The sequence below is a fragment of the Thalassophryne amazonica genome, chromosome 1 (genome assembly GCF_902500255.1).
Source record: "Thalassophryne amazonica chromosome 1, fThaAma1.1, whole genome shotgun sequence".
NCBI classification, from domain to species: Eukaryota; Metazoa; Chordata; class Actinopteri; order Batrachoidiformes; family Batrachoididae; genus Thalassophryne; species Thalassophryne amazonica.
The window spans coordinates 65,505,311-65,577,399 of record NC_047103.1 but is presented as its reverse complement, the minus strand read 5'-3'; the positions used below and the strand labels follow the sequence as shown (position 1 = coordinate 65,577,399).

Below are 72,089 nucleotides of genomic sequence, written 5' to 3'. Positions count from 1 at the left end.
ATGGTTATTGAAGCTAACTTTTTGGTTAGCTGTGCCCACCACTGGAACCCACTCAAACAAGGGGAGAACATGCAAACTCCACACAGGAAGGCCACAGGTGGGAGTTGATCCCATGACCTTCTTGCTGTGAAGCAACAGTGCTAACCACTAATCCGCCGTGCTGCCGAGCTGTAATTCCAACTTGTCAATTTGTTCGAACACATACGCCAAGTTTACAATCCAAAATGGCTGCTCCGAGCATCAACATTAGTGAAAGCTATAGTCATTACTGTTTTTTGGCACCTTTATCTTTTGTTTCAATTTAATAACTTGTACACACAGTACTGTCCCACGGCTATCGAGTAACATGATGCGACAGTGTTTTATGCATGAAATACCGTGTATTGTTTACAAACTGGTGATGCCAATATTAGCTAACCTGATAGACATTGCTCACAATGCATGGCTACACCACAATACTAACCTACCTTCTGTGACATCTGTCTTCTATGAGGACTCTGGTGAACCGTCTGTTTGTCTTGTAATTCTGAATGAGCATAAGTGCAACAAAAGCTTTCTTGGGGGCAGAAACCATAGACTATATGTACTGGACAAAGCCTGCATGATGTAACCTATTGGTTATCTTTAGAGACCAGGGCCCATATCCACGAAGCATCTCAGAATCCTCTCAGAGAGCTCCTAACTTAGCCTAAAGACTGCCAGGAATCTTTAGGCTAAAAATGATCCAGGAAGTGCCTGAGAGCAACTCTGAACAAGGACAGGACAGAAACTTTTATCTTTGTGAGGAGGTGGGGTTGACCCCATCGCTAGATATGACGCAGTGTTCTAACAGCTGTGATTGGCTGTCACAAAAAGGGAAAGAGAAAAAAAACAAACAAACAAACAAACAAATGTGCGCTGCAGTCCTAGTTATGAATGGACAGTAAAATCAATCGAACATATAACCTGAGCTGTATTAAGAAATGAGTAATCGTGAAAATAATTTGTCATGATGATGAAACTCAGCAAAATTAAATGAATTGTTACACGGCTTCAAGATGTTTGAACGTGCCTCATTCACATGCTGATTATTATATTGATTATCTTATTGTTATGTTTACTCTCCATGCTGGTAATTGCGCACAAGTGGTGAGTGTGAGAATCACTGGTACGTACTGCATGCAATCCAAAGTGAGAGTTTCTTGCTTGTACTAAATCACTGCCATTCAACATACAGAGAATGTCTCTCCTTCTTCTCTGTCCTTCTGCCGTCTTGTCTGTTTAAGACACTCTTAAGGTGCCCTGACACTTGCACAACTTTGATCTGCGCACTTGCACACTTCGTGATGATCCCACGCTGTGTATATAAAGTAATTATTTTGCAGCAGATTAATCATTTTCCCTCTGAGTTGGCTGTTGAAAATGCCTTGAATCGCTTCCGGAATCACAGAGGGCTGTTCTAGCTGCAGCTTTTCTCTCTCTCATGCGCGTGCTTAATGAGGTGGAAAACACATTTGGAACTGTCTAAAAAGCTAATTATTTGTCATGTTTAAATTGTAATAGCTTGGTAAAACAGTTGCATGTTCTTTCCTTCTTGTGAGCAGCTGTAAAAGTATGTTCATGATAGATTTAACATCTTGTTATAATCGTTCAGACAAGCTGCGCTCTGATGCGGTGCGCTGACGCACTCACAGTGTTTTTGAACTGTTTGCATAATGTTCACATGAAGTTCACATAATTAATGCGTGACAGAGTTTGAACATTTCAAAATTGTCTTTGCGCACTTGCATGAAGCTGTGCACAGTTTACAACGGTTTACAACAAGCTTGAGACGAGTTTCGTCTTGTGCACGGCAGAGTGCGTGCAAGTGTGCAGATCCAAGTCGTGCAAGTGTCAGGGGGCTTTAGGCTTCTTGAAAGTCCTCCTCTCTCCTCTTAACAGATTTGAACCTTAGGAGCTTTTTTAAGGCCTAAGATACCTTGTGAAAAACTTTTATCTTACCAAGAGAAAATTCTAAGAAATGTTTAAGAATTTGAGGAATTCTGAGAATAATCTTAGAATGATGTCACTAAGAACTACTTTTAGCCTTAAGATGCTTTGTGAATACAGGCCCTGATGTTGTGGTTAGGTTCTGATATGACCCCAAATGCAGAAAACCAGCAGGATATGTTCAAACAGTGTTCTTTAATCAAAGCCAAATTTTAGTTCAAGGTCATATACTTGTGCTGACCGTTCAAAGCACAAAATCCAAAAATCAAACTGCAGGGTCAAAGGTCACAAAAGAAAATATAGATCTGAAGCAGGAAATCGTACTTGGAAGATAAACACAGAAAACACCAGGGCAAAAATAGCTAACAAACCAGCCACCAGGAATCTGAAAAGCAGAGTTTAAGTAGACTGGGAGGTGATTACAATTGACCTCAGGTACACTGATGGCTGAATGAGTTCAGGTGTGTGTAAAAGGAAGAAAGCAAACCAAACAAGAACACAGAAGACTGTGTCAAAATAAAGCAGGAAGTAGGCTGAAACTGACAAGCCACTAGAATAAAACCAAAGTAGGACATTTACAAATAAACCTAAACCTCAATAACACTTAGCCATTCTGGTTATTTTCCTGTATGCCCTTGTGGGAGTGTTGGTTTATGTATCCCATCGAGCTTGTTGCAGTCCTGGTTTGTCATTTGTTCAGAGTTCCCCCCACTGGTAATTTGGGTTATTCCCTTGTGGTGTTTTTCTGGTGGTTTCTTCTTGTTTGTACTTTTGGCCATTACTGGCAGAGTATCTGGGTGTTATACATAGGACAAGCTTCAAGCATTAAGTTACATTTTACTGACATGGGCATGAAAAAAATCTCAGGAAACCACTTTTTTAGATATCTGATTAATTTTTTTGGCATCATTAGCAGAAATTAGTTGGCTTTTGATCTATAACCTTTCTGTAGTCATGAAAATACAGTGAGGAAAATAAGTATTTGAACACCCTGCGATTTTGCACGTTCTCCCACTTAGGAATCATGGCGGGGTCTGACATTTTCATCTTAGGTGCATGTCCACTGTGAGAGACATAATCTCAAAAAAAAAAAAGTGGAAGAAACACAAGATGACTATCAATCTCCCTCGGTCTGGGATTCCATGCAAGATATCACTTTGTGGGGTAAGAATGATTCTGAGAAAGCTCAGAACTACACAGGAGGACCTGGTCAATGACCTGAAGAGAGCTGGGACCACAGTCACAAAGATTACATTAGTAACACATGATGCTGTCATGGTTTAAAATCCTGCAGGGCAGCAAGGTCCCACTGCTCAAGCCAGAACATGTCCAGGCCTGTTTGAAGTTCACCAGTGACCATCTGGATGATCCAGAGGAGGCATGGGAGAAGGTCATTTGGTCAGATGAGAGCACAATAGAGCTTTTTGCAATCAACTCCACTTACCATGTTTCGAGGATGAGAACAACCCCATGAAAACCATCCAAACCATGAAGCATGGGAGTGGAAACATCATACTCTGGGGGTGCTCTTCTGCAAAGGGGACAGGACGACTGCACCGTATTGAAGGGAGGATGGATGGGGTCATGTATTGCCAGATTTTGGCAAACAACCTCCTTCCCTCAGTAAGAGCATTGAAGATGGGTCATGGCTGGGTCTTCCAGCATGACAATGACCCCAAACACACAGCCAGGGCAACTAAGGAAGGGCTCCGTAAGAAGCATTTCAAGGTCCTGGAGTGGCCTGGCCAGTCTCCAGACCTAAACTCAATAGAAAATCTTTGGAGCTTGCTGAAACTCCAAACCTGAAAGATCTGGAGAAGATCTGTATGGAGGGATGGAACAAAATCCATGCTGCAGTGTGTGAAAACTTGGTCAATAACTACAGGAAACGTTTGACCTCTGTAATTGCAAACAAAGGCTACTGTACCAAATTTTAACATTGATTTTCACAGGTGTTCAAATACTTATTTGCAGCAGTAACATACAAATAAATTACCGTATTTTCCGGACTATAAGTCGCACTTTTTTACATGTTTTGGCCTGGGGTGCGACCTATACTCCGGTGCGACTTATAAATGAAAAATATACCGGTAGGATCTCAATTAATTTACTGTAACAAAACAATTTTACGTGACAGAGTCGATCTATGTTTTAAAATGGCCACCGGAAAAGGAAATGCAATGCATCATGGGCACTGTAGTATGACGGCCATCCTATAGTTCATGCTGGTCGCGATAACCAATCAGAGAACAGAACTTTGGATGCGTATTCCTCACCTCACCCACAGCGTGTGAAGCTGACGAACACGGTGCTTGCTGTTATTCCGGCTTGGCGAACAGAACAGCTTCAACCCTTGGATATCAATGTGAGCAGAGTGTTTAAGTTGACGCTGAGAGCTGCGTGGGAGCATTGGGTGAGCGACGGCGGAGGATTAGCGTGTGCACTTGGAAGGAGCTGGCGTCGATGATTGTGAAAAGCGTTTGAAGCAGACGAACATGGTGTTTATTCCGGGACGGCTAACAAGACAGCTTCAACCCTTGGATATCAGTGTGAGCAGAGTTGACGCCGAGAGCTGCATGGGAGCACTGAGCGACGGCAGAGGATTAGCGTCTCCACTTGGAAGGAGCTGGATCGACACCACTGGGTGGTCATGAGCTGTGCAGGTAGGTGCTGCATGGTTCGGCTCGCAATGTGGTCCGCAAAATACAAACATATCTGTAGGTAAAATGCAGCTCACGAGAGGGCACTCGAGGCTTGTGTGACTGTTCCTGCGACTTCTGACTACCATAGAAAAATAAAAATTTTAACGTTACTGATAACTTAACAAGACAACGGAGAAGGCCCGAAAAAATGCCACCAAAAAGAAAATCATACTCTGCAGATTACAAGTTGCGACTGGTGAAATATGCATCCGAAAACGGTAGCCGTCACAATATTATCATCTGAACTTTTCATGTTAACATACCTGTATGTCCATGGGACTTATAGTCCAGTGGACCTTATTTATGGTTTATTTTTCTTTATAATGGATAAAGTGGCTGGTGCGACTTATACTCCGGTGCGACTTATTTATGGTTTGTTTTTCTTTATAATGGATAAAGTGGCTGGTGCGACTTATACTCCGGTGCGACTTATAGTCCAGAAAATACGGTATTAAAAAATCATACATTGTGATTTCCAGATTTGTTTTTTTTTTTAGATTATGTCTCTCACAGTGGACATGCACCTAAGATGAAAATTTCAGACCCCTCCATGATTTCTAAGTGGGAGAACTTGCACAATCGCAGGGTGTTCAAATACTTATTTTCCTCACTGTATGTTGTTATTAAAAAAAAGTACTGATATACAACCCCTGGCAAAAATTATGGAATCACCGGCCTCAGAGGATGTTCATTCAGTTGTTTAATTTTGTAGAAAAAAGCAGATCACAGACATGACACAAAACTAAAGTAATTTCAAATGGCAACTTTCTGGCTTTAAGAAACACTATAAGAAATCAAGAAAAAAAGATTGTGGCAGTCAGTAACGGTTACTTTTTTAGACCAAGCAGAGGAAAAAAATATGGAATCACTCAATTCTGAGGAATAAATTATGGAATCACCCTGTAAATTTTCATCCCCAAAACTAACACCTGCATCAAATCAGATCTGCTCGTTAGTCTGCATCTAAAAAGGAGTGATCACACCTTGGAGAGCTGTTGCACCAAGTGGACTGACATGAATCATGGCTCCAACACAAGAGATGTCAATTGAAACAAAGGAGAGGATTATCAAACTCTTAAAAGAAGGTAAATCATCACGCAATGTTGCAAAAGATGTTGGTTGTTCACAGTCAGCTGTGTCTAAACTCTGGACCAAATACAAACAACATGGGAAGGTTGTTAAAGGCAAACATACTGGTAGACCAAGGAAGACATCAAAGCATCAAGACAAAAAACTTAAAGCAATATGTCTCAAAAATCGAAAAATGCACAACAAAACAAATGAGGAACGAATGGGAGGAAACTGGAGTGTTGTGAAAGTGTAGGAACACGGACCCACAACAGGGGGCGCAATGAACGGACAATGGAGGAAGGTGAATAACAAGGTTTACTATTGTGAAACGAGCACAAGGAATACAACAATCACAATTTGGGGTCGAATCCGCTGGTGTCGTGTGGGCAGGCTCGAAGGTAGGAGACGTCCGTCTCAGTCGAACCGAAACCACCCAGATCTCCTCTGCCACCGAACCCTGGAAATACTGGAACCGCCAAGTCCCGAATTCCCAGGTGGCCACTGCCTCCGCTCGTCGGATCCGGTACTGCTGGCGGGAGAGAGCAACAACACAGGCGTGGATGCGACAGCACCCAGCAACGGAGAGGGGAGAAGCCGCCTCCACCTCCAGTTACAGTATGACAGGCAGGTGAGTACTTATCTAAGCAATTCAGCTGTCCTGAAAAGGTTTAACAAATCTGTTAGCTATGTAGTCAGAATATAAATGCAGAGAACGTTACCTTCGTCTAAAGGCGATATCTCGGCACTGAGGTGGAGACGCCGTCCTCCTGATATACCTCTGTGCTGAGTGGAACAGCTGTGTCCGGTGATGGGTGACAGCTGTCACCCAGGCTGCTCCCATAAGGCGGCAGCGCCCTCTGGTGCCTGGAGCCCGCACTCCAGGCAGGGCGCCCTCTGATGGTGGTGGGCCAGCAGTACCTCCTCTTCAGCGGCCCACACAACATGGAGTCAACGTCTGTCACCGAACTGTAAGAAACCTCCTAAAGGAAATGGGATTTACATACAGAAAAGCTAAACGAAAGCCATCATTAACACCTAAACAGAAAAAAACAAGGTTACAATGGGCTAACGAAAAGCAATCGTGGACTGTGGATGACTGGATGAAAGTCATATTCAGTGATGAATCTCGAATCTGCATTGGGCAAGGTGATGATGCTGGAACTTTTGTTTGGTGCTGTTCCAATGGGATTTATAAAGATGACTGCCTGAAGAGAACATGTAAATTTCCACAGTCATTGTTGATATGGGGCTGCATGTCAGGTAAAGGCACTGGGGAGATGGCTGTCATTACATCATCAATAAATGCACAAGTTTACGTTGATATTTTGGACAATTTAAGGATGTTTGGGGATGATGAAATCATTTTTCAAGATGATAATGCATCTTGCCATAGAGCAAAAACTGTGAAAACATTCCTTGCAAAACACATAGGGTCAATATTAACGAGCAGATGTGATTTGATGCAGGTGTTAGTTTTGGGGATGAAAATTTACAAGGTGATTCCATAATTTTTTCCTCAGAATTGAGTGATTCCATATTTTTTTCCTCTGCTTGGTCTAAAAAAGTAACAGTTACTGACTGCCAAAATCTTTTTTCTTGATTTCTTATAGTGTTTCTTAAAGCCAGAAAGTTGCCTTTTGAAATGACTTTAGTTTTGTGTCATGTCTGTGACCTGCTTTTTTTCTACAAAATTAAACAACTGAATAAACATCCTCCGAGGCCGGTGATTCCATAATTTTTGCCAGGGGTTGTATGGTGCAAATCACATGAAATTGCTGTTTTTTTTCTTTTTTTAAGTTGAAAATTTCGGACAGTGGCACCTATTTTGCCCTGTTATACATTTTCTATTTATATAGGCACCCAAAACGTTTGCATGGAACTCACAAACCATATTTAAAATTTCAAAACTCCAGTTTTTAGGTATTCCATTACAATTTGTCTAAGAAAATCATTCCCAAATGTCAAACAAGCAAAGTTGAAAATCACAATAAAATTTAGACATTGGAGCCAAAAGTGGAACTTCTAATACTTGTCTACTCCAATTTATTCATGGTAAAATTTTGATATTTCACACAAACATTGTGAACATAATATGTTAATACACAAAATAATCAATTTTTATCTATTGATAAATACAGCATGCTTATGTCACAAAGTAGACAGCCAGCCATATCAGAAGTTGAATGCGTGAAAAAAAATACTGCCCTGTGTAAAAAAAATTATCTCAAAAGATTTTCATCCTAGCTCAATGAAAAACATATCTTTCTATTGCCAAATATGTCAATTAATGACATTGTATTTCGATTTCTGCATCTCCTGTATTTTTTGCGATTTTTTTTTTTTTTTACAAAGACCTTCACCGTGGTGCTGTAGAGGTATTTTTGAAAACATGGTGTATGTCATGAGAGTTTAGATCTATTTCTGAAACAGATATATCTATCACCAGGAATGATGTTCCTGCTCCCTGTTGTGAAAGTGTCGTGACACGGACCCACAACAGGGGGCGTTAATGAACGGACAATGGATAAGCCAAAAGTAACAATTTAATGTTGTGAATCACACAACGACGTACAGACAATAACAATATGGTGGACTGTCAATTATACACCAGGTGACGTGTGGGCAGGCTCGACGATAGAAGACGCCTGGCGAGAGAAGAGCCGGATCCCACACAGCTTCCACCACCAACGGAGCTGAAGAACACCGGAGCCACCAAGCCCTGTGCCCGCTGTCTTCAGCAGTCAGACCCGGTACTGCTGGCAGAGAACAGAGACAGTCCTGATGAGTGTGAGTTCGCACACTCAGTAAACCCACAGTCTGTATACAGTTAGGAGGGGAAACCTCCACCTCCAATCACACACTCGTGCAGCTCCTGTTTAACCACTTACCTGGTTTGGGGTGTGAGGCGAAGCTGTCGCAGTCCACACCAAACGCCAATACCGCAGATAAGGACACCGTCACAGGAAAACGGCTGCAAATGAGATCAGACTATTAGTCACAGTTAAGCTTAGCAGAGAAGTTACCTGATTGGTAGCTGATTTCTCGGCGGGGAGGTGGAGTTGCAGTCCGGCCTTTATGGTGGTGGTGATGAGTAGTGGATGAGTGACAGCTGGTACGGATGATGAGTGATAGCTGTCACTCCCGGTCGCTCCGACACTCTCTCGTGCTTGAAGCCCGCACTTCAAGCAGGGCGCCATCTTGTGGTGGTGGGCCAGCAGTACCTCCTCTTCAGCGGCCCACACAACACTCACTACAGCAAAAGCACACTGCTCAGGTCAACCAATGATACTGTCATTGTGCAGTGGTATGGAAATGGAACCTTCAGCAAGATTAGGTCTTCAAATGTTGATCTCCTAGCTGAGAATAGAGTTGATGCAAGCAGGGCTTCTCGCAATGAAAATACATTGCACCTCTACCATATGGCACTGTCTGAGCTGAGACAGGACTAAAATGCTAAGAATATTGTAGAATTTCAAGAAAATAAGTTCATATGTTTTGATTAATTTAGTTTAAGCAACCTATGGTGAGACTGCTGTCTCATAGATCTGTAAAACTTAGTTACTGCCAAGGTTAGATATAGCTTTGGTTAAGTTCACATAACTTTTTTTTTTTGGATCAAGATTTTGTATTAATTCTTTCGATTATATATTGAGAAGCATTTTGTTCAGCTAGAAACAGTATTTTTATTGTGTTATAAGAAAGTTTATTTTTTGGCTTCTATGTCAGTAAAATGTAACTCAGTACTTGAACCATGTCGTAGTTGCCTTTTCTTGTCTTCCCTTTTAGCTTTTCTGGTGGCTTCCCCTGTGCTCACTGGTCTCACTGACTTTAATATTTCTGAAATATTTTTCCTTGTGGGGTCCCAGGATGGCTGTGGTTTCCTATATTTCATTTTGTGTTTTGTATTTCTTGTGCAAACTATTATGACACCACCTCCCTGGTGAAACTGACATGAAACTGATCACACACTATTGGTTGCATTAGTACCACCAACAGAAAACACGTATGAACTTTTTTGCTGGTGGGAAGGTAGCTAAGGAGACTTTTTGTTTGGCATACATCTCCAGAGTAAATGTGCAAAATGTACGTGGGCTTTATCGATTTAATGCAGAGAGTGGAGGTTTGACTGTCTGTTTTTTGACAAGATATCGAATGGACAACAACAACATCTCAAAACCAGTGGACTAATTTGATTATATTGTGTACTTGTGTTTGGGAAGAGCTGATTTTTTTTTTTTTTTTTTTTATCTCTAGCTTTTTCCTTTATGAGGTCACAGAAACAATATCTAGACAAATTTATTGGTAGCTACTGGCCACCAATGTGACCAAAGAGAAATCCATATCCTGTAGCAGGATAAGTGGAATGTGCCACAAGTCCCTATCTGTCTCACAACATCCACTATGGTGTGATTTGGTGTTCTGAATGATCTACATTAAACTTATTACTGAAAGGATGAGACAAAACTGAACTGGGCAAAATTATTATAACCAATATCAAATAATACCAGGACAAATGTCACATGCTTGAACAAGACGCACTATGGACCAAATAAATGAAAGATTATTTAAATGTCTGAGAGCTGCATCATCACTGAGCAACATGAAAATGTTGTCCTTGAGCTCCCCCTTGTGCATTTAATTTGAACCTTTGTAATCTGGTTTTCCATCCACACAATATAATTCATAAGCAATAATTTTTGACCAATTAGAGACTGCGTAATTTTTTATTAATATGTGAAAAATCATATTGTAGCCTTGATGAATCAGTGTATATGTTTATTTTCATGTACAGAATTGGACATTTAAATATTACCAGAATACAGGCCTGTCAGAATAGCAAAAAATTACTGTGGATGTGTCATTTCTTACCATAAATATGAATATCACAGCTTTCCAACATTTTTTCATCAATATATCATTGATGAATCACCAAATTGCCATAGAGCAGTTGGAAATTTGATCATTGGAGTTAAATTATGACAGGATCTTATAAACACTAGTTGCAAAGAAGATGTCTCACAAACACAAAGGACTCCGCTCCCTGGAATACTTCTGAAACAATATCTTAGATGAAGATAAAACAGTTTTTCAGGGACAGTAAGTTTTGGGTATAAGCTAGTCTACCAAATATTGTCAAATATCAAAACTGTTAGGGATCATTGGGGAGGAGTTGGCACACAATTTATTTATTTTTTATAATTCCATACACCTGGTTTGGAAAAGGCAATAGTGAAATTGAAGTATAGCTTAAATTTTAATTAGTAGTTGTAGATGTTTTGTTGCATTTTACCATCAGTTCATATGTTTGTAGCAAGAGAGGGATTATTTCTGATGAAAAGGACTAAATTCAGGAGGGTTTTTTTTGTCCAATACATTATTTAAAATAATGCATTGAATTAAAAAAATAAATGCAACACTTGTTTTCATTCCCATTTTCAATAATTGATGTAAAAATGTTAGATTCCTGTGTGTTGTGTGGGCCGCCAGAAGAGGAGGTACTGCTGGCCCACCACCAGAGGGCGCCCTGCCTGAAGTGCGGGCTTCAGGCACGAGAGGGCGCTGCCACCACGGACACAGCCGGGGTTGACAGCTGTCACTCATCAACTCATGACAGCTGTCACCCATCTCCACTTCATCAATCCACTCCATATAAGCCAGACGTCATCTCCACCTCGCTGCCGAGATATCATCTACCTGTGAAGGTAATATTCTCTGCTGTGTCTGAACGTTGACTTACGTGTGATCTGTTTGCAGCCGTTGTCCTGTGGTGCCCTGTCAGCTGGGTTGGCGGTCAGTGAGAGTGCCGACGTCTTCGCCTCTCACTCCAACCAGATAAGTGGTAACAGGAGCTGCTATCGTGTTCCTATTTCAGAGGTGGAGGTGACTTTCCACCTTCTGACTGTTTTTGTTACTGGGTGTGCACACACCCACATCTCACTGTTTGTGCTCCTCGCCAGCAGTACCAGATCCGACAGTCGGGGACGGTGATCACCTGGGAATTCGGGACTTGGCGGCTCCAGTATTCACCAGGTTCGGTGGCGGTGGAAATCGTGTGGTTCCGGCTCTTCTCAGGACAGACGTCTTCTATCCTTGAGCCTGCCCACATGTCACCTTTGTGTATTGACTGCTATCAGATTCTGTGATTGTCTGTATAATTGTTGTGCACATTCACAACATTAAATTGTTACCTTTTGGCTCATCTATTCACTGTTCATTTGCGCCCCCTGTTGTGGGTCCGTGTCACTACACTTTCCCCAACAGGATATCTCGGCCAATGTCATGGATCCCGAGGGGCGTCAACCATCTGTTGGACATCCAATGGAAGAGCAGGGTGCACAGGCGTCGGCTGGAGGCGTGATTGGTGAGTTGCAGCACATCCTCACCGCCTTTACCGCTCGGATGGACGTGATGACCGAGCAAAACATCATCCTTAATCGCAGGATGGAGGCTCTCACTGTGCAGGTGGAAGCGCGCGCTCAAGGCGCTGCTGCAGCTCCTCCTCCTGCCGACCCGGTGCCGAATACAGACATTCCACTGGTCATTCAACGACCCCCCCCCCCACCATCCCCTGAAGCATACATAAGCCCTCCAGAGCCGTACGGAGGTTGTGTGGAGACGTGCGCGGACTTTCTTATGCAGTGTTCGCTCGTCTTTGCACAGCGTCCCGTGATGTACGCGTCTGACGCCAGCAAGGTGGCATACGTGATTAATTTGCTTCGGGGTGAGGCACGCGCTTGGGCTACAGTGCTTTGGGAGCAAAGTTCACGGCTCCTTGCCTCTTATACTGGGTTTGTGAGGGAGCTCAGAACTGTTTTTGATCACCCTAACAGAGGTGAAACCGCGTCTACCGTGCTGCTGTCAATGAGACAGGGGCGCCGGAGCACAGCCGAATATGCAGTCGACTTCCGCATCACGGCTGCGAGATCCGGCTGGAATATGACTGCGCTCCGCGCCGGCTTCATAAACGGACTGTCGTCGGTCCTGAAGGAGCACCTGCTGGCTAAGGAGGAACCGCTGGATTTGGCTGAGCTTATCGATTTGGTTATACGATTGGACAATCGGTTAGAAGAACGCCGACGGGAGCGAGGTGAAGGGCGTGGTCAGGCACAAGCCGTCCCTCTTCCTCCCGGGTCCGAAAGGGAGCCGTCTTCCCCACGCTCCACTGCCACAGCGCTCCGTGTGGCTACAGCTCACCCTGCTGACGATGCTAGGGACACGAGCAGGGCCACATTCAGACAGAGGAGGCTGGTCCGCGGGGAGTGCTTTGTCTGCGGCTTGAGTGAGCATCAGCAGAGAGACTGCCTCAAACGGTCAAAACACAAACGCCCACCCTTAGAGACTGGGCTGAGGGGGGGTCAAAACATTCACGTGGGTCATACACATCTTTCAACACGACTCCCAGTTACAATCCTGAGTGGGGATTTAACCCTTCAAGCCCCAGCACTGGTGGACACGGGGTCAGAAGGGAATCTGCTGGATAGCAGATGGGCAAGGGAGGTAGGGCTCCCTCTGGTGGCCCTTTCTTTGCCAGTGAAGGTGTGAGCACTAGATGGCACTCTTCTCCCTTTTATCACACACAAGACACTACCTGTAACCCTGGTAGTGTCTGGGAATCACCGGGAGGAGATTGAGTTTTTTGTAACTCCTTCTACCTCCCGCGTGATTTTGGGCTTCCCATGGATGATTAAACACAATCCCCAGATTTATTGGCCGTCTGGGGTTGTGGCTCAGTGGAGTGAAACCTGCCACCGGAATTGTTTAGGATCCTCGGTTCCTCCCGGTGTAAATGCTAATGAGGAGGTTAAAGTCCCTCCCAATCTGACGGCGGTGCCGGTTGAGTACCACGATCTTGCTGACGTCTTCAGCAAGGATCTGGCACTCACTCTTCCCCCGCACCGTCCGTACGATTGTGCCATTGATTTGGTCCCAGGCGTTGAGTTCCCGTCCAGCAGGCTGTACAATCTCTCACGTCCTGAGCGTGAATCAATGGAGACCTACATCCGGGACTCATTAGCTGCCGGGCTGATCCGGAATTCCACCTCTCCGATGGGTGCAGGTTTCTTTTTTGTGGGCAAGAAAGATGGTGGACTCCGTCCATGCATTGATTACAGGGGGCTGAACGACATAACGGTTCGTAATCGATACCTTTTACCCCTGTTGGATTCAGTGTTCACGTCCCTGCATGGAGCCCAAATTTTCACCAAACTGGACCTTAGGAATGCGTATCACCTGGTTCGGATCCGGAAGGGAGACGAATAGAAGACAGCATTTAACACCCCATTAGGTCATTTTGAGTACCTGGTCATGCCGTTCGGCCTCACTAACGCCCCCGCGACATTCCAAGCATTGGTAAACGACGTCTTGCGGGACTTCCTGCACCGATTCGTCTTCGTCTATCTGGATGACATACTCATCTTTTCCCCGGACCCTGAGACTCATGTCCAGCATGTACATCAGGTCCTGCAGCGGTTGTTGGAGAACCGGCTGTTTGTGAAGGGCGAGAAGTGTGAGTTTCACCGCACCTCTTTGTCCTTCCTGGGGTTCATCATCTCCTCCAACTCCGTCGCCCCTGATCCGGCCAAGGTTGCGGCGGTGAGAGATTGGCCCCAACCAACAAGCTGTAGGAAGCTGCAACAGTTCGTCGGCTTTGCAAATTTCTACAGGAGGTTCATTAAGGGCTACAGTCAGGTAGTTAGCCCCCTGACAGCCCTGACCTCTCCAAAAGTCCCCTTCACCTGGTCGGATCGGTGCAAAGCCACGTTCAAGGAGTTGAAACGCCGGTTCTTGTCTGCACCAGTTCTGGTGCAGCCTGACCCTAGCTGCCAGTTTGTGGTTGAAGTGGACGCCTCTGACTCAGGGATAGGAGCCGTGCTATCCCAGAGCGGAGAGACCGATAAGGTTCTTCACCCGTGTGCCTACTTTTCTCGCAGGTTGACCCCAGCTGAACGGAACTATGACGTCGGCAATCGAGAACTCCTTGCGGTGAAAGAGGCTCTTGAGGAGTGGAGACACCTGTTGGAGGGAGCGTCTGTACCGTTCACGGTTTTCACTGACCATCGGAACCTGGAGTATATCAGGACCGCCAAGCGGCTGAACCCCAGGCAAGCCCGCTGGTCACTGTTCTTCGGGCGTTTTGACTTCCGGATCACCTATCGCCCGGGACCAAGAACCAGAGATCGGATGCCTTGTCCCGGGTACACAAAGATGAAGTCAAGACGGAGCTGGCGGATCCACCGGAGTCCATCATTCCTGAGTCCACTATTGTGGCCACCCTCACCTGGGACGTGGAGAAGACTGTCCGGGAGGCCCTGGCACGGAGCCCGGACCCAGGAACCGGTCCGAAGAACCGTTTATACGTCCCACCAGAGGCCAGAGCTGCAGTCTTGGACTTCTGTCACAGTTCCAAGCTCTCCTGTCATCCGGAGGTGCGAAGGCCCGTGGCAGTTGTCCGGCAGCGCTTCTGGTGGGCGTCTATGGAGGCCGACGTCCGGGAGTATGTCCAGGCCTGTACCACCTGTGCCATGGGCAAGGCAGACCACACGAAGACACAAGGACTTCTGCAGTCTCTACCGGTGCCTCGTCGCCCCTGGTCCCACATTGGCCTGGACTTTGTCACGGGTCTCCCACCGTCCCAGGGCATGACGACCATCTTCATGATAGTGGACCGATTCTCCAAGGCGGTCCACTTCGTGGCCCTCCCGAAGCTCCCAACGGCCCAGGAGACAGCAGACCTCCTGGTCCGCCACGTCGTGCGTCTGCATGGGATACCAGCGGACATCGTCTCGGACCATGGTCCTCAGTTCTCCTCCCAGGTGTGGAGGAGTTTCTGCAGGGAACTGGGGGCCAGCGTGAGCCTCTCGTCCAGGTATCATCCTCAGACAAACGGACAGGCAGAGCGGGCCAACCAAGAACTTGAACAGGCTCTCCGCTGCGTCACGTCCGCGCACCCGTCAGCCTGGAGTGACCATCTGGCCTGGATTGAGTATGCCTATAACAGCCAGGTGTCCTCGGCCACCGGCCTCTCCCCATTTGAGGTGTGTCTGGGGTATCAGCCCCCACTGTTCTCCGTGGTGGAGGGAGAGGTCGGTGTGCCCTCGGTCCAGGCCCACCTGCGAAGATGCCGACGGGTGTGGCGCACTGCCCGCTCTGCCTTGTTGAAGGCCCGGACGAGGGCTAAGGCCCATGCAGACCGCCAGCGTTCCCCGGCCCCTGCTTACCAGCCCGGGCAGGAGGTATGGCTATCAACGAAGGACATCCCCTTACAAGTGGACTCCCCTAAGCTGAAGGAACGTTACATTGGACCATTCCAGATCCTCAAAGTCCTCAGTCCGGCCGCAGTGAAGCTGGTAGCTTCAGCTTCACTGCGGATCCACCCGGTCTTTCATGTCTCACGTTTCAAGCCATACCACACCTCCACCCTCTGCACTCCTGGACCGGCGCCGCCTCCTGCCCGGATCATTGACGGGGAGCCTGCAGGGACAGTGCGCAGGCTCCTGGACGTCCGTCGTAAGGGCCGGGGGTTTCAGTATTTGGTGGACTGGGAGGGGTATGGACCAGAGGAACGCTCCTGGGTGAAGAGGAGCTTCATCCTGGACCCGGCCCTCCTGGCCAACTTCTACCACCGTCACCCGAACAAGCCTGGTCGGGCGCCAGGAGGCGCCCGTTGAGGGGGGGTCCTGTTGTGTGGGCCGCCAGAAGAGGAGGTACTGCTGGCCCACCACCAGAGGGCGCCCTGCCTGAAGTGCGGGCTTCAGGCACGAAAGGGCGCTGCCGCCATGGACACAGCCGGGGTTGACAGCTGTCACTCATCAACTCATGACAGCTGTCACCCATCTCCACTTCATCAATCCACTCCATAAAAGCCAGACGTCATCTTCACCTCGCTGCCGAGATATCATCTACCTGTGAAGGTAATATTCTCTGCTGTGTCTGAACGTTGACTTACGTGTGATCTGTTTGCAGCCGTTGTCCTGTGGTGCCCTGTCAGCTGGGTTGGCGGTCAGTGAGAGTGCCGACGTCTTCGCCTCTCACTCCAACCAGATAAGTGGTAACAGGAGCTGCTATCGTGTTCCTATTTCAGAGGTGGAGGTGACTTTCCACCTTCTGTTTCTGTTACTGGGTGTGCACACACCCACATCTCACTGTTTGTGCTCCTCGCCAGCAGTACCAGATCAGACAGTTGGGGACGGTGATCACCTGGGAATTCGGGACTTGGCGGCTCCAGTATTCACCAGGTTCGGTGGCGGTGGAAATCGTGTGGTTCCGGCCCTTCTCAGGACAGACGTCTTCTATCCTCGAGCCTGCCCACACGTCACCTTTGTGTATTGACTGCTATCAGATTCTGTGATTGTCTGTATAATCGTTGTGCACATTCACAACATTAAATTGTTACCTTTTGGCTCATCTATTGACCGTTCATTTGCGCCCCCTGTTGTGGGTCCGTGTCACTACACTTTCCCCAACACTGTGCATTCAGAAATGCTTATTTCTCACAAATTTTGTTCACAAGTATGTTAAAATCTGTGCTATTGAGCACTTCACCTTTGCCAAGATAATTCATCACCCTGGTTGATGTGACGTTATCAAGGTGCAGATTAAACAGCATGATTATTGCACAGGAGTGCTTTGTACTGGTCACAATAAAAGGCTGTTTTAAAATGTGCAGTTTTATTACACAGCACAATACTGCAGAGATCTCATGTGTGAGGGAAAATGCAACTGGATTGGCATGCTGACTGCGGGAATGTCCACCAGAGCTGTTTCCTGTGAAATGAATGTTAATTTCAGTACCATGAACATTTTCCAACATTGTTTCTGAGACATTGGATGCACACTACCAGTCAAAGATTTAACCAGTGTAGCCAAATCTTTGACTGGTAGTGTGCATCCAACCAGGCTCAAAAATTATTGTTCACGTGTAATCACACCAGCACAAGACCACCACACCTGGGTTTTCTACCTGAGAGATTGACTGAAACCAAAGTTCTGCAATGGTTGGTTTGCACAACTGAAGAATTTCTCAAAAAGAAAAAAAAAGAAAAGAAAAGCAGATACCATCTCAGAAAATCTTAGTGCTCAGCATCCTCACCAGGGACTTGAATTTGTCATTTTATTGTGTTATCTTCACAAATGATTCCTGGTAGGGGAAACTGGGGCACAGTGAATCATGGGGCACAGTGAATCAATAGCTATATCTGCAAAACTAAATATATTTGCAGCAGTTACACCATATTTTTATGCATAAAGACATCCCCCTTATAAATGAGTATTGTGTTTTTGGATACATTAAGGGTAAATCTAAGTGGCAAATCAATCAATCAATCAATCAATTTTTTATATAGCACCAAATCACAACAAACAGTTGCCCCAAGGCGCTTTATATTGTAAGGTAAGGCCATACAATAATTATGTAAAACCCCAATGGTCAAAACGACCCCCTGTGAGCAAGCACTTGGCTACAGTGGGAAGGAAAAACTCCCTTTTAACAGGAAGAAACCTCCAGCAGAACCAGGCTCAGGGAGGGGCAGTCCTCTGCTGGGACTGGTTGGGGCTGAGGGAGAGAACCAGGAAAAAGACATGCTGTGGAGGGGAGCAGAGATCGATCACTAATGATTAAATGCAGAGTGGTGCATACAGAGCAAAAAGAGAAAGAAACAGTGCATCATGGGAACCCCCCAGCAGTCTACGTCTATAGCAGCATAACTAAGGGATGGTTCAGGGTCACCTGATCCAGCCCTAACTATAAGCTTTAGCAAAAAAGGAAAGTTTTAAGCCTAATCTTAAAAGTAGAGAGGGTGTCTGTCTCCCTGATCTGAATTGGGAGCTGGTTCCACAGGAGAGGAGCCTGAAAGCTGAAGGCTCTGCATCCCATTCTACTCTTACAAACCCTAGGAACTACAAGTAAGCCTGCAGTCTGAGAGTGAAGCGCTCTATTGGGGTGATATGGTACTACGAGGTCCCTAAGATAAGATGGGACCTGATTATTCAAAACCTTATAAGTAAGAAGAAGAATTTTAAATTCTATTCTAGAATTAACAGGAAGCCAATGAGAGAGGCCAATATGCGTGAGATATGCTCTCTCCTTCTAGTCCCCGTCAGTACTCTAGCTGCAGCATTTTGAATTAACTGAAGGCTTTTTAGGGAACTTTTAGGACAACCTGATAATAATGAATTACAATAGTCCAGCCTAGAGGAAATAAATGCATGAATTAGTTTTTCAGCATCACTCTGAGACAAGACCTTTCTGATTTTAGAGATATTGCGTAAATGCAAAAAAAGCAGTCCTACATATTTGTTTAATATGCGCTTTGAATGCCATATCCTGATCAAAAATGACTCCAAGATTTCTCACAGTATTACTAGAGGTCAGGGTAATGCCATCCAGAGTAAGGATCTGGTTAGACACCATGTTTCTAAGATTTGTGGGGCCAAGTACAATAACTTCAGTTTTATCTGAGTTTAAAAGCAGGAAATTAGAGGTCATCCATGTCTTTATGTCTGTAAGACAATCCTGCAGTTTAGCTAATTGGTGTGTGTCTTCTGGCTTCATGGATAGATAAAGCTGGGTATCATCTGCGTAGCAATACCGTCTAATAATACTGCCTAAGCATGTATAAAGTGAATAAAATTGGTCCTAGCACAGAACCTTGTGGAACTCCATAATTAACTTTAGTCTGTGAAGAAGATTCCCCATTTACATGAACAAATTGTAATCTATTAAACAAATATGATTCAAACCACCGCAGCGCAGTGCCTTTAATACCTATGGCATGCTCTAATCTCTGTAATAAAATTTTATGGTCAACAGTATCAAAAGCAGCACTGAGGTCTAACAGAACAAGCACAGAGATGAGTCCACTGTCCGAGGCCATAAGAAGATCATTTGTAACCTTCACTAATGCTGTTTCTGTACTATGATGAATTCTAAAACCTGACTGAAACTCTTCAAATAGACCATTCCTCTGCAGATGATCAGTTAGCTGTTTTACAACTACCCTTTCAAGAATTTTTGAGAGAAAAGGAAGGTTGGAGATTGGCCTATAATTAGCTAAGATAGCTGGGTCACGTGATGGCTTTTTAAGTAATGGTTTAATTACTGCCACCTTAAAAGCCTGTGGTACATAGCCAACTAACAAAGATAGATTGATCATATTTAAGATCGAAGCATTAAATAATGGTAGGGCTTCCTTGAGCAGCCTGGTAGGAATGGGGTCTAATAAACATGTTGATGGTTTGGATGAAGTAACTAATGAAAATAACTCAGACAGAACAATCGGAGAGAAAGAGTCTAACCAAATACCGGCATCACTGAAAGCAGCCAAAGATAACGATACGTCTTTGGGATGGTTATGAGTAATTTTTTCTCTAATAGTTAAAATTTTATTAGCAAAGAAAGTCATGAAGTCATTAAAGTCATCAAAGTACCGCCTTGTATTACTACACTACTGGCCTAGATGCATGGGCCAGTGCTGGAGCCAAGGTAAAGACAGCGGTGTATTATGTGACACTTGAGGCGTGGCTGAGGAACAGAGTGTTGCAGATTCCGGGAGGAATGGCTAGCAAAGCAGACAAGCCTATAAGGCCGGACTAAACGGTGAAGGTTAGACTAACCACACAGATGGTAATGGTGCCATACAGAGGGATCTACTCGGTGGGAGCTGAGGTGAAAGTAGTAATCAACAGTGCGACACCAGCAGAAGCCCTGACATCAACAAGAAAGAAATCCGCCCAGCGCTCAAAATCGTGGTTACGTCTAAAATGGGGATCCAAGAAAAAGCTTCAGAGGAAGAAGTGAAACAAGGACGGGGGAGCTGACTGTGACAAGGAGAAGCGCTCAAATGATAGACCCACATACTGTAAATAACAGAGGGAGAAATGTTCCATATTTAGACGATACGATTTCAGGCTCTATTGATCCAGGACGTCGTGAGAACAGAGAAGTTTCAGAAGAAGTCGGTTTCAGCATTTTATCCGGATATTCCACTGTTAAAGGAGATTTTTTTAATGAAAGACGTGCGGACGGATTGCAGCGTCGGCTCGCAGCCGCCGCGATGCTCCACCACAGGAAAAACACCTCTGTTGGAAGCCTTAAGGACAAGTTGGAACATGCCCAACTGTTAAACAATTTCTCAGACACTCACTCCACTGAAAGCCATCAAAAGCCGCCTGGATTTTACAAATGGTTATCAACACGGAGGTGTTTTTCCTGTGCCGCCGGTGCTGGAATATCTGGATAAAATGCTGAAACTGACTTCTTCTGAAACTGAAATGTGGAGGTTTTCAGCTTGAAACAGGCTGCTGACGGCGCCTGGGAGCGCTGCGCGACGTCCCGCTCAGTGGGAAGTCCTTAAAGCGACAGTATCACCTCAAAATCTCTCATCAGCCGTTAAAATTTTCACCGAAAACCAGCTTAATTTTTCGAACCGTGTCCACTTCGATGTGCCTCACAGGTTTAGAAAAAATTTTGATCAAACAAAGCGCCAGTCTCTCAGCAACTTCTCAGACAAAGGAATTCCGACGAGGGGCTGGACGACTCCTCCCACAAGGAGTGCTCACAGGCGAATGACGTCACCGACAGGCGTGGAAAAACTCACGCATGCGCACGAGGGTTCAAGCATGTCTGACGTAAAAACATATGAATGAAATCCATATAGTTTTTGAAAAAAATAAAAAGGACCTATACTTTATTGACAGCCCTCGTACATTTATTTTTCCATGAATTATTTCTATAATTTGTATGTATATATAAACAACTGTTTTCACGTTTGAACAGAAATTATGACAGTTGTATTTATAATAGTTTCTAAAGGACTTATATCACTATAAGACACTCACACATTACATAGCTGGTTTGCTGGATTATAGTTTGTATATGCATCAGCATATATTTAATAATTTTGAAGAAATCTTTATAATCATATTCTAAGTTGATTCACTGTGCCCCGTGAATTAGTGTCCGGGGCACAGTGAATCAAAAAATTTTAAAATCGACTTTAAACACCTGTAAATTACACTTGGGGAGAAATAAATAACACAGCCTTATAAATAATAACTTGCTGTAGTAAATCCACAATACAATGACCTAAACCTATGCATAATGTGTTTATGCTGCCACAAAACAACATTTCTGATCCACTGTGCCCTGGTTTCCCTTACACACTTTACCGGGCAGTGAGTTAGCAGTTTGCTGATGTCAAAATTGTGAACAGAGTTGCTGACAGTGGTGTTGAAATCATAGTATGTGCAGGCATTTTTTTCTCTCTCTTTCTCTGAGGTGCGGCTCCATCCAGAGATGGGAGTGGGTGTCTTCTTCTGCAAACCTCCGGTTCTGTACACCAGCATGGACTCCCAAAATTTTCTGTATATTTTTGTCCATTGTGTTGGTAGCATGGCCCAAGCAGAGGGTCACCCCTTTGAGTCTGGTCTGCTTGTGGTTTCTTCCTCAAATCATCAGAGGGAGTTTTTCCTTACCACTGTCACCTGTGTGCTTTCTCTGGGAGTTGGTTAGACCTGTGTGAAGCACCTTGAGGCAGCTTTGTTGTGATTTTGTGCTATATAAATGAAAATAAATTGAAATTGAAATTCAATAACCTGACTAGCTCTATGCAAAGGTGTGTTGCACTACATATGTTACAAATGGTGGTCACACCAAATACTGACTTCTGCCTTTTCATGTTACCAGTGCAAGGTAATCTGGGCAGTAATCATGCTGCTTCATCAGCATCTTGATGTGCCACACCTGATTGGTGGATGGATTGTCGTAGTGACGGTGAAGAGCTGCCTAACATGGTTTAACCAAATTTTGTCAAAAAAATTCAAGGGAAATAAATCTTTTGTGTGCAAGCATTAAGTCTTTTCCTTCAACTCTTGAATAGCGGGAGTCCAAACAAAAGTATTGCCTTTATATTTTTGTTGAATGGATGTTTACTTAAGTTTGCTTGAGTTGTTATGGGTTTATTTTATTATTACAATGTTGACTTGGAAATTCATGTACAACTGAAACAATGAATATTGTGGTTTTCAAAAATTGTGGCATTTTGCAAACAAAAGTGGTGGCTATTCAAATATGCTAAATCCCTCCAGTCAAAATACCCAAAATGTTGGCGAGACTTGCATATTATGTTATTACTAGAACATTGACCTGTGGGGAACCACAGGTTATAGATGTAGTCGTATGTACTATATACGGAGGACAGGTGACTTTTGGGGAAATCTGTTTAGTTATGCTACATTCTTTAAGTATTGACATAGAAAAATTTGTTTGCTTTTATGAAAGTATTTACTGAAGGTTTGTTTTGAGTTCAATTTTCTAAAATGAATTTTTGTCATCAATAACCAGTAAAATAGTCCATGTAAAGAACTTACAAATAACTGAAGTTTTATATTTGCTTTGTGACAGTGTTCACATTAGATCAAATTTGTTTGGGTTTTTTTGGCCTGTTTTTGTGTGAGACAATTCTGATGTTTTGTCCAGAGTATGAGCATGTTAATTCTGGGTTTGGGGTCACATACATACAGAAAATGTCCAGATTTGAATCTGCTGTCTGGGATGTTAGAGGATGGACAAACTGATGAATTTTGTGGGGTCGGCGGCAACCTCACAGCCTTATATTTTGAAATGCAGGCTCTTATTGTGGAAGTGGAGCATAAACAAGCTTGTTTTCAAAATTACTGATTTCTCAATTCTTCCGATTTCTTCACCAACAGGATGCAAAAACTTGCCCAGCATTGAACAAGCTGACAAACTTGTCCGGCAAACTGCTGGGCATTATGGACGATGCCAATCACACTCTGCACACCGTCATCAGCAGCCAGAGGAGCCTCTTCAGCCACAGACTGCTCCTTCCCAAATGCAGGACCAACAGACTGAAAAACTCCTCACTCGGAGGGAGCAGGAGTAACAGGAAGACAGAGGACGGGAATGAGAGGAACAGTAGTAGCCAGTAAACCAGTATTGATCACTATGTCTGGAATTAATATTTAAATTTGCGAACTTTTTTTAACTTCCACTTTTGAGTGTGCGCTTCTTACCCTGTGTGCTGCTATACAATGCTGCTGGAACCTCAATTTCCCTGAGGGAGTCTTCCCAAGGGATCAATAAAGTTCAATCTAATCTAATCTTGGCGTAAAGTGTGTGGAAAGGTGACTTTGTGGAAAAGTAACACTGCCTGATCGAGAACATTCATGTTTGTCATTGAAATAATCGGATAAGAGGCAGCACTTTACAGCAGACCCTTCATCTGCAGCAACTCAGTTCACCCAACTGTTAATGGGTATCAGCCTAGTCTGGGGAAATAACCGTCAACAGACTGGCATCCCATTCAAAGGAATTACAGTTCTGTTTCACACTACAGTATCAGGGGTAAATAATGGCCCAATGGGCCTGTACATGGCTAAAGTCAAGAACATCACCTGTTTTCTTTTGCTTTCTTCTGATTTTTTGGTCAGGATGGCCTCAGCAGATCATACAACCCCTGGCAAAAATTATGGAATCACCCGCCTCGGATGATGTTCATTCAGTTGTTTAATTTTGTAGAAAAAAAGCGGATCACAGACATGACACAAAACTAAAGTCATTTCAAATGGCAACTTTCTGGCTTTAAGAAACACTATAAGAAATCAAGAAAAAAAGATTGTGACAGTCAGTAACGGTTACTTTTTTAGACCAAGCAGAGGAAAAAAATATGGAATCACATAATTCTGAGGAATAAATTATGGAATCACCCTGTAAATTTTCATCCCCCAAACTAACACCTGCATCAAATCAGATCTGCTCGTTGACATTGACCCTATGCCATGACATTGACCCTATGTGTCTTTTTGCAAGGTATGTTTTCACAGTTTTTGCTCTATGGCAAGATGCATTATCATCTTGAACAATGATTTCATCATCCCCAAACATCCTTTCAATTCACAGTCCACGATTGCTTTTCCTTAGCCCATTGTAACCTTGTTTTTTTTTCTGTTTAGGTGTTAATGATGGCTTTTGTTTAGCTTTTCTGTATGTAAATCCCATTTCCTTTAGGCGGTTTCTTACAGTTCAGTCACAGACGTTAACTCGTTTCCTCCCATTCATTCCTCATTTGTTTTGTTGTGCATTTTTCGATTTTTGAGACATATTGCTTTAAGTTTTCTGTCTTGACGCTTTGATGTCTTCCTTGGTCTACCAGTATGTTTGCCTTTAACAACCTTCCCATGTTGTTTGTATTTGGTCCAAAGTTTAGACACAGCTGACTGTGAACAACCAACATCTATTGCAACATTGCGTGATGATTTACCCTCTTTTAAGAGTTTGATAATCCTCTCCTTTGTTTCAATTGACATCTCTCGTGTTGGAGCCATGATTGTCAGTCCACTTGGTGCAACAGCTCTCCAAGGTGTGATCACTCCTTTTTAGATGCAGACTAACGAGCAGATCTGATATGATGCAGGTGTTAGTTTTGGTGATGAAAATTTACAGGGTGATTCTATAATTTTTTCCTCAGAATTGAGTGATTCCATATTTTTTTCCTCTGCTTGGTCTAAAAAAGTAACCATTACTGACTGCCACAATTTCTTATAGTGTTTCTTAAAGCCAGAAAGTTGCCATTTGAAATGACTTTAGTTTTGTGTCATGTCTGTGATCTGCTTTTTTTCTACAAAATTAAACAACTGAATGAACATCCTCCGAGGCCGGTGATTCCATAATTTTTGCCAGGGGTTGTACATGTAGATCTGTCATGTTTTATGCCAGATGCCCTTCGTTAATACTAATATAGCCTTTATTGTCATTGTATCAATGACTACATTCTGCAACACGATGACAGCTCTGGAAATGTATGCTCACTGTTGTCCATACGTCGTGTTGATTGTTGTTCTGTTACTGATATTCTTTGCAATTTATGTCCTAGTGATGTCTCATGTCCAGGCTATATTTAGTTGTACGTCTAATTTAGCCTCTGTTACTGCACATTTGGAGTCTGGGGAAACGCAATTTCAGTCTTCTGTGTAATGTACTGTTGCATAGCTTGATTGACAATAAAGTTCACTTTGACATACATACAATGAAATTTGTCATCTGAATTTAATCCATCCTAATTACAGTTAGATACAATCCAATCACTAGGAGCAGTGGGCAGCCAAAGTCTGGCGCGGGGGGATCAACTCCAGATGCAGAGATGCTGCCTTGGACAGGGGCAGAGAAAGGAGCAGACCCTAAATAAGCATGTTTTGATTGTGAGAAGTAACCGGAGTGCCCGGAGGAAACCCACACAGACACAGGGAGAACATGCAAACTCCACACAGAAAGGGTGGGAATCAAACCCACGGCCTTCTTGCTGGGAGGCATTAGCGCTAACCACTAAGTCACCATGTCACTACTTCCTGATACAACTCCAGATGTACATGGAGATTAGGGAATGGGTGACTTTGGACAAGGGACCTTCTTGGTGGGATGCAAGAACTCAACCTCTGCACCACCATATCAGACATGGTTCTACTGCAAGAGGCCTCACTTTCCTCAAATACTGTATTTTGCAGACTGCAACACACAATACATTTGGTGGCATGATGAAGCTTTATGCATCAAAAAACACTTCAAAATGTTCCTGTCAGCACCATTTTAATTCAATTCTCTTAACCTGTCAAATGGACCCACATCTCCAGGCTTATCAGGTTTATTAGAAATATCAACCAGCCTGGATTCTTACAAAAGCAGCTGAAAACATGTCTCAGCAGCAGATCAATAAAAATATCTACTGCACCGTAACCACAATCCTCCCCAACCTGACGCTTCTTTTTCAAATAATGAACAAGTGAGAGCAGAGAAATATTCATTTAAATGTGTAGGTTTGTCTTCAGTCACAACAGTCCCAGCTTGTACTCCACCATCATGTGTGGCTCGCCCATCATTTCACTTTGGGTTGGATCTGCAACAGTAACAGGACACAGACGGTGTTGGTGGTTAAGTGCTTTGCATCAGACAGCTGGACAGGTGGCTTTGGAAAGGAGATGAGAAGAAAGCCTCACCGTTTAGGATGTCATCAAAGGAGACGGACTCGTCACCGCCTCGCAGCGTGTCCAGAGCCAAGTTAGAACTCTGTAAGAATGGCAGCCGCTGGATCTGAAATGAAAGAGGACACAAAGAGGCAAAAGAGACTGAATTCAACTCAGACTGGTCAATCACCGTTAACAACTGAAAAATATTAATATCCCACTTCCCAAAATTTTTGTTTCCAGGTGGTAGAGCAATACATGTTGAAAGAAATTAAAAGGGGAACTTTAAGAGGAGTCATACTGAGTGGATTCAATATTTAAAGCACAGGGCAGCTGATGCATACAAGATTTGCATGTCTACGTTTTTTTAATGCCCACCTAAAATAAATGAATTCTGTGACCCCCAACACATTGTAAAAAGCAAATAATGAGTTTTCACAATGTTTTTCTCCTTTATTCCACTTCTGACTTGTGATGTATTTTGGAGAATGTGTTGTGTGTTGGGGGGTGTGGCTGGACATTTTGGTGTTCTTTTCTTTTCTTTGCTCTCCAGGTGGCATGAAAACTGATTTGTCTGTGGAGAAGGTGCTGGCTGAAGAGTCTCTCACCCTCATCAACATCATGTGCAGCACCTGTGGATGGTGCTCATATGCAACCTTAAAGACTTTCAGCTGAAGCAGATAATTAGATGGCGTTCTGCATTTAAGCCATGTGTGATTCAAGCAGAATTGCCGGGAACTCGACCTTGTGATGTTCGTTTGTGAGACGCTGAGGACCGCGCCTGGGTTTGACACATCGTGCTGTGAAGCAGGAGGGGTGAGGGACACATGCTGTCAGCACACATCAGAGGTGATTAATTGTTTGACTACTTGTTGATAGTAACTTGGTATTTTGTTACGCAGTAGATTTGAATTGTGATGAGAATTGTGCAGCTCGCTTCTCACTGCTGTGGCGTGCGGACAAGTGATCCTCCACCTGTTGTGAGAGGCTGCTCATTTGCATAAAGCTTAAAATACAGACCTGAATGTGTTGCTGATGGTGTGTGTCTTTTGAAGGATATTGGTTGTAACTGCTGACTTACCTCACCTCTTCTATCCTTCACAGAGAGTCGGTTTGTCGTGTCCACCTGGGGGGTGTTTGGCGGTAACAGTGAGTCCAGAAGCGCCGGGCTTCAATCCTTTTGGCCGCTGGAGAGCGTGCCAGCCTTCACTTCACCAGAATGACGCTGTTTTAGTTTCTACACTTTGTTTAGCACCAGAGGGTGATTCAATAAATTGTTTTTGTTATTGGAACCGCTTTCTGGTTATTTTAGCGCTGGGTTCCGTCAGACGGAGGTCCGCTCCTCAACCCGCGTCGACACATAACAGAATGCATTAAAAATTAAAGGGAAGTTGTACCAGTGACATGTTTTATTTAAAGCCATTTTCTCCATTTCATTATTGTAAATAGTTTACTCCCTAATATTGGCATCACTAGTGGTCGGGCTCTGCCAGCACACATACACTTGACTGACACAGCCGGCCACTGGAAGAAGTGAGAGAAAAAACAAAAAAAAACAAAAAACAAAACACATTTTCTTGTGTTTTACAGATGAACCACCATGAAATAGTCAAACATAACATTTTGTTTGTGTGATTAACAATTTTGTTTAAGTGGAGACTGTCACATTCTCTGACATTTTTCTCTGTTGGTCTGACTGAAATGCTCTCTCTGACTGCACCAAGAAAAACACGCAGAAAAGCTCCCATGATGAAGCTAAGGTTTGTGCGGTGCTCTGGCAGTTGCTGAAAGTTGCTTGGTATTTAGGGAATTCTACCACAGACCTGCAAAGTTTTATCATTTATTAAAAAATAAATAAAATTCTGACCAGGGGATGGTTGGCTCTTAGTGGCCTGCCAGGTCAATTATACTATAGGAGAAGCACTGTACTGGACAAACCCTCTGTGACATCACCCATAAATGTTACCATTTTGGCAGTGCCAACTTTGCCTAACACCCACAAAGTAGGGTACAGAGGTTGGCCGTGGTTCCATCTTGTACTTACCAAACAAGCTAAGGGAAACAAGATAAACTTGGCTCAGTAGATTAACACATTTTTGTGGTTTTCATAATGGTTGGCTTGGGTGAGGGTACTAAAAATTATGATCAGAATATTGCCTCAGTACCTGTGGAGCCAATATCACCAAGTTATGTATAACTGTAATAATTACTGCTACTGGAGTTAAATGCAAATTAAATAATACTAAACTTTCACTAAATAGAAATACTGGCACACAAACCTTTTAATTGGCCTGGTAATACAGTTGTATGTAAAAGTTTGGGCATCCCTGATGATGTCCATGATTTTCCTTTATAAATCACTGGTTGTTCAGATCAGCCAAGTCAGTTAAATATATCATATATCAGACAAACACAGTGATATTTGAGAATTGAAAAGACGTTTATAGGATTTACAGAAAGTGTGCAATAATTCTTTAAACAAAATTAGGCAGGGGCGTAAATTTTGGGCACCCGAACAGAAAAAAATACATCAATATTTAGTAAATCCTCCTTTTGCAGAAATAACAGCCTCAAAATGCTTCCTATAGCTTCCAACGAGAGTCTGGATTCTGGTTGAAGGTATTCTGGACCATTCTTCTTTACAAAACATCTGAGGTTTGTTGGTTTCCAAGCATGGACAGCATACTTAAAATCACACCACAGATTTTCAATAATATACAGGTCTGGAAACTGAGATGACCATTCCAGAATGTTGTACTTGTTCCTCTGCATGAATGCCTTAGTAGATTTTGAGCAGTGTTTAGAGTCGTCTTGTTGAAAGATACAGCCCTGGCACAAGAATCTGCTGATATTGACTGGAATCCATGTGACCCTCAACTTTAACAAGATTCCCAGTACCTGCACTGGCTACACAGCCACACAGCATGATGGAACCACCTCCAAATTTTACTGTAGGTAGCAAGTGGGGCTTTTTTGGAATGCTGTGTTCTCTTTCTGCCGCGCATACCGCCCCTTGTTATGTCCAAATAGCTCCATTTTAGATTCATCAGTCCACAGCACCTTATTTCAATATTAAAGGTGGGTTGTCCAAATGTGCTTTAGCATACCTCAAGTGACTCTGTGGCGTGTACGCAAAAAAGACTTCCTCTGCATTAAACCATCATATATCATCTCCTTGTGCAAAGTGCGCTGTATAGTTGAACGATGCAGAGACACTATCTGCAGCAAGATCATGTTGTAGGTCTTTGGAGCAGGTCTTGGGTTGACTATGACTGTCACCATCCTTCACTTCAGCTTATCTGAGATTTTTCTTGGCCTGCCACTTCGGGCCTTGACTATTACTGTGCCTATGGTTTTCCATTTCCCCACTATGTTCTTCACAGTGGAAACTGACAGCTGAAATCTCTGAGATAGCTTTTTGTATCCTTCCCCAAAACCACAATGTTGAAAGATCTTTGTTTTCAGGTCATTTGAGAGTTGCTTAGAGGCTCCCATGTTGCCACTCATTAGAAGAGATGCAAAGAGGGGAAACATTTGCAAACGGCCACCTTAAATACCCTTTCTCATGATTGGATTCACCTGTGTAAGGAGGTCAAGGGTCAATGAGCTTACCAAACCAATTTTGTGTTCCAATAATTAGTGCTAAATGTATTCAAATCAATAAAATGACAAGGGTGCCCAAACTTATGCACCTGCCCAAGTTTGTTTAAATAATTATTACACACTTTCTGTAAATACTAGAAACTTCAGTGTGTTCGTATGATATACTGAACTGAAACTTCTGATCCAGACAACCAATGATTTATAAAGGAAAATCATGAAAATTATCAGGGGTGCCCAAACTTTTGCATACAACTGTACAACTAATGTCACAGAAAGCCTTATTACAGTATGCCACATATCTGTTAAACAGTAATAATAGTAATATTACTGTCTTCTGAACAATCTGGACAGAGAACACCATGATAGTAGATGTTATGATGTCAAGTCTGACAGATCAGAACACTTCATCTGAGTTGGATATCTTAATTTCCTAAATGCTCAGAAAGCACAAACATGGTCTACTCCAAAGTAGCAAGCAGGGACTGCTAGCTGACCTGTCAGCATACGAGCAGTCACTCAACACTGAAAATTATTCACAACTTCATGGTTTAAACTCATGAGTCATATACCACCCCAATTCCAATGATGTTGGGACATTGTGTGAAATACAAATAAAAACAAAATATAATGATTTGCAAATCCTCTTCAACCTATATTCAATTGAATACACCAAAAACACAAGATATGTAATGTTCAAACTGATGAACTTTATTGTTTTTTTGCAAATATTTGCTCATTTTGAAATGGATGCCTGCAACACGTTTCAAAAAAGTTGGGACAGTGGCAACAAAAGACTGGGTAAGTTGATGAATGCTCAAAGAACACCTGTTTGGAACTGTCCACAGGTGAATAGGTTAATTGGAAACAGGTGAGTGTCATGATTGGGTATAAAAGGAGCATCTCCAAAAGGCTCAGCCATTCCCAAGCAAAGATGGGGCGAGAATCACCACTTTGTGAACAACTGCGTGAAAAAATAGTCCAACAGTTTAAGAACAATATTTCCTAATGTTCAATACCAAGAAATTTAGGGATTCCATCATCTACAGTCCATAATATAATCAGAAGATTAAAAGAATCTGGAGAACTTTCTACACATAAGCGGCAAGGCCGAAAACCAACACTGAATGCCCGTGACCTTCAATCCCTCAGGCAGCACTGCCGACATCATTGCGTAAAGGATCTTACCGCGTGGGCTCAGGAACACATCAGAAAACCACTGTCAGTCAACACAGTTTGTCGCTACTTCAACAAGTGCAAGTTAAAACTCTACCGTGTAAAACAAAAGCCATACATCAACAACATTCAGAAACGCCACCGCCTTCTCTGGGCCTGAGCTCACTTGAAATGGACAGACGCAAAGTGGAAAAGTGTGCTGTGGTCTGATGAGTCCACATTTCAAATTGTTTTTGGAAATCATGGACGTCGTGTCCAACGGACAAAAGAGGAAAAATACCATCCAGAATGTTACCAGTGCAAAGTTCAAAAACCAGCATCTGTGATGGTATGGGGGTGTGTTAGTGCCCATGGCATGGGCAACATACACATCTGTGATGGCACCATCAATGCTGAAAGGTAGATCCAGGTTTTGGAGCAACACATACTGCCATCCAAGTGACGTCTTTTTCAGGGACGCCCTTGCTTATTTCAGCAAGACAATGCCAAGCAACATTCTGCACATGTTACAACAGCGTGGCTTCATAGTAACAGAGTGTGGGTACTACACTGGCCTGCCTGCAGTCCAAACCTGTTGGCCATTAAAAATGTGTGGCACATTATGAAGCGGAAAATACGACAACGGAGACCCCGGATTGTTGAACAACTGATGTCGTACATCAAGCAAGAATGGGAAAGAATTCCACCTAAAATCTTCAACAATTAGTTCCCTCAGTTCCCAATGCTTATTGAGTGTTGTTAGAAGGAAAGGTGATGTAACACAGTGGTAAACATACCACTGTCCCAGCTTTTTTGAAATATGTTGCAGGCATCCAATTCAAAATGAGCAAATATTTGCACAAAAACAATAAAGTTTATCAGTTTGAACATTAAATATCTTGTCTTTGTGGTGTAGTCAACTGAATATAGGTTGAAGAGTATTTGCACATCATATTCTGTTTTTATTTACATTTGACACAATGTCCCAACTTCACTGGAATTGGGGTTGTAAAATATTTACCCCTAAGCAAAGTTTACCACTTGGGATTATAGAGAAACGGTACTGTGTGCGCTTGTTACCTGTCGAGCTGCTCTGTACTCCATCTGCAGTTTGAGCGGAGCATGAAGGCCCTGGATGTTTCTGAGGGTAGACAAATTCATTTTCTCCTGGTTCAACTGGAACTGAACACAGAAACACAAAATCAATCAGTATCCCTCCTAAATGCAGCTCTGGACACTTGTTATTTTAGGAACGCCCACGCCATATTCCACAGTTACCCAACCTCATTCGACTTAACAGGAAATAACCAGGTGACCTAATTAAACCCTATGCACTCGCCCGGGCTCTGCGTTCTCAGGGTGTAGGATTACTTTGTATCCCTAGGGTCAATAATAAGTCCGTGGGTCACAGAGCTTTCTCTTATTGTGCACCTGCTTTGTGGAATGATCTCCCTGTGTCAATAAAACAGTCAGATTCTGTCGACTTATTTTCCCTTTCGTATGGCTAACATACTGGCATAGTATGGTACTATGTTTCCTACCCTTTTCAATTAATTTTGTTAGTAAGCATAGGGGTCTCGGTCTCAACTTTATCTAAAGTCTGGGTCTGTTAGTGAAGCTTCAGGCTAGCAGCCGACGATCACATTAGTATTCCTTCTGTTTTTCTTGTTGCTTAATGCTGACAAATTACACCTTATTTGTAGTCTTTCTGCTGCATGATTCTGTTTTTCTGTCTGAACGAGGTGCGGCTCCATCCATAAGTGGGTGCCTTCTTCTGTAATGGTCATGAAATAGACGGAATCACAGAAATGACTCCAGTCCCACATGCGAGGGGTTTAATGGAAATACACTGCAATCGGACGGGACATTTTATCCAATGTGAGCGAATATCCATTTATAGTGTTTATTACATGGAAAACGATACAAAAACTTTAGGACTTTTTTTTGTCCGGTGACTGCAAATATCCAGTTTATATGATGACATTTTACATGAGTTTTACTGTACATGGGACTGAACAATAAATTTAACTCTCAAAACTTTGGATCCACCCCTTTGAATCTGGTCTGCTTGAGGTGTCTTCCTCAAATCATCAGAGGGAGTTTTTCCTTACCACTGTTGCCTGTGTGCTTGCTCTAGGGGTTGGTATGGTTAGATCTTACTTGTGTGAAGCGCCTTGAGGCAGCTTTGCTGTGATTCGGCGCTATATAAATTAAATAAATTGAAATTGAACTGAATTAGACTTCCAGTCGTGCCCATAACTTAGTGCATTAGTAAGTTCCTTTGGCTGCTCTTTTGTTTGCATAGCAAATCCAAGATGGAGCAGCATGTTGAATTGGCACAAGTTTTATGCCGGATGCCCTTCCTGACGTAACTCCACATTACATGGAGAAATGTGGCATGGGCAGGATTTGAACCGCAAATCCGAAACCAAGTGCACTAACCACTTGGCCACCACCCCTACGCATAACTTTGTGCATTAAAGCTGGCAAATGTCTATTGTTTCAACAAAGTTTCTTTATGTGATTTTAAACCTGGATGAACTGACTGACATTGCGACATCTTCCATCAGTTTTTGTGAGGGCGTATGTGTAACAACCAAAACCTTCTGCACATACATCAACAGCAAACACTGGTTCACATCCAAACTGAAGTGGCCTTCAGAAGACGGGGACAGACTCCTGTACAATTAGACCAGAAACCCACTGAGAAAGGAGATCAGAGCTTCAAAGAAGCATTACTCTGTTAAGCTGAAAAACAAGTTTTCAGACAATGACAATTTACATCAATGTGGAGAGACCTGCAGGACATCACCAAGTACAAGCCCCACTGCTCTTCTCCCTTTATACGAATGACCAGTCTGTTAAACTCCTGAAGTTTGCAAATGACACTATAATCATCAGAGATGGGGACAAGTCTGCTTACAGATGGGAGGTGGGACGGCTGCTCCGTTGGTGTGGCTCATATGAACAGTTAAATATACTGTTTGTGACTAATAAACCTCTGACTACAACACTGACTGAACACTCATCAGAGTCCAGACAGGTATCAATATCTGCATAGAGAGCTGTATCACTCAACATGTAAATACTCATCCCTCCCCCCACTTCCACTATTGTCATTGCATTTTACATATCTTATACTGTTAATTTCATTGCGCTGTTATAATCCACTGCACTTTATTCTGTTTAAATAAAGTGTGCAAATGCACAGTGTTGGTGGTATCTGCACACTGCTACTGTGCCATCATACTGTGTGGTCCAAACTGCAGTCATTTTATTATTATTCTTTGCCTCATCCTTGTCCCATTTATGCCTTGTTGTCTAGTTTGTGATACTACTGGGAGCAAGTGTAAACAAAGTCATATTCTTTGTATGTGGTGATATACTTCACCAATAAAGCTGATTCTGATATTCAATAGCACTCTGGAGTACAATATTTGAAATAAAGACTCATAAAAAGAGAATGGTTCAGTACATTTGGAGCTTTCTCCTCGAGCTGAAAGAATCATACAAGCCAAAATAGAAGCACATTACAAAGGTTGTGTGTGTGGACAAAACATGGCAGCACATCTGGGGTGTATGATGTGAAAGAACTTTTAAAATCCAAACTATACCAACGGAAGAAGATTTGCACATACAGTGGAAAGAAACAGGATTCTTGACATGCCTGTGTGTGACATGGCTACGACTGAGGCAGTCTTCACTGTCCTGGGTGAAGCTCTGAGGTCATTTAAGTTGCGTCATTTGAACAGAAGGCCTTTTCAAGTTTAAAATACAATTTTAAACCTATTTTTTTATTTTATTAATTTTTGTATAGACAGTGAGACACAGGTGGTCACTTAAAGGGGTTGACAAGGTCTGCACATTTTGTTGATGTTCATGGATCGGATCATTTTTCAGTTTGGCAAAAAATGGAAGACAAATTATCCTTGCTTTTTGAGTAGCGCACTACACGGAAATAGCCTGGAATGCCGTATTTTCCCTGAGCTCAGAGGACTCCCAGCCACTGAGGCTCCACCCACATTTAGCTCAGTGCATGGCTGCAAGCAACTGAAAATTTTTTGACTGAACATTTTCTGTGAGTGGACGGGCTGTGTGGCTTTGAGAGCTGCAGATGCAAGGTCCCCTAGGGGGTCTGGGGGTATGCCCCCCCCGCCCCCACACACACAAAATTACAAAAAAAAAAAAAAAAAAAAAAATGTTGCAATTTGGTGCATTCTGAAAGCACTTTGGTCAGCATTTCTTGGTTTAAAACACATTGGTATTTAACTCTTATACTGGAACAAAATATGGCTCACCTGCATAGGAACCATGCTGACAAGCTAGCAGCAGCACCAAAATCACAACAGAAACCTGTAGACCCGAAGCAAACGACTCTGGACAACACCACGTATAAGTTTCCATCTACCTCACCGCGTGCAATCAAGATTACTGACTCGGTGGTGCATTTCATCTGCCTGGATTTGCGTCCCTACTGCGTGGTTGAAAACAGAGGCTTTCGCTACATGGTAAATACGCTGGAGCCATGTTACGTTATCCCAACCCGTCGCTATATAACTGAAATAGCTGTGCCCAGGAAGTACAGAGAGGTCAAAGAACGTGTCAAAACTTCACTAACTTCAGCTGCAAGAGTTGCCCTTACGTGCGACGGGTGGACATCTCGAGCCACACAGTCATATGTAACGATCACCTGTCATTTCATTACAGACGACTGGGAACTAATGGCGTTCGTTTTACAAACACGAGCCATGCATGAGAGCCATACGGGGACCAACATAGCGGAGTTACTGAAAACGGCTCTGGATGAGTGGAGCATAGCATCCAAAAACCCGGCTATTGTCACAGACAACGCCGCTAACATGAGCGTCGCAGCTGAGCTAACCGGTATGTTGCATTTCAAGTGTTTTGCCCATACTCTCAACTTGGCATCACAACGCGCACTGAAGCTCCCTAATGTTGCCCGTTTGTTGGGTCGAGTGAGGTGCATAACCAGCTTCTTCAGGCGCAGCGCTACAGCGAGCCATGTACTGCGACAAAAACAAACGCTACTGCAGTTGCCTGAACATAAACTGCTAACTGATGTCGTAACTAGGTGGAATAGCGCTCATGATATGCTCCAACGTTTTCTTGAGCAGCAACCCGCTATATCTGCCGCTCTACTGTCTGGTGAAATAAGGAAGACAGAAAAAGAAGTCTGCACCCTCAGTGAGTCAGACATAACATCTGTTGAGGAGATTGTGGATGCCATGAAGCCCATGAAGGTAGCTACACTTGTGATGTCTCAGGAAAACATCCCAACCTTATCAGTTGTGGCACCACTTCATGCTCAGCTCCTCCATGATCTTCAAGAAAACCCATCTGATTCTGCATTAGTGAAAGAAATAAAATCAGCCATTTGTGAGGACCTGAGCAAGAGATACTAGGACAAGCAGAAAGAGGCTTTATACGTGTGTGCAGCTATGGATCCAAGATTCAAGGCACTTCCCTTCCTCTCCGATGATGAACGCCAGGACATCTACATGAGGGTCATTGCAGAGGCAGGAGGGATCCAGCAACCATTTCAGGTAATATCTTTGTTTACATTATCACTAAGTTACTGACTTATAAAAAATATTTTTTGTGTATGTCACATACGTCATATGTTAAGGTTTAAAAGAAAATGCTTATAATGGATACTTTTATAATGTTAAAGTTGGGGAAAATACACATTTGGCAGATTTTGTTAAATTAGAATGGTGAATTTAATAATGGCAATACACAAGTTATATTAAACCTGCTTTTTCTCTTTCTGATTTACTTCTATAGGAACAGGCTGAAACGGAGACAGCAGACCCCGATGAGGTGCTAGTGCAGGATGACAACAAGCAGGACATCTCTACTGGTCCACCCACCAAGAGAGCAAGGTCATCATGCAGTCTGGCTGATCTTCTTGGTCAAACATACAGTACAGGTACTGCAGCGAGACATAGAACCACACAGGACCGCGCTGAGGAGAAAATGACTCGATACAAAGAAACTGCTCCCATGTCCCTTGTAGGTGGCAATCCACTCAGCTGGTGGAAAGAGCACCAGACCGAGTATCCACTTTTGTCACGCTTTGCAAAAACCTACCTGTGTATTTCAGGGACTAGTGTCTCTTCAGAGTGAGTATTTTCCACTGCAGGAGACATAGTCACTGCACAGAGAAGTGCACTTAACCCAGAGCATGTTGACCGACTACTGTTTCTACACAAAAATATAATGGAGTAGAGTGGCATTTGTGAAGTCCACATTACTAAGAGGAGTTCTTTAACATTGTGTTCTATTTATGTTAAAAATACTGATGTTTCAGCCAGGAGTTTTAATAAGCTGAGTGGACACTACTCATGGTTTTCAATGTTTGGTTAAAAGCATTATAGATGCACTTCATTTTTTTTTTTTTTATCTATGTTAAAAATACTGATGTTTCAGCCAGGCGTTTTAATAAGCTGAGTGGACACTACTCATGGTTTTCAATGTTTGGTTAAAAGCATTATAGATGCACTTAATTTTTTTTTATCTATGTTAAAAATGGGCCCTTTTGGTTTCATATGTTAAAAGCATTAAACCAAATGCACTTTGTTTTTCTATTAACGTTACAGTTATTATTACTGTTACTTAATGTATCATTGTTCAATAAACTGAACATAAATATATTTGGTTGGTTTTGTTGAATGAATGGCTTTGAGCATAAATTTTAAAGTTTAAATATCGATATCGGAATCGAATCGAACTGCACTATATCGAGAATCGTATCGAATCGTGAGCTATGTATCGAGAATCGTATCGAATCGGCTTGTCCTAGACGATACTCAGCCATACAAAAAATGTGCACAAATAATCACTAAAAATGATTAAATGTAGATATTTTAAAAAATCCTAAACAATAAAAGCCAATGATAAGTGCGCAGGTGAAGGATAAACTACAACTGTCTGAAGCCTATGCTCTACTTCACCCCCGTTCAGCCCTCAGCCACGGCTATATTGTTGCTACGTCATCACCAGAACAGCACCCGCTGATTCAAGCCCAAATCAATTGTTAACACAGCGGAGGTCGAGCTGTTTTCAGACAATTTTTTTTTCTAGTGTGGAGCTTTTTTTTTTTTTTTTTTTTTTAAATCCAGTCTGGAGGACGATATTTTGTTCTAGTGTGGAGCTTTTTTTTTTTAGTCCTGTTTGAAGTAGAGAAGCTTGAATCTTCGACTGGACTGGGTTGCTTGACGCAAGAACGTTTAGCTTCAAATTGCAGAAGCTTCCTCAGCTAAAATTCTTGCTCTGGTAGTCTGACCCTTGTTGAGAAGAACAAACAGCCAGACAAGCACGCGGGGCCTGCTGGACATGCCAGCCCAGCAGATGTGGACATGATAAGTGTGCACTGCTTCATTCATGTCATGTCATGACTGTACATCTGTGACCATGGGTCATCTACAGAGGAACAGACGGTTGGTACTTGTATTGTCCGCTCAATAAGAGGGATTAAATAAAATGCGGTGTGTTTTATGGTGTGTGGTTTATATATGTTTTTCTCCACAGCAGAGACGCGATGTGCAGCAATGCGTTCCAGCTGTGCGCACTGTGTTTGAAACGGTCGCCGGTGTGTCATGCGCGCCTGTGTGATCATGCATCCCTCATGACAGCAGGTGGAATGTTTTGTGGTTACCCATTTCCTGTTTGGTTTGAAAATTTTCTTCCAGTTTCTGTGTCTTTCATGTTATGTGTGAAGGGGCCCTAACATTTGCAGCTACATTCAAGCGCACGCTGGGACGTTTTCCTCAAAGTTACGTAAACGCTGTCGGAAACACTCGGAAATGTTATGATTTCAGTACGACATGTCCTTTAAAACATACAAGAATGAGAATAATTCACGCCGAGATGACACCACACAGCAGCACGGTACCGTCATTCCATTGTCTGAGGAGAATCCTGCGGTTTTATATGACAAAATAAACGGAACATATAAACACATTTTGATGGAAATCCGTCCACAAACTGACGTTTTGCAGCCCGTTTCACACTGTTATGAAAACTTTGTAATTAATCTGCAGTTCATATGTGTGCTGAAGTGTGGAGAGTGGTCCGTAAAGATCATAGATGAATAATGGACAGTTACACCACTAATGCCCAAACATTGCTTACAAACTGACAGAGGAGAGCAGCAAAACCTTTTCTATACTTTGGCATTCTTTCTTTATCCTGAACAAAAAATTAATTAAAGAGATAAAAAGAAAAAAACTGAAACAGATTCAGATCATCAAAAAAAATTTTTTTTTTTAACTATTTCATGAGCCATGTGCTATATCTAAAAACTGCATCATGATCTGTAAACTATGTTTTGGATTTTGGTGTCTACAAACAAACAACAAGGGTAACTGTGATATTTTCAAAACTGACTGCTGGCTTGTCACTTTACTCACATTCTTCTCTGAGAGCTCCAGTGGATGGCTGGGAAGGACCTCATTCTTTACACTGGAAAAGCTGTTGGCAAGGCAAGACAAGAGTTTTATTTAAATAGCAGGTGTCATTACTACTGGTCAAAAGTTTGGAAACCAGAGAATCCACTGCATTCTGATTGTAAATTAAAGCCTACATTAAAACATATTTCTGAGTGATTGCTTGTAGTGATGATACTAAACTAGAAATCTGTGAGGAAGCTCACAAAATGATCTCCCTACTGTACAGAACTAGGTGATGGCATGCATTACATGTATTGGTGGTAGCAAATTTTTGTGATAAAATGTTGTGATCAAAGCAACAAGCTGATTAACCTCTGTACATGTCACCGACATGTTTCTCCTCCCCGTATGGAGATCACATGTGACACACACAGAGGTTTCATATGCAAACGTTCATTTGGGGGTGTGTCTACATACATTAATGGGATAACATGGGCCCTGAAAACAGACTCGTACATGTACGCACACTTCCAAGATTATTGAGGTTCATGAACCTGGACCATACACACATACAGCTATATAATTCTGACCTGTACCTTTTTCATAGTACAGCATCTAATAAGAAATGCTGTGATCATAAAGGCATCCAATCAGACACAGCCGTAATTATTGTGAAGAGGGACATCATGGCATCAAAGCTGTACATGGGACAATAGGGCAGCGCAGGCTCATTTGAACCCCTGTGTGATATCATGAGATTTGACCACTTCTGGGGACAGCCTCCTGTTGCACAATACTAACACAGCATAATTTCACACAGATAAATGGTGTACTGTTTTGTTTCCGGCTACAGTCGCCAAAGCAGTGGCAAAAATAGTTTGTTTTTTTTCTCAGTGGAGAAGGGAAGACAAGTCAAATGGGAGAGGTCATGTCGGTAAGTGTTAGCCTACAAAGCTAACCAGAATACCTGTGTTCTCTCGTCTGCACAACTGCCTCGACACGTTTGAGCTCTGGATCATAAACAAACGCAACACGTCTACTTTTCATCCCATCCTCACTTTTTCTTTGCATTTTCACTTTGTTTGCTGTGTAAATTGCCCCAAAAACTCTGAGGAAGCTGTCCCCGGATGTAGGATTATTACATCACCTGCGTCATATTTTAACCCTTTAGCGCCCACCCTCAAACAAGACTGCGCTGCCCAATTGACTAATTTCAAACACAAATGTTAAGGTTAGGGGTTAAGGTTTTGCATGAACAATGATATTGGGTAGCTTAAATAACAATGGGTGCCATAGTAATACCAAGTGGCAGTGTGCATCCAGCCTTTTGTATGTGACAACGGGGCATAGTTAGTTTAGCAAAAATGTTAGGAACAAACTGCTAACAACAGCTGAAAGTATTTATGGAAATATCTCACCCACTACGTAGACAGTCCTGGACTCCATAAGCCCCTGGTGGGCACAAGCCTGCCACTGGGATGCTGTCCTTCATTTGAGATTGGAGGCCTCGAGTATTCTGAATAACACACACAAAAAAATTATAAATAAAATCATTAACAATTACATATCAATGACAACATTGTGAAACATTCTCAAGAATGTTAAGAATTAATGAAGGACCAAACTGTACTAAATTAACGACACAATAATTGAGATTCTCTGCAAAACTGAACATAATCTGAGGGAATGTGAAAGACACAGTGACGTGACGAAAAAGTATATTATTATCGTTTAACGCGTTGTGATTCAAAAATATGGCTGTATGTCACGACACAGTACTGTTTTGCTGTACGAATGTGTAAGTACAAAAATTCAGTACAGTATTATATAGGTGCTTTTTGTTAATAAAGAAAGAGTTATCCGCTTCATAAATTTTCCATTAAATTTAATCTCGCCGTCGTATAACACACGTTAGTAGAAGCTAGCTGAGCGCTAACTAGCCCTAGCTTCAATGACTAATCACATTCATAACTAACACTACACTACAGATGATAAAATGTGCAAACACGGAGGACACAAAATACACACGATTACTGGACAACAAAACAAGCAGAGGGCTTTGTCTTATCACAATAGATTAACATCATATATCAAATTCTCACCATGTCGGATCTATCGGTTTCACTTTGCTTTCGAAACAATCAAATATCCGGTTGTGTCGCGAAACAATGACGACATCACTTGGCTCAGCTCGTTTATAACGTGTAGACGACTTCTGTGAAAGCAGAGCCCATTTGTGTTCAGGTGGGGGTATAGCTCAGTGGCAGAGCATTTGACTGCAGATCAAGAGGTCCCCGGTTCAAATCCGGGTGCCCCCTATTTTCTTTAAATATTTTTCATTGTCTTGTTTTCTTTCAAATGTATTTTTCCTCCTTTCCTCTAGAAATTATATAACTCACTTGTAGACAACCAGGTACAATCTACTTTTGTGAAACTACTGATTAACATCACAGTGGATCTTACTGGAAAGCCAAAGAAAGTCGCAATGCTACAAAATCATGTATGTACAGTCGTGAAAACCTTAAAAAACAAAAAATATATCGATATGAAAACCTTTAAAAAAAACCACATCGATATGACATCTTGGTCATAGCAAACGTAAACAATTTTACTTTTACAGATTGTCCAGTAGATGTCGCTGTTTACCAACTTGCCTATTGCTCAATGATTTCATCTTTTCTTTTCATACATTAAATTTTTTTTTTACTTATTTCATGTGTTCCGTCCCTCTCTAACACACATCACCAGCTATATGAAACTTATAATGAGCAGCGTTCTTTCCTCTTAACTTATGACATTAATTAATTTAGTGAAATGGCCTATCTTCAAATATTGTTTTTTATTATTTATTAACAATTTGCCAGGTGTGATCAAATCAATGTGTAAAATCTTTGCTGACACCACTAAAGTGCATCACCCTATTATTTCTCTTATTGATGCAGAATATGTGCAAGAAGATATTAATAATCCTGTTGCATGGTCTGACAATTGGCTGTTGGGTTTCAACGAACAAAAATGTAAAGCCATTTATTGGGAAAAAAAATCCCTGTTATGATTATATTACGAAGGGAAATTTTTTTAAAGACTGCTACAGAGGAAAGAGATATTGTCATCTTCATTTCATATAATTTGTCCTTTTCAAAGCACATACATATTCAGCATGATTAAAAAAGCCTCCTCTTTCATCGATAAAGAATCTTTTCTTTTATTATATTTTGTAAGGCCCCACCTTGAGTATTGTGTACAGGCTTTGGCGCCATATCTTGAGCAAGATAAGTTTATTGGAAAAGGTTCAAAGGAGAGCTACTAAACTGGTACCCGAGTTGCAACATATGTCCCACATGGATAGACTTGCCAGATGCAGTTTAACAACTTTAGAAGACGCACGAGAGGTGATTTAATTGAAATTTACAAAATCTTACAATATGAAAATGTTAATTTTGAAATTTTATTTGAAATGACAAGATATGCTGGCCTAAGAGGCCATGAAGCTGAAAGTTCTAGATTGAATCTAAGAAATTTTTTTTCAGCAATTTTTTTCAGCAATTTTACACAATAAAATGAATTATAAATTGTTCATCTCTCCACCTTATCGATTAAATGTGTTTGGGAACAGTTAACAAATGGTTTATTGAAAATGGGGAATTAACCTTTTTTAACTGCACCAGACTATCAAAGATCAAAAACGATCACCTCTTTCTTGACAAGTGCTATTCATCACATAAAAAAAAAAATCATGCTTATCAGTAAAGTGTTGCTAATAACGTATACACCAAACAAAAAAAATCTGAATAGATACACACACATATAAAGCAAAATGAAACCTACATAAAAGAGAAAGGTGGTGTGAATCCAAAATGTGAGTAAAACAAATGTGCTGAGTCATCCAATCTGTGTTTATGAATTTTAAAATAATGTTTTTGTTGTTTTGTTATGCTTTTCAGTGACAGTGAATGTAACTAAGCAGTTTCCTTCCCAACAAAGCACATTTATAATTTAGAGCTAAAGCAGTTATGAAATACTAGCTACATAGATGTCTATTATGCAAATATCTACAGAAAACATTTTCTCATAAATTCACTTGACAGTTCATCACAGTTTATATGGTGTCATCATTATTCAACAGCATGCGAGATGGTTTAAGGTTTTTTTTTTTTTTTTAACATGGTATGGATGGGAGCCGAAAGGGTGTGTGACTAATCCTGAAGACAGAGTATATTAGAGGTTAGGTGAGTGTCAGACAGCGTGATGAGTGTAAAGCTGAAAATTGAAGGGGTGATGATGAATGCCATCAATGCATAAGCCCTAAAAGTGGGCTAAAAGATGGAGGAGAAGGAAGGCTTCTGGAATGAGACAAATGAAGCTTTCAGTGTGTACCAAACGAAAAAAGACTGAACAGACGAGATAGGTTGGTACAGTGTCAATGAGAAGAATATGAAAGGCCAGATTTTAAGATGAAGGAGGATTACATGGTGACATATAACAGCAGAGGAATGCACACACAGGACAACTATGCCCAGGAATTCCACCAAAAAAGAGACTGGAGACTGTGGTGGTGGCAAGTGGTTAAGGCACTTGGTTTCAGTTCAGAAGGTTCCGGGTTCAAATCCCACCCCTGCCACATTTCTCCATGTAATGTGGAGTTGTGTCAGGAAGGGCCTCCGGCGTAAAACTTGTGCCAATTCAACATGCAGATCCACCTTGGATTTGCTGTGGCGACCCCGAGTGCAAACAAGAGAGCAGCCGGAGGGACTTACAGACTGTAAATATGTGGCTGAGATTGTGCCCTCTTCTGGACAGTAGTTATCTAGCTGTCATAGCCAAGTGAACCATGGGTGTTCCCTTGGCATTTTCCAGTTGTTGAGATTCTCAGCACCTATGTGCTGGATCACGCACAGAGAAATACCTTACATGGTCAAAATGTTGTAGCTGATGTTATCACAGTATGCAAGTGAGGCACAGGTAGTAATTGGCTGCAATATTAAACAGCTAAAATAGGCACCTTTAAGTCCAACAGTTGCAGTATACACTGGTGCCGACTGGAATAGTCTACCTCGATCAGCAAAATTATGTCAGATGAGCGATACTTTTAAAAAGTAAAACAAATACATATTATACGTATTATTTTATTTATTACCATTTTAGTGTTCTAATGTTAGCTAGTCACATTTTATCTTTAAATCTGTGATATTGTTCTGTGTCTAATTATATTTTTCACAAAATATTACTGTTGAATGTTTACAGTTTGTCACTCTAGTATTATTTTATTTGTTATATGCTTTCATTTCGCTACCTGCTGTCATGAGGACCACATTGGAAATAAGTGTTTTTTACTTTAATGTGTTATCCTCGGTGTTATTTATACTTCTTATTATACAGGTATGAATTTTACCAAATCCTAATAAATAAATAAATACATTTTACTAAATAAATCCAGCAAAGCTGGCTTGATCGGTGCTGGGTTGCAGCGAGTTGCAACCATAGTTGCGACTGAAGTCACCGTCCGCCATGTTGTCTCACCCAAACATTGACAACGTGGCTTCACCGCCGCTCAACCTAGTAGCGTGTGTGAATGTGACGTGACATCATAAAGTCTTTTGAGCTTCTAAATAAAGGAATGAATAAAGATCATATTAAAACAATTAATGCCAAAACAATTTAACGCCTTAGTAATTAATATCCTATATGAGGTGTATTTCGTTGCATTGCACCATTGACTGGGGGTATAGCTCAGTGGTAGAGCATTTGACTGCAGATCAAGAGGTCCCCGGTTCAAATCTGGGTGCCCCCTATTTTTTTATTTTTGAGTCTTGCTGTCTTTTCCTTTAGAGAAATTTTATATTTTTCAGATGCATTTCCATGTTCCAGCAAATCTCCTTGTTAGTTTTTTCTAAGTGAATACATTTTAATCTTTTAATCTTCAACAACCACAAACAGTAAAACTCGTCTAAACCGTCAACCGTTAACCAGATACTCGCACTCACCGGACAAAAGCAAAAGTCACAATGTTTTATGGTTTTCCATGCAAAGAACACCGTATATACTGAATTATGTGTAACAGATTTTTGCTCACAGACAAGAACTGGTGATAGTAGTAGCACTCCAATTCCAAAGCACGAATGGAATAGTGGCTTCCTCAAGAACGAGGAGAAGAAAAAGGAGTTGTTCTCATTCATCAGCAGACAGATCTCCAAAACTAACATGAAGGGAAAGCTCCTCCTGACTACAGTCATTGCTCTCCAACAAGCAATGTGATCTCACAGCACTTCAGCCGTGCAACCGTTCTGAGGCAGACACAAGGATCCTCCTGCACCTTGCACATGCTGCAGAGCAGGGTCATAAAATGGCCTATGTTCGTACAGTGGACAGTTTTGCTATCCACTTTCTTGAGACCCTGCATCTGTCAGCGCTCTGGGTACGTTTCGGTAGTGGAACAAAGTACCATGACATTCCAGTCCATGCAATCTGCTCCAATATTAGTCAGTAGATCTTTATTCTGACATCATAGCACACAATCCTGACTGTACATATTGGTAGTAATAGTCAACATTGATAATCACTGGCAGATTGCCTTTAATTTTGAACATTTAAATAGACATAGTGGCATGGTAGCCTTACTATAGCATTTTGCAGCTGATTGTATGTTCAAATATTTTAAAATGAAAATGTTGCTCAATAATAATTCTTTGTGTGTTTTAGTACTAACTGCTTATCTTTGAAGTGTGAGCCCAAATGGAGTACCAATGACTTCAAATGGTAAAAAAAAACAAAAAAAACATCACAATCAGACTTCCAATGACACACTACCTAATAACTGATATTGATCCTGGATATAGTCATTTTGTCTTTTTACACAAAATACACCTCTTGTTCATATGACCACTATCATGACCAACAAAATGAGGCATATATCGTGTATATTATGAAATAAATAATAAAAATGATCAATTTGACCCTAAAATGTCCTTTCAAGTGGCCTTGAGGGGTGTCTGTGACCTCAAAATGTCAAAACAATATAAGAATCTGATGATCTGATTTCATGCTTTTGGAAGAATTTCAACCAAATGGTGACTTTGATGCTCTAAGGGCCCCGACAAGATGAACCAATTGCCTATTTAGATGGAAGCCACCCAGAAACCAAAGTAGTTACATAGCATGATGGCTTGCACTGATGCGTGACACCAAAGAAGGCTTTCAGACCTAAGTTGAACTTTTAATCACCCACCAAAGGAAAAAAAGCGTGACACTACTATCGAAAGTCCAGTAGATGTCACTCTTTACCAATATTTTGTAGGCCTTCAGCTTGTTTGCTTCCTTTTCACACATTACATAAGAATGAAATCATTTAATTTGCGTATCTTCCCTCTCCAATACACGTCATCTTTCATCTCTCCTACTTGTTGTTAAATTAAATTTAATTGTGTCTGTAAAAAATATACCAAATGATTGACTGAAATTGGGAAATTTTTTTTTTTCAACTGCATCAGACTGTCAAAGTCCATCTTTTTTGACAAGCTCTATTCTGCATATTTTTTAAATGAAATACAAGCAGTGTTGCTAATCAGGACAAACAAAGACAATCCACAATGAGAGTAAAACAAATATGGTGACTCACTAATCTGTGTTGCAGAAAACTGCTGGTAATCTCATCCACATAAAATCTTTAGAAGATTGCCTTGCATCAGTGAAAAGCTGGATGTCTAGCAATTTCCTGCTTTTAAACTCTGATAAGACTGAAATGAAGGTTCTTGGTCCAGTGAGACATCGGCATCAATTTGACCAGCTAACACTTAGCCTATGCTCATGTGTCATACATCACACTGACAAAGTGAGGAACCTTGGTGTAATTTTTGATCCTACGTTGTCCTTTGACCTCCACATTAGAGATATTATGAGGACTGCTTTCTTCCACCTGCGAAATATAACGAAGACTCGTCCCATCCTGTCTATGGCTGATGCTGAGACCCTGATGCATTTGTTTCTTCTAGATTGGACTACTGCAATGTTCTATTTTCTGGTTTACCGCAGACCAGCATTAGGGGTCTCCAACTGGTTCAAAATTCTGCTGCCAGACTTTTAACAGGAAGCAGAAAGTTGCAGCATCATCATCATATCATCACTGCCACTCGACACGAGCATGGCGGTCCAGAAGAAATTCATCCAGGCATCTAACTAGGAGACTGCCAACTGTTTCACAGAGCTTCAGCAGCTTTTCGTCTTGCGCGTCTTTCCTCTTCAGCTTTCTGTCTATTGGTCTCAAAGGTCTTGATGCCATCACAAACTGTTCTGGGATCAGATTTTAAGGTTCTGCTACTAACCTATAAAATTGTTCACAGACTGACACCCTACTAAGCTAATCTAATTAAACCTTACGTACCGGCCCGGGCTTTGCGTTCTCAGGGTGCAGGACTACTTAGTGTCCCTAAAGTGAATAAAAAGTCTGCGGGTCACAGAGCTTTCTCTTATTGTGCTCCTGTTCTGTGGAATGATCTCCCTGCATCAATAAAACAGTCAGATTCTGTGGACACTTTCAAGTCCAGACTTAAGACACACTTATTTTCCCTTTCATATCACTAGCATACTGGCATAGTATGTTACTATGCTTTTTACTCCTTTAAATTCATTTTTGTTAGGAAACAGAGCAGGCTGCGGCCTCAAATTTATTTAAAGTCTGGGTCTTTTAGTGAAGCTAGTGCTAGTGGCCGGCAATCACCTTAGTATTTCTTCTGTTTTTCTTGTTGCTTAATGCAGACTAATTATACTGTATTTGCTGTCTTTCTGATGCCTGATTGTTTTTTTTCTCTGTTTGAGGTGCGGCTCCATCCAGAGATAGGTGTGGTGTCTGTTTCTGTAACCATCCTATCTTGTGCACCGGTAACATTTCCTGTATATTCATTTTGTAAATTATCGTGGTAGCATGGCCCAAGCAGAGGGTCACCCCCTTTGAGTCTGGTCTGCTTGAGGTTTCTTCCTCAAATCATCAGAGGCAGTTTTTCCTTATCACTGTCCCCTGTGTGCTTGCTCTGGGATTTGGTAAGGTTAGACCTTACTTGTGTGAAGCGCCTTGAGGCAATGTTGTTGTGATCTGGCGCTATATAAATGAAATAAATTAAATTAATTAAATTACAGAAATTAAATTAAATGTGTTGCTGTGAATGCAATCAGCTAGTTTGTTTTACAAGTAAACACATTCATAAGCTAAACAGTTGTGGATATGAATCAGGGATGCTGGAAGTAGGGGTGGGAACTCCTTTTATTGTTTAGTGTTTTATTTTTATGTATTTTTATTATTTGTTTTAATTATTAAATACATCTTTTAATTATTCATTTTGTGTTGTGTGTAGCAACTTGTCAGTGTTAATGTGCTATATAAATAAAATTCTTGTTATACTATATTATTAATATGCTTATGTCGCCGACATGAACGAGCGAAGCTCTTCAGCAGCTCACCATGTCATTTCGGTCCTTCAGACCTTTTTTTAGTAAATGCTTCTGGGGAGCATTAGCATGGCTAAAACACTTCAGCTTCTGGGGCGCTCCCCCCCCCAACTACAGCCCTGTTAAACCCCTGCCATTCCAAGCATTTTTTTTATTTGTCTCTCACGTGCCTGGAAAAGTCTTCACCATCTAATTTAGGTCCTTCAGACTTCATTTTCAGTAAGTGGTTCTGGGGAGCATTAGCATGGCTAAAAACACTCATGCAATTTACACACTGACTAGTCACTGACTGATCTCATGACCTGTCAAGGTGCACGCTGCCTCTCACTTTAGTGGATTCAGTGTTGATTCAAGAGAGCCAGAACCCTTCTGTATCACACAGATAGTGCTTCACTCGTATTAATTGGAGCTAGATGAATAGGCTATCTTATATTTTCAATTTGGTCTCTCTGTATGTTGGGGGTATAGCTCAATGGCAGAGTATTTCACTTCAGCTCAAGAGGTCTTTGGTTCAAATCCAAGTGCCCCCTGTTTTGCCCCAAATAGTCCTGAGATAATTTTAATCTATTTCAGATGCATTTCTGTACTGTCTATTTTGGGGTAAAAAACCAAAACCAAAACCTACAACTATAAAAATCATGACTGTTGTGTCGTTGTGCATGATTTAATACGAGCGAAGCCGCATACAAAGCTCACTCATGGTACACTGACTCCCAAAAAGGAAGTGCCAAATTTTGAGTCCACAGTGAAGCAGGAAATATCAAATATTGAACACTTCCTGGATTGACAGTATAGAAGATCTCATGGGGTCTCGTGAGGATTCAGTGGCAAATTGAGACTGAAACAGGAAGTGCCAAATTTTGAGTCCACAGTGAAACATGAAATGTCAAATGTGTTTAACTTTAGAAAGTTTTTTTTTAAATAATTCCCCCCTAGTTTTGATCTGTGTTTTTTTTATTAACCTGTTCTTTGGTATGTTGTTTTTGCTGTTGTATTTAATCCTCTGTAAGGTTTCTGTGTAACTTTTTGTTTGTCTCATTAAATTAAAAAAAGTCAAATGTTGAACACTTCCTGGATCAACACTTCCTGGTTCGACAATAAACAAGATCTTGTGGGATTTTGCAGGAATTCATTGGTAAGTTGAGACTGAAACAGGAAGTGGTAGATTTTGAGACCACAGTGAATGTCAAATGTTGAACACTTCCTGGATTGACAATACAAGAGATCTCATGGAATCTCATGGGAATTCAGTGGCAATTTGAAAGTGAAACAGGAAGTGCCAAATTTTGAGCCCACAGTGAAACATGAAATGTCAAATGTTGAACACTTTTTGGATTGACAGTAATAAGATCTCGTGGGATCTCGTGAGAATTCAGTGGAAAGTTGAGACTGAAATAAGAAGTGTCAAATTTTGAGTCCACAGTGAAACAGGAAATGTCAAATGTGTTTAACTTTGGAAAGATTTTTTTATAATTCTCCTGAGCTTTGATCTGTGTTTTTTAATTATCCATTTCTTTGATATGTTGTTTTTGCTGTTGTATTTAATCCTCTGTAAGGTTTCTGTGTAATGTTTTGTTTGTCTCATTAAATAAAAAACAAACAAAAAAGTCAAATGTTGAACACTTCCTGGATCGACTCTTCCTGGTTTGACAATAAATGAGAGCTCATTGGATCTCATGGGAATTCAGTGGCAAGTTGACTGAAACAGGAAGTGCTAAATTTTGAGCCCACAGTGAAACTGGAAATGTCAAATGTTTCACACTTCCTGGCATTGGTGTAGCTGGGTTGCATTGCACTCTCCTGAAATCTGACTGGACTCCCCAGGTACCACCCAGATGATTGACATGCCACTGCACTTGCATGTCTGGTTGAAAAGAGCCATTATGAAATTGGTGACACATATTGACTGCTAGGTCCCTTCTGTACAGTAGTTGGTGCTGTGTTCCACAAAAAAGTTCTCATCCACCTTAGTAGAAGAATAAAAATCTTTGAACCAGATTTAAACCTGAACACATCGCCTGAACCATGAACTCCTAATGACACCAGAGTTATATTGATGAGTAAATGGCCAGATTTTATGTCAGAAATGAGGTCCAGGTTGTTAACAGCGGCATTTCTCCTTTAATTTTGGTTTCCTTATATATACGTGTTTCTCCAGTGGTTTTAGATCAATAAAATGATCAGGCAGCAGCTGATTCATGCTCTGTTTGCTTATTTGAGACATAAGATGCTGCCCGAGTGCTTCTCAGTTGCCCTCAAAAGTATTGGAACACTTGGTATTTCACACATTTAATTTGTTGATGCCATTTCAAATACAAACGTTTTCTAAAATTATCTTCCTTAAATTCAAACTGATAGCAAATCTCTACAACTTGATCAAATTAAAAATATAAAATACAGCTTCCTTGTAGAGTAGAGAAGCTTGAATCTTCAACTGGACTGGGTAGCTTGACACAAGGACGTTTCGCTTCTAATCTCAGAAGCTTCCTCAGCTAAATTTCTGGCTGTGGTAGTCTGACTTCTGTCTTGACTCTTGTAGAGAAGAACAAACAGAAGCCAGCAAAAGCTGGAGTTTTAAACGTAACAAGACCCCTCCTACTGACAGGCATGCACAGACCAGATCTTCACCCTGCGCAACATCATAGAAGAGTGCACAGAATGGCAGAGACAGCTGAACATCAAGGTTGTAGATTTTGAAAAAGCCTTCGACAGTATCCACCGAGAAAGTCTATGGCGCATCCTCAGAGCATACGGAATACCACAAGAGATTGTCCTTGTCATCATGAGGTTGTACAACAACTTTACATGCAGGGTAGGAAGCAGCAGGTCTTCAACCTGACAATTGACTGGGTGATAAGGCAGACAACAGCGGACCAAGTACGGGGCATCAAATGGACCTCTTTTCACAACTTGAAGACCTAGACTCCACCGACGATCTAGCACTCGTCTTGCACACACAACAGCACATGCAGGACAAGATGTCCCACCTAAATGCCTATGCACAGCAAGTAGACTTGAAGATCAGCCAGAAGAAGACAGAGGTAATGATACTGAACGTCCAAAACCCCTCACCTGTCACAGTGAACAGAGAAGACCTACCAACAACTGAAGAGTTCACCTACCTTGGGAGCACTGTCAGACATGAAGACGTAGCAGGCAGTGACATCAAGAACCAACTCTGCAAGGCCAGAAATATTTTCAGAATGATGAACAATGTATGGAAGTCATTCCCGTACAGCGCTAAGACAAAATAAGGCTGTACCAGAGCTGTGTGCTTACCACCTTACTGTATGGCTCAGAATGCTGGAGCATGACAGAGAGTGACCTGAACAAGTTGTCCACCTTCCACACCAAGAACCTCAGAAAACTACTATGGATCTTTTGGTCTGAGACCATCTCCAACCAAGAACTTCTCGCCCGCTGCAACCAGGACAGTAGGGAAACCATCATTTTGCAGAGGCGATGGAGATGGATTGGACATTTCACACGACAGGAACAGGACAACATCACCCACATAGCCCTTCACTGGACACCAGAGAGAAAATGGAAGCGAGGACAACCCAAGAACACCTGGCGTCAGACTGTGGAGGAGGAAGTGAAGACCATCCATCACACTTGGGGAACCATTCAGACGTTGGCTCGGGACAGGCAGGAGTGGCGTTCCTTTGTTGATGCCCTACATGCCAAACAGGCATATGGGCAGTAGGTAAGTAAGTAAGTAACATAGTCACTGGATCCTAAATCTCTGGAAATAAATAAAAATAAATAAAATCTGTACATGGTCACTGGAACCTAGATCTCTGGTCATAAATAGAAATGAACAAAATCTGTAGTTTTTGTCAAAAGCATTTCCTTTCAGGTATAAATTAGACAAATTTAACTTCATGGCCACTTGACCCCGTGTCTCGCAAATGGCTGCATTGCAAGTCAAGATCAATGTAATTCCTAAAGAACAGAGAATGTCTCATTTTGGGGGAGAAAAAACGTTTTTGGTCTGTTGTAGTTTGCTGTCTGTATTACAACATTGGAAAGCTGTGTCATTTGGTTAAAAATGGCGATTCGCTCTGAAGTTATTAATTCCGACCAGAATTTATCTTTCCAACGTTTGAAGCCATGCACTTAGTCCCACAAAACAGATAATAATAATAATAATAATAATAATAATAATAATAATATTGTGATGGTCTAGTGGTTAAGCGTTGGGCATGAGACCAGAGGATCCTTGGTTCAAATCCCAGCGTAACCAGAAAATCACTAAGGGCCCTTGTGCCTGGTCCTTAATCCCCTAGTTGCTCCGGATGTGTAGTGGGTGCCTTGTGTGGCACCACCCTGACATCGGGGTGAATGTAAAAAATTATTGTAAAGTGCTTTGAGCGTCTGATGCAGATGGAAAGTGGTATATACAGCCCCAATTCCAGTGAAGTTGGGACTTTGTGTAAAATGTAAATAAAAACAGAATACAATGATTTGCAAATTCTCTTCAACCTATATTCAACTGGATACACCACAAAGACAAGATAATTTAATGCTCAAACTCATAGACTTTTTTGTTTTTGTGCAAATATTTTCTCATTTTGAAATGGATACCTGCAACATGTTTCAAAAAAGTCGGGACGGGGCAACAAAAGACTGGAAAAGTTGATGAATGCTCAAAGAACACCTAATTGGAAACAGGTGAGTGTCATGATTAGGTATAAAAGGAGCATCCCCAAAAGGCTCAGCCTTTCACAAGCAAAGATGGGGCGAGGATCACCACTTTGTGAACAACTATGTGAAAAAATAGTCCAGCAGTTTAAGAACAATGTTTCTCAATGTTCCATTTAGGGATTCCATCATCTACAGTCCATAATATAATCAGAAGATTCAGAGAATCTGGAGAACTTTCTACACATAAGCGGCAAGGCCGAAAACCAAGGATCTTACCGCGTGGGCTCAGGAACACTTTGGAAAACCATTGTCAGTTAACACAGTTCATCGCTACATCTATAAGTGCAAGTTAAAACTCTACCATGCAAAGTGAAAGCCATACATTAACAAGATCCAGAAATGTCACCGCCTTCTCTGGGCCTGAGCTCATTTGAACTGAACAGACACAAAGTGGAAAGTGTGCTGTTGTCTGATGAGTCCACATTTCAAATTGTTTTTGGAAATCACGGACGTCGTGTCCTCCAGACAAAAGAGGAAAAAGACTATCCAGATTGTTACCAGCGCAAAGGTCAAAAGCCAGCATCTGTGATGGTATGGGGGTGTGTTAGTTGCCCATGGCATGGGCAACTTACACATCTGTGATGGCACCATCAATGCTGAAAGGTACATCCAGGTTTTGGAGCAACACATGCTGCCATCCAATCAATGTCTTTTTCAGGGACGTTGCTGCTTATTTCAGCAAGACAATGCCAAGCCACATTCTGCACATGTTACAACAGCGTGGCTTCATAGTATAAGAGTGCGGGTACTAGACTGGCCTGGCAAGCAGTAGGCAGATTTCCATTATAGATTTGGTCAAAATGTAAGCAACATTTTCAGAATGTCAACAAAACGCAACTGGCAGCATTTCTTTTGAGTGATGTTATGCGACTATTGGGTTTTGTCTTCTTGCGAAAGCTGTCATTCCGGTTGTCATAGCAATGGACATGCAACTCCGGAATACTGGAATTTTGTTGTTTTTTTCAAATCCAATATTGTCATAACGTATGCGGTGTAGCAAGCTCTCGGCAACGTCCTCCATCCACAAGTCTGCTATTTAAGAATGTTGTGTGACTCTTTCTGCTCATTGTATGACATAAAATGGTAGAAAAAAGTGTTTCAAATTGACAAAATTATGATTTTCTGAATTATCTGAAAAAAAAAACCTCAAGCAAATGTAAAAACATTTTGGTTATCTGTGATATCTGAGTGCTTTGCTTTTTTAACACACGAGTTTCCATTAAGAGAGTTTTCAATGCACTACTCTTCACATTGCTGAATTTGAAGGGTAATGAAAAGCTGCCGATCAATTGATAGAGGAGACAGAGACACAGAAAAGAAGGAATTGCAGAGAGAGACAAATACAGAGAAAAGTGGTGACAGAGTTGCTCCCGGTGTGTAGTGGGCACCTTACATGGCAGCAGCCTCACATCGGGGTAAATGTGAGGCATTGATGTGTAAAGTGCTTTGAGCGTCTGATGCAGATGGAAAAGCACTATATAAATGCAGTTCATTTACCATTTACAGAGAAACCCTGGCTACGGAGACAAAGACTACGTTTACATGCAGCCAATAACCCTTTCATAACCCTTTCATAACCGGAATATTAGCAATAACCCGGTTGTGCACGGCCATGTAAACACCCACAAAAACCCGAATATGCTCATATTCTGGTTTTTAAAAACCCGAATATGACCCCTGGGTTACTCCTATTCTAACCCGAATATCAGGTCATATAAACGCGCATCGGAATATCCCCATAGAAAGGAACATTAGTTTGTGTTCTGCACATGTCCTATCCGCAAGGAATCTTGGTCTTTTGTGTACGGCAACTACTTGTATGCGGTGCGCGCAACCCACCAGACACCACAGAAGCAGAGGTAAACAAGCATGGGGAAAACCAGATGCAGCAGCACAGCACCACACCTTTGAAGCAAGGAGGAAACCAAGTACTTCATTAGTATCGTGAACGACATGAATATAATGTCTTTCATTGATGGTAGAAAGTACCAAGATAGTGACATTTACAAGAAGGTGGCCGAAAAGTTACGCAAAGCAGGATTTGCACAAACGCCAGACTAAATCAAGCACCAGTGGAAGACGTGCGTCGCTGTTTAGATGGGGATATTCCAAATGATACCAATGACCATGTATAAAGGAGTAACTGTCTGCTTAAGCATGTAAACGGGTTATTCCTAATGATTCAGAAACTGGAATATTGACCTTATCCTGAATATTAACGGCATATAAACGTAGCCAAAGAGGCAGCTGTCTGAACTCACTGAAACTCATTTGAAAACCCTTGCTTTATCATCTGTCCGTCTGCTTGCAAAACATTTTTATTTCACATCATCATTTGTATCACCTAGAAGAGGGGTGGGCAACTTGTTCCAGGAAGGGTCAATATCACTTTGAGCAGATGGAATCAGTTAATCAGTGAAATCACATGGTGGAGTCAGTGGCTGCAAAGAAAACCTGCACCCTCTTGGCCCTTCCCAGAAGAAGTTGCCCACCCCTGACCTAGAAGAATGAAACTGCTTAAAAAAAAACCTTCAGGCTGCTGCTCTTTAAAGAATGTTGATTACTGTTGGCTTCACCACAGCACAGCATGCGATGCCTCAAGCTCTGGGTTGAAACGGTCCTATAAGAACACTGTGCTCCATCAACAGGGCAAGCTGCTCCTTTCACGCTCCCTGTCAAAACAACAACCAAAAACTCTTGTCTGAAAAGCGTGCACTGTAAGACTAAAGTCTGCAAACACGTGCTGATACTGATTCCATTACGAATCATTGGTGTAGTCTGCTCAATAATGAGATCCAGATATCTACTCTCTGGCAACAACCCACCGAATGTCAGCTGATTACGGGGCATTAGTATGTGCTGCGGTTCCAAACAGTACTCCCTAAGTGTGTGCAGATGTTATTTATAACAAGTGCAAAGTATGGGATCTGTTTCAGTGTGGGATTTTTTTCTTTGTGTCTGGAGATGTGAGTTGGATGCACTTTGTTTTCCCACCTTGTGACAATCTGTAAAGACAAACTGCATTAAGACAGACAAGAGCTTTCCATCTCCAACATGAAGTGAAATATAAAACAACTTTACAGTTTCAAGTGAATGAGAAAGAATGATGGAATTAGCTCCGAGCCCTCCAATCAGTGTTGGAATGTAACGAAGTAGAAATACTTTTGTTATTGAACGTTAGTATAATTTTGACATATCTGTACTTTACTTCATTATTTACATTTCTGGCGACTTTCACTTTTACTCCACTACATTTTATCAATAAAATGTGTGCTTTTACAGCAATACATTTCCCTGAATCAGCTTCATTACTCTTTACAACAATATAAAAGTAGAAGAAATTTGATTGGGCAATGCCTGTTTGTTGGCAATGGCAACCAACGGACGTAGCACTCCAGAACGTTCTGCCAAGCAAACCGCAGTGCAATCACTGTTGAGGCAAGTCACATTAAGGACGACCATCACGATGGCAGAGTCTAACAGTGAAACTCTGATAGCAGGTGACAACTGCACTGGTGACGCTGAAGAAGGTACACATACGTGGCTGTAATTGCAAGAACTTTTTGCATACATTGGAGTGAAAGATTCCTCTTTCCAGATGAAGTGCCTCTTACGCCTACCGAAGACTACAGAGATACTGGCATTCAAAAACTCCCATCCAACTTAAAGAAGATATTATTTCAGTAATATAATTTATACTAGCTGATTTAACAACAATAGAATATCTTATTTGTGCAGCATGTTTATGATGACATCAAGTCTAACTAAGCCTGAAGTTGTTTTATGAGGTCTGTTAGAAAAGTGTCCGACCTTATTATTTTTTTCAAAAACCATATGCATTTGAATCACGTGTGATTGCGTCAGACAAACTTGAACCCTCATGCGCATGTGTGAGTTTTTTCATGCCTGTCGGTTGCTTCATTCACCTGTGAGCAGGCTTTGAGTGAGGTGTGGTCTACCCCTCTCGTCTATTTTTTATTGCGAATAAATGTCTAAACGATTTGGATCTTTGCTGCATCAATTTTTTTCCAGAAACTGTAAGAGACCTCCAGGTGGACACCGTTCAAAAAATTAATATGGCTTTCAGGGACGATTTTATGGGGATTAAACAGATTAAGGAGTGTTACTGCCCCTTTAAGGACGGGCCACAACTGCTGAGAGCGCAGCGTGCTCCCAGCGCCGATGGACAGGCTGACACCCTGCACAAACATTACAAAAACTGAATCAGTGTCCCAATACTGACATAGCTGACTCTATATTTGCCAATAAAGCCTACACCCTGGATGCATAATGCACTGTGTTGAGCTTCATTGAAATAAAAATTTGCATGTCCAAAAACGTCTTGCAGCAGATAATTGTAATCACTCTCTGTGGTCCCAAAACCAGCTGAAAAAATAATCCCCTCTCTTGTCTGGATGCTTTATTCAATAATATTCCAAATGAGGTTAGCCATTTTCATGTTTTTGACTGACATGCTCACAAGATTAAAGTGACGCCCATCGTGATTGAATGAGTTGAGGCAGAGGCACGTCGAAGACGGGAGCTAATGGCTTCAGTGATTATGCTGCCAATTTGATTGGCTGTGCAGCACTGAATGCACAGAGTCCAATTGCTCATCTTAGACTGTGCATCACTCATAAACACGGTATGAAAAACTTGGATCCAAATGAGCAATACCTTATTTTCTGGAAAAAAAAAAAAAAAAAAAAAAAAAAAAAAAAAAAAAAAAAAAAAAAATATATATATATATATATATATATATATATATATATATATATATACGAGGGCTGTCAATAAAGTAACGGTCCTTTTTATTTTTTTCAAAAACTATATGGATTTCATTCATATGTTTTTACGTCAGACATGCTTGAACCCTCGTGCGCATGCGTGAGTTTTTCCACGCCTGTCGGTGACGTCATTCGCCTGTGAGCACTCCTTGTGGGAGGAGTCGTCCAGCCCCTCGTCGGAATTCCTTTGTCTGAGAAGTTGCTGAGAGACAGGCGCTTTGTTTGATCAAAATTTTTTCTAAACCTGTGAGACACATCGAAGTGGACACGGTTCGAAAAATTAAGCTGGTTTTCAGTGAAAATTTTAACGGCTGATGAGAGATTTTGAGGTGAGACTGTCGCTTTAAGGACTTTTCACGGTGCGAGACGTCGCTCAGCACTCTCAGGCGGCGTCATCAGCCTGTTCAAGCTGAAAACCTCCACATTTCAGGCTCTATTGATCCAGGACGTCGTGAGAGAACAGAGAAGTTTCAGAAGAAGTCGGTTTCAGCATTTTATCCGGATATTCCACTGTTAAAGGAGATTTTTTTAATGAAAGACGTGCGGACGGGTCCGCGCGTCGGGACGCAGCCGCCGCGACGCAGCTGCCGCGACGCTCCGCCACAGGAAAAACACCTCTGTTGAAAGCCTTGAGGACAAGTTGGAACATGTCCAGCTGTTAAACAATTTCTCATATACTCACTCCACTGAAAGCCATCAAAAGCCGCCTGGATTTTACAAATGGTTATCAACACGGAGGTGTTTTTCCTGTGCCGCCGCACCGCATCGGCTGCGTCCCGACGCGCGGATCCGTCCGCACGTCTTTCATTAAAAAAATCTCCTTTAACAGTGGAATATCCGGATAAAATGCTGAAACCGACTTCTTCTGAAACTTCTCTGTTCTCTCACGACGTCCTGGATCAATAGAGCCTGAAATGTGGAGGTTTTCAGCTTGAAACAGGCTGATGACGCCGCCTGAGAGCGCTGAGCGACGTCTCGCACCGTGAAAAGTCCTTAAAGCGACAGAATCACCTCAAAATCTCTCATCAGCCGTTACAATTTTCACTGAAAACCAGCTTAATTTTTCGAACCGTGTCCACTTCGATGTGTCTCACAGGTTTAGAAAAAATTTTGATCAAACAACGCGCCAGTCTCTCAGCAACTTCTCAGACAAAGGAATTCCGACGAGGGGCTGGATGACTCCTCCCACAAGGAGTGCTCACAGGCGAATGACGTCACCGACAGGCGTGGAAAAACCCACGCATGCGCACGAGGGTTCAAGCATGTCTGACGTAAAAACATATGAATGAAATCCATATAGTTTTTGAAAAAAATAAAAAGGACCGTTACTTTATTGACAGCCCTCGTATATATATATATATATATATATATATATATATATATATATATATATAGGTTGTTTGACCAAGCACGTCATTACAACCTATGGTTACATTTTAGAATTTAGTGACCTGCAGTGGCTGTATATAAATAATAGTGGGACAGATAAGTGAAAAAGATGTTCACTTCTGGCAGAAAGTGTGAAATTTTGCATACAGGGGTATTTTCAAATGCTGAATTCAAAAATTGCCTGAACCAAGAGGTCTAACATTGGGTCAGCTGCCATCTTGAATTCCAATGATAGTTACTATCTTGGGACACACAGGTTCCTGAATTTTGGTATGCAAGGGCATTTTGATATGCTGAATTAATAATACAGTTATTAATATATAATAATTAATACATTCATTATTAATACATTAGTTATTAATTCATAATACATTTAATTTAATTCTACTTACATTTCACCCAAAACCAGATACATCACCACAAGTCCTGAAAAATAAGAACATAAGTTAAGCAATTATAGGAAAGAAGCGTGTTGGGCCTATTGTTATCCAAAGCTTCTATTGCCTTCAAAAATATTATTGTATTATCACAACCTGAAATAGACACCTTAACAAGCCTTTCACCTTAGGAACAACCACCTGAAAATTGAGAAAAATGGGGGTCGTTGCAGGCCTGGCAGCATTAGACTTATTTCCACAGCGATCCTCAGAAAAATAAATAAATAAATAGAGAAAAATATGATAAATCCAGTCCATGGCCAAATAGGACAAGTCCAGTGTGCGTGCACAGCCAGACTGCGCAGCCGGTCCATGTATTAAAACTTCATTCCATTAGATGGCACAGCTCCTCCATGGCTGGAACAGAAGGCACCATTCTTGAAGTCACTCTTGAGTTTTGAAATTTTTGGGTGACACACCAAGGAGTCGGTGGGAAAAAAAACTTAAAAAGTGCCCAGGGAGCATTTTTTTCACTGAGTCTGTGATTTTTAGAGCAGTCGGAGGATCCATAAACCAATAAATCCAATAACTATTGCCTTACTAACCACTGCTACCATTATGACATACTGTTAATAACTATTGGTATAGCTTTACCCAGTTCCTTGAAATACCCAGGCTAAGGCCTGTCCACATAGAGATGGGTTTAGGCATATCGACACAAGTTTTGTATCATCTTGGTGTTTTATCCACATGGAAACAGTGTTTTTGGTGGACAAAAATGCTACTTAGTGAAAACAGGCCCTAGAGTGGATAAATCTGAAAACACTGGATTTGCATCTGTGTGTGAGCAATACGGAACTTCTCTGAAACAATGATGTCTCTATACTCAGCTGCTCATAATGAAAAACATATTGTTGTTAACATTGTAATTTAGCATACTTTTTTTGTCATAGTGGATCATTAATGGTAGTTATTTTCATTGCTAGCAGAACGCTGACGAGACAAAGGGTGCCCGTGGGGAACACTGATTGTGAATAAGGGGACCATTGTGACACAAATACAAGTAACAGAATTTCCTTTTTAAACTGAACTTAAGATGATGGTCAATCACTGATTGAGTACAGGAGAGCTGAGTGCCTATGACCTGCTCTAATATTTGTGTATGTAGAGGCACTACAATAGGTGCAGGCGGCTGTAATGAAGGAGAACTATGGCAGAGTGAGACAGGTTGTGAGGCTTTAACCGTAGGAGTGACAAAAACAGACCTTTGGGCCTGGAGGTGTCTGACTCAGGGGACAGCGGCTAAAGGCCAAACTGACAGATGCAGGACACTTCCTGAAAGCACTCAGCCCACCTCAAAAGGAAATTGGATAGAGAAGAGGACAGACTTTGGCTCCGGGGAAAGCTCAGCCAGAGAAAATGTAAGTGAGACGTCAACACAGCTGATATGTAACAGGTCAAAGAAAGGAAGGGAGAGTTCTTTGCGAGCCTTAACTACAGTCGTCCAGGAGGGAGGCGAGGTGAAGTCAGACCAGCGCTGTCAGTCGAAGCACTCACAGCATCTGCTGCCACGGGTCACTGGCTCCCTGTGGACTGCAGACATGTTAGCCGGGAACACCGCTATGACTGCAGCTGAAGAACATCCACAACAAGCCACTCAGTGGACTGCACTCCACTTCTCATCTCAGGAATCTCCACGGATGACAATGATAGCATTATTGCTGGATAATCTAAATGACTGTGCAGAAACAAAGCATACCAAATTATAACTTCTTACTGAACAAAACAAAATAAATGAAGTGACAAATCACCAGAGTAGAATGGTTAAAAATAACTTGCATCACGTGTTTTTTATTTATTTATTTCTCAAAAAACGTGCCACTGTTCGACAAGCAGAGCTTAAGTATGAGTCATTGTTGCCAGATACAGGTGATGGTTTCCAGCCGAAAAGCTGTGCAAAACCACTAACACAGGCACACACACACACACACACACACACACACACACACACACACACACACACACACACACACACACACACACACACACACACACACACACACACACACACACACACACACACACACACACACACAACAATTATATAACTATAAAATGTTATTTGTACTCAACAAAAATATAAACGCAACATTTTTGGTTTTGCTCCCATTTTGTATGAGATGAACTCAAAGATCTAAAACTTCTTCCACATATACAATATTACCATTTCTCTCAAATATTGTTCACAAACCAGTCGAAATCTGTGATAGTGAGCACTTCTCCTTTGCTGAGATAATCCATCCCACCTCACAGGTGTGCCATATCAAGATGCTGATTAGACACCATGATTAGTGCACAGGTGTGCCTTAGACTGCCCACAATAAAAGGCCACTCTGAAAGGTGCAGTTTTATCACACAGCACAATGCCACAGATGTCGCAAGATTTGAAGGAGCGTGCAATTGGCATGCTGACAGCAGGAATGTCAACCAGAGCTGTTGCTCGTGTATTGAATGTTCATTTCTCTATCATAAGCCGTCTCCAAAGGCGTTTCAGAGAATTTGGCAGTACATCCAACCAGCCTCACAACCGCAGACCACGTGTAACCACACCAGCCCAGGACCTCCACATCCAGCATGTTCACCTCCAAGATCGTCTGAGACCAGCCACTCGGACAGCTGCTGAAACAATCGGTTTGCATAACCAAAGAACTGTCTCAGGGAAGCTCATCTGCATGCTCGTCGTCCTCATCGGGGTCTCGACCTGACTCCAGTTCGTCGTCGTAACCGATTTGAGTGGGCAAATGCTCACATTCGCTGCCGTTTGGCACGTTGGAAAGGTGTTCTCTTCACAGATGATGCGAAGGAGATGTGTTGCACTGCATGAGGCAAATGGTGGTCACACCAGATACTGACTGGTATCCCCCCCAATAAAACAAAACTGCACCTTTCAGAGTGGTCTTTTATTGTGGGCAGTCTAAGGCACACCTGTGCACTAATCATGGTGTCTAATCAGCATCTTGATATGGCACACCTGTGAGGTGGGATGGATTATCTCAGCAAAGGAGAAGTGCTCGCTATCACAGATTTAGACTGGTTTGTGAACAATATTTGAGGGAAATGGTGATATTGTGTATGTGGAAAAAGTTTTAGATCGTTGAGTTAATCTCATACAAAATGGGAGCAAAACCAAAAGTGTTGCGTTTATATTTTTGTTGAGTATATATATACGAGGTCTGTCCAAAAAGTATCGGACCTTTTTATTTTTTTCAAAAACTATATGGATTTGAATCACGTGTGATTGCATCTGCCAAGCTTGAACCTTCGTGCGCATGCGTGAGTTTTTCCACGCCTGTCGGTTGCGTCATTCGCCTGTGGGCAGGCTTTGAGTGAGCACTGGTCCACCCCTCCCGTCAGATTTCTTTTGTCTGAGAACTTGCTGAGACACTGCCGCTTTGCTCCATGAAATTTTTTTCAGAAACTGTTAGAGACAGGCAGTTGGAAACCATTCGATAGATTCAGTTGGATATCGGTGAAGATTCTGTCGGCATCACGCAGATTATGGACTGTTAAAACCTTTTTAAAGACGGCCCACAGTGGCGGAGGGCATGCGACGCGCCGAGTGGCCATTCGACAGGCTGGATCGACCAGATCATTTCTAAATTGAATGCTGTGTTGATCCGGGACATCATGTGACTACCACAGAAATGGCAACAGAGCTGGACATAGCACTTTTGCGGCACATTCCACTGTTACAGGAGATTTTGTAATGAAAGACGTGCGGAGGATTTCATGCGTCGGCACGAAGCATCTCAGGACACGCAGCAAAAAAAAAAACACCTCCGTGTTGGAAACCATTCAGAAGATTCAGACGGCTTTCGATGGCTTTCAGGCGAGTGAGTATCCAAGAAATTGTGTAACAGCTGGACATGCCCCAACATGTCCTGTGAGACTTCCAAGACGGAGGTGTTTTTTTGCTACGTACAATACTTTTTGAACAGACCTCGTATACCTTGTATATATATATATATATATATATATATATATATATATATATATATATATATATATATATATATATATATATATATATATACGAGGTCTGTTAGAAAAGTGTCCGACCTTTTTATTTTTTTCAAAAACCATTTGGATTTAAATCACGTGTGATTGCATCAGCCAAGCTTGAACCTTCGTGCGCATGCGTGAGTTTTTTCACAGCTGTTGGTTGCGTCATTCTGAATTCCGCGCGTCGCGGCGGTGCCGCATGGCACAAAGCAACGCCGTGATGAAGCCTCACAGGACATGTTCTGGCATGTCCAGGCTCATCCACAATTTCTCGGATAGTCACACGACTGAAAAACCACAGAAAGCTGTCTGAAAGCCATCTCAAAGCCGTCCTGTGAGACCAACACGGAGGTGGTTTTGTGCCGCGCCATGAACGGCTCCATGGCGCATCCCTCCGCTTCTCGTTCCATGAAAAAACTTCTGTAACAGTGGAATGTGCCGAAAAAGTACTGATGTCCACGTCTCCTGCCATTTTTGTGTAAGTCAGACGACGTCCCGGATCATCAAAGCCTTCACGTTGGAAATGATCTGGTTGATTCAGCCTGTCAATCAGCGCTCGGAGCGCGGCGTGCTCTCAGCAGCTGTGGGCGGTCTTTAAACCAGCTGGAGCACTCCTTAATCTGTGTAATCCCCATAAAATCGTCCCTGAAAGCCATCTGAATTTTCCGAATGGTGTCCACCTGGAGGTCTCTCACAGTTTCTGGAAAAAATTGATGCAGCAAAGCTCCAAATCGTTCAGACATTTATTCGCAATAAAAATCCGATGAGAGGGGTGAACCACTGCTCACACAAAGCCTGCTCACAGGCGAATAACGCAACCAACAGGCGTGAAAAAACTCACGCATGCACACGAAGGTTCAAGCTTGGCTGATGTAATCACACGTGATTCAATTCCATATGGTTTTTGAAAAAAATAAAAAGGTTGGATACTTTTCTAACAGACCTCGTATATATATTATAACAAAATAGTAATATGTTGTGCTGCTGCTTCACTCCCCCTCCCTTCTGTCTCTTTTCTGGCTGACTCATGGAGCTGATTGGACTCACCTGACTGCAATCAACCACACCTGTATTTATACCTCTTCTCTTCACTCACTCAGACGCCGGAAACTCAGTTGCCTTCAGGGTATTCTGGCCTCAGCTCAGTTTCTTAAGCTTCTGCTCTTCCCTGGTTTTTGCCTTCTGACCCTGTTTTCCTGTGCTTTCAGATTTTGTACTCAATCAGCCTGTTCAGCCACCTGGTCCTGCTCTGGCTCAGCTCCATTTACCTCAGTTGGAAGTGTACCCTCACTGCAGTACCCTGGCTCGTCTCTCCCTCCTCCAGTGCTTGGTTCATCTGTGCATTCAATTCAGTTCTATATTCACTTACTAATAAATTGTTATATTTTTGCTACTCCTGGTCTCTTTTCCTGCATACGAGTTCTAACCTCTGCCTTGGGTGTTTTCACCATAACAGGAGTTTCCGGCCACAACATGGACTCGGTGGGAGAAGACCAGATCTGCAAGGCCCTCGGCTCACAAGGAGCACTCCTTAGCCAACAACAACAGCTAGCTGCTCTCTCTGACCAACAGCAGGCTTTAGCCTCTCAGGTTTCTAAACTCTGCACTCAGCTTACTGCACTTAATGATAAACTGTCAGCTATTCCCACATCCTCCTCAGTTACAGCAGCTCAGTTAGCTTCACCATTAGCCTCTGTACTCCCAGCAGCTTCAGCTTCTCCATCTCTAGAACCATTTATCTGCCACCCCGAACCGTATGCTGGAGCAGTAGACAAATGTGCCTCCTTTTTACTCGAATGTTCTTTAGTATTTTCCCAGCGCCCGTCAATGTATTCATCTGATGCCGACAAAATAGCTTACCTTGTAAATCTGCTTAGAGGTGAAGCCCTGGATTGGGCCACAGCCTTATGGGAGCAGCAGTCTCCGGTTCTTGCCTCTTATCAAACATTTAAACAGGAATTCCAGACGGTGTTCGATCACCCGATGCGGGAGCAAGCGACCTCCCAGTGGTTATTATCGATCAGGCTTATTCTGTCGAATTCCGTATTCTTGCTGTGGAGTCCGGCTGGAATGCTGCTGCGCTTCGGAGCGCATTTGTAAATGGCCTGTCTGTGACGCTTAAGGATGAACTGGCGGTCCGTGATCCACCCACTTCCCTGGATCAACTCATTTCTCTGGCAATTAAGATAGATTCATTGTATGGACAGTTCACAAGAACCTAGGTTACATTCAAACTGCCAAAAGGTTCAATTCCAGGCAGGCCAGGTGGTCTTTGTTTTTTGGACGATTTAATTTTTCTCTCACCTACAGACCTGGCTCTAAGAACACCAAACCTGATGCTCTCTCTCGGCAATACACCCCCCTCAACAACAAAACCACCTCTGACCACATTCTCCCTGACCTGGTGGTAGTTGGGGCTCTAACGTGGGACATTGAAAGGGTTGTCAGGGAGGCACAGGTTCACCATCCGGATCCTGGGGGGAGGTCCCCCTGGACGTCTTTTTGTTCCACCATCTGCACGTTCAGCTGTTCTCCAGTTCATTCACACTGCCAAATTTACTTGCCACCCGGGCATCTCGGCTCAAGCCCGTGCGGGTCAGTGCCTCATGCCTCATCTCTCCCTCCTCCAGTGCTTGGTTCATCTGTGCATTCAATTCAGTTCTATATTCACTTACTAATAAATTGTTATATATATTATGTTTGCTCAGTGTTGTATAGTAATGAAGTAAAAATACTTCACTACTGTACTTAAGTACGTTTTGGGAGACTTTGTACTTGAGTTTTTTTAATTCAGCTTACTTTTACTTCACTACATTTCCGACCTTAATTGCAGTGGTGGGCACACTTTTGATAATCCGATAACAGATAATTATTGAAGATAATGTTTTCAGTATCGGATTATCTGTTTAGATAACTTTAAAAACCATTATCGGACCAATTATCTTCCAATTAATTTTTATCTGATAACTTTGAAACTGATAAACAAAGCTGAACAGCGACAAGCATTTTTAAAATTAGCTCAGCACCCACCCATTAAAGTTTTGTAACAGACGCATAGTTATAACCTTTGCAAACAGAAGAGAACTGCTTATATAAAAAGCATTTCATTTCTCTGCAAACAAAGGAAAAACAACCCGAAAAAGAAAAAAAAACCCATTTCCTTTAACACCATACCGATATGCTCGCAATATGACGTAAGTCATCCAGAGGCATACATTTTTAACTTATGGTTCAAATTTTAACCAAACTAATTTTGGACAAGTTATTTAAAATTACTGTCATGTCTGAAGTTTCATAAAGTAAAAATATCAGATATATGTTTTAGTTTTAAAGTAATGTGCTAATTTTTAAGCTTCTGTGAGCACATGCTCTGCCCCGCAGTGCATTTTGGGTAGGATGATGTAATCTCAGTACGTCACGACAGGACAAATGCATTTCAGACACTCTGTTCAGACTCCACGGACAACAGCATTAAACTCTAGTGCCTAAAACTCTCTTGAATATATTCTCTGCATTTATAGACATTGATTTTTTAATTGCATTTGTTAAATTCCACGCATTTTAAATGTGAGCAGACAGGGATTATCTAGAATTTGTTTTGAAAGCCTCTACTGCCATCTAGCATTTACTGGCCAGTAGTGTTCATGGCAGTGTCTGGGAACCAGTAGATGGCAGTGTTCTATTTATTTTGACCCCGGTTATGTCAGATGATTGTCAAATCAACTTTTTGCTTTGCAAATGGCTTTTTTTTTACAAGTTTAAAAACAAAACAACTGCAAAATATTAATAATAATAATAATAATAATAATAACATTATTACAAGACAGCTCTGCAGTGTTTGCACAGGCACAGTGCGAACGGTTGGATGCTTGTAGCTTTCAGCAGCAGGATAACCTCACGACGGCCGACCACAATAATATATCAAACAGGTTTGATTCTCATTCGACCATATGATTGGCGATCAGGAGGTGGTTGTCAGATGTTGACCGCAGCTTGATACTCCATGAACACTACACGATGCAGGATGCACGATTAACCTGAAACTTGGTCCAAAAAATTCCTGCATGAAAAATCATCTTGCACACTGTAAAGCACGTTTTACAACATCAAATGAATGTTATATATGTAAGAGAGAATGTGGAGAGAATGTGCGCAAACATGCGCACATTCTCTCCACATGCAAAAAATTTTGTGATGACACTTCCAGGGCTCCGTAAAAATTCCTGTTTTTACAAATAAAAAAATGGAATATTTTACAAAAGCACATTTAAAAACCAATACACGACAGACGTCACATTAACGTGTTGGTTTACATAATGAATGACTGAACCAATCAGTGTTTAGCAGAGGCACGTTTACCCAGAATCCTTTGCGATCTGTCTCTTTGTTACAAAACATCAGAATTAGTGCATTATTCAACATTAAAAGATATATGTTAAAGTTTAACTTTGTACAAATGACAGAATTGACATTAATGGAGTTATTCTATCGGTATTAATGTTATTTATAAATCAACACCATAACTCAATATGACTTTATTTTTAAGACTTCCGCATGACCGGAGCTTTGTCATTGATAGAGCTGGCTTTATGATTGCTTTCAGGGTGTCTCTGTGTTGGGAGGGCTGTAATAAACAAGAGCTTCCAGCAGGAGCCGAATGTTGGAAGAAAAAAGTGTGGTCTTATTGTTTGGGTCTGTTGTTATTTTTAATATTATTAGAAGCTATTAAATTTGTTTTACTAGTAGTTATAAATGTGCCAGAGATAATATTGGAATTTATCTGTTATCGGTTACCTGTAACTTCCGATACATTTTTGGGTGGTTTATTGTTTTATCTTTATCGAAGATAACTTTTCAGTTATCTGATTATCTGTTATCGAAGATAATTTTTTGGTTATCTGTGCCCACCACTGCTTAATTGCATACTTCTACTCCAATACATTTTCTATGCACCATGCCGTTACTCGTACAAAAAAAAAACAAAAAACACAAACACACGCACACACACAATAAGTCATGTTTTCACCCAGAGACACCACTGAATACTAGTGACTGCAATGAAGTCAGGCCAATTTGTCATGAGGCATGTCCGGTAGGCTTTTTTGCAGTTGCGCACTTGGGGGGTGTTTGTCAGGAAAATGATCATTTCTCTGCATTGATTACAGACCTGCAGCGGGTCTGTAATCAACTTTTCTGCAGCGCAGGTTTGCTTTGAACCTTGAACCAATCGAAGCAGTGATTCGCAGGTCGAAGCAGTGTTTCGATCTACGATTCGTGCATTTTATTTCGCTTTATCCAAATTTTTTGTTTGTGAGTAATATTTAATATTTTTATGTTAAACCGACCTGTTATGGTCTTCTGAAACAGCTGATAGATGTATTTTATAACTTAAAAACGGGACCGATGCTAACGCGTTAGCATGTCTATGGCATCTTCAATGTTAAAGGTAGCATTAAGCTGTTCACATCAGCACGTTTGTGTTGATTTGTGTTCGTTGTCGTAAAAGAGTCAAATTGTAATTTTTTTAATTTATTTTTATTCATATATTATAGGCACAACAATAATAGTCTACATAATAGACAATAATAGTCAATAATAGACTAATAATGTTACAATATAATTTTAGAGAAAGAGACAAAAAGAACCTAATGAAACAAAACACAACAGAAAAGATAAAACCACGTAACAATGAAAATAAATAAATACATATAGAAATAAATAACTGTTTCCTGTGAACACCTAGTAAGTAGCCTACTCTCGTTTAGGTTTTGAAACCTTGTTTCTGAAGTGTTTTTGTGTGATGTGCACAATTTTCAGTATTTTGACTAATACTACCAGTCATTTACAAGCCTAGATAAAGTTTTATATATAAAAAAAAATCAGTCCGGTGTACTTTTACTTTCAATACTTGAGTACATTTAGTTGTACATTACTTGTCATACTTATGTACAATAAATACTAGATACTTTAAGACTTTTACTTGAGTAGCATTTCAGTTGGTGACTTGAACTTCTACCAAAGTCATTTTTTTAATGGGTATCTGTACTTTTACTTAAGTGTGATTTTTCCTGTACTTTATACAACACTGTGTTTGCTTTTTGTTTGTTTACAACAAACCAAATTTATTTGCCTTGCCCCCCTTCCCCTGCAACACCTCCACACCCCCCACTTTGGGAACCACTGTACTGAAGTGTTTAGGTTTTCTGACAAGTTCTCCAAAGGCACATTATATATTAAAAGTGCCAAAAAAAAAAAGACAACAGATGTCTACTCTGGTGATCTTTGATGTGTTGGAGCTGATGCTGAGCTCAGGAGACAGCGTTCTATTTTAGAACATATCATCATCTACAGACTTAAATACCAACAGAACAGATGATCTTCTTCCCATAAAACAAATATTATAATAGAAATTAAGGATAATAATAGCACGGTATTCATACTTTACTAGGTTTGTTGCTTCTTTTAATTTTAGCAATAAATTTATTTTTTATTAATCTTGTTTTCTTTTTGCAGTCTGTTCTGTCTGTGGCACACGCTTCTCGTTTTCAGTCAACTCGCACGCCTTCATCCTTGTAACTTTCTTGTCATCTCAGCCACAGCGATGTGTGGGTGTCTGTGGTTTCAGGCAAACTCTCTCATCCTGACAGACAGCTTGTTAATGACACAGCAGCTGCAGTCAGCACAGAGAAAGCAAGAACTCTTATTATTCCTGCTTCAGCCTTTATTCAATTTACATTAATATCTGACTTCATGACAGGTAAAATTGTGGATAGAGATCGCATTGTTTTTTTTTCCATAGAAGTATGTTTGTGTTTTCTTCATCATCTTCTTCACAAAAATGTGGCGCCATCAGCTCCTGGCAGTCAGAGTCGACAGTGCCTTTATCTACAGTATATGTTTACTTTCTACCCAACCCAGCCTTCACCTGACTTACTTGTTAGCTCCACCCAGCTTTATTAACAGAGGTTATGTTTTCACCTCTGTTAGTTTGTTTCTGAACAGCTTGTAATCCACTATTTTAGGACATTTTTTTCTTTACAGAGAATTCATATCCTCAGAGGCAAGAACTTATTACATTTTCAAGGTCATAGGTCAAAGTGAGTAAAAATCTTGGAAAATTGTAAAAATCTCTATCCTTTAACATTGAACATATTTTCAAAAATGTATAACTCTGTCACAAAAGATCAAATTTCTTTCATATTTGAGAGGCTTATGTAGGTATCCTTTATCCACTGACAAAGTTTGATCCGGATTACAAATTTTGTGGCCATTTAAATTTAACATTTAAAACCCCATTTAATGTATATTTTACATTATATCTCAATCAAACATGTCCCCATCACTCTCATATTTGAAGGTGAGGCACAGACTGGCACTCACTATCGCATGACAGAGATTGATCTGGATCTGATCCGGATTGTGGATTTTATGGACATTTGAATTTAATAT

General features: G+C 41.7%; 1 protein-coding gene, 1 long non-coding RNA gene and 2 other non-coding genes across 4 annotated transcripts; 3 read left to right on the top strand and 1 right to left on the bottom strand.

The window, feature by feature from the left end:
• Nucleotides 1–26,385: 26,385 nt before the first annotated feature.
• Nucleotides 26,386–42,082, bottom strand: pomp (proteasome maturation protein). The gene is made up of 6 exons (XM_034171428.1): nucleotides 41,983–42,082; nucleotides 41,299–41,396; nucleotides 39,902–39,962; nucleotides 32,550–32,651; nucleotides 26,748–26,841; nucleotides 26,386–26,647 (listed from the first exon to the last, which is right to left on the bottom strand). Exons 1-6 carry the CDS (start codon nucleotides 41,983–41,985, stop codon nucleotides 26,580–26,582), a joined length of 426 nt encoding a protein of 141 aa, XP_034027319.1. The 5' UTR covers nucleotides 41,986–42,082; the 3' UTR covers nucleotides 26,386–26,579.
• LOC117511384 lies at nucleotides 38,751–61,141 on the top strand. The gene is made up of 3 exons (XR_004560942.1): nucleotides 38,751–39,297; nucleotides 47,968–47,973; nucleotides 61,131–61,141. It is a non-coding gene; the product is annotated as an uncharacterized LOC117511384 (long non-coding RNA).
• trnac-gca lies at nucleotides 42,127–42,198 on the top strand. Its single transcript has one exon. It is a non-coding gene; the product is annotated as a tRNA-Cys (tRNA).
• Nucleotides 45,600–45,671, top strand: trnac-gca. The gene has a single exon. It is a non-coding gene; the product is annotated as a tRNA-Cys (tRNA).
• Nucleotides 61,142–72,089: the final 10,948 nt, after the last annotated feature.

Excerpts from the sequence above, each read along its gene's own strand:
- pomp (XM_034171428.1), bottom strand. Across the intron at positions 39,963-41,298 it reads CAGGACTGTCTACGTAGTGG|CTTTTCCAGTGTAAAGAATG; the intron begins GTGAGATATTTC and ends CCTTGCCAACAG. Across the intron at positions 32,652-39,901 it reads TGGAGCTCTCAGAGAAGAAT|TTCCAGTTGAACCAGGAGAA; the intron begins GTGAGTAAAGTG and ends TTCTGTGTTCAG.